General features: G+C 39.2%; 1 protein-coding gene and 1 long non-coding RNA gene across 2 annotated transcripts; one reads left to right on the top strand and one right to left on the bottom strand.

Moving 5' to 3' along the window:
• Window positions 1-29,974: 29,974 nt before the first annotated feature.
• On the bottom strand, window positions 29,975-41,369 carry LOC139413180 (uncharacterized). Its single transcript, XR_011634771.1, has 2 exons — window positions 40,899-41,369; window positions 29,975-33,157 (listed from the first exon to the last, which is right to left on the bottom strand). It is a non-coding gene; the product is annotated as an uncharacterized lncRNA (long non-coding RNA).
• Window positions 41,370-43,935: 2,566 nt separating this feature from the next.
• LOC139413153 (zinc finger protein ZFP2-like) lies at window positions 43,936-56,589 on the top strand. The gene is made up of 2 exons (XM_071160249.1): window positions 43,936-44,522; window positions 54,853-56,589. The coding sequence occupies exons 1-2, from the start codon at window positions 44,138-44,140 to the stop codon at window positions 56,064-56,066; spliced, it is 1,599 nt and encodes a 532-aa protein (XP_071016350.1). The 5' UTR covers window positions 43,936-44,137; the 3' UTR covers window positions 56,067-56,589.
• Window positions 56,590-72,089: the final 15,500 nt, after the last annotated feature.

The following is a 72,089-nucleotide window of genomic DNA, read 5'->3' as shown; positions in this document are numbered from 1 at the left end:
TAACCCATAATTTATACCTGTTAATTCATAACCCATCATTTAAATATTTTAATTCATAACTCATCATAATACCTGTTAATTCCTAACCCATCATTTATACCTGTTCATTCATAAACCATCTGTTACGAATCCCTTTTGGCCCGACAGTCTAGGGGGGATGGTAATGAGTGGTAAAAGTGTGAACGAAATAACCACGACAACTGAAATCTACCGGCAAACTCAAGGTTTATTTGAAAACACACGGTAAAGGGGGGAGCAGGAAAAGGGGCTGAGCTGGACCCAAGGAAAGAAACAATAAGTATTCAAAAACACCCCTAAGCTAGACTATCCTACTTTAACAGCTAACTAACTAACCAAAAATACAGTGGGTGGTCCGCCCAGTTCTAACTAGTGTATTTAACAAAGTCTACCTACGGGTAGTGTATGCCCATGGGCGACTTGTCTTGGTTTCCCCTTTTCCCACCAGCAATCAAATACAAACACCATAACCAAAAACAATACTCACAGGTGATGACAAAGTGCTATGGAGGTGCTCAAACAAAAGAGAGGTTAATACACAAAGAGAGAGTGAGATACAGTGCCTTGTGAAAGTATTCGGCCCCCTTGAACTTTGCGACCTTTTGCCACATTTCAGGCTTCAAACATAAAGACATAAAACTGTATTTTTTTGTGAAGAATCAACAACAAGTGGGACACAATCATGAAGTGGAACGACATTTATTGGATATTTCAAACTTTTTTAACAAATCAAAAACTGAAAAATTGGGCGTGCAAAATTATTCAGCCCCTTTACTTTCAGTGCAGCAAACACTCTCCAGAAGTTCAGTGAGGATCTCTGAATGATCCAATGTTGACCTAAATGACTAATGATGATAAATACAATCCACCTGTGTGTAATCAAGTCTCCGTATAAATGCACCTGCACTGTGATAGTCTCAGAGGTCCGTTAAAAGCGCAGAGAGCATCATGAAGAACAAGGAACACACCAGGCAGGTCCGAGATACTGTTGTGAAGAAGTTTAAAGCCGGATTTGGATACAAAAAGATTTCCCAAGATTTAAACATCCCAAGGAGCACTGTGCAAGCGATAATATTGAAATGGAAGGAGTATCAGACCACTGCAAATCTACCAAGACCTGGCCGTCCCTCTAAACTTTCAGCTCATACAAGGAGAAGACTGATCAGAGATGCAGCCAAGAGGCCCATGATCACTCTGGATGAACTGCAGAGATCTACAGCTGAGGTGGGAGACTCTGTCCATAGGACAACAATCAGTCGTATATTGCACAAATCTGGCCTTTATGGAATAGTGGCAAGAAAAAAGCCATTTCTTAAAGATATCCATAAAAAGTGTCGTTTAAAGTTTGCCACAAGCCACCTGGGAGACCCACCAAACATGTGGAAGAAGGTGCTCTGGTCAGATGAAACCAAAATTGAACTTTTTGGCAACAATGCAAAACGTTATGTTTGGCGTAAAAGCAACACAGCTGAACACACCATCCCCACTGTCAAACATGGCAGCATCATGGTTTGGGCCTGCTTTTCTTCAGCAGGGACAGGGAAGATGGTTAAAATTGATGGGAAGATGGATGGAGCCAAATACAGGACCATTCTGGAAGAAAACCTGATGGAGTCTGCAAAAGACCTGAGACTGGGACGGAGATTTGTCTTCCAACAAGACAATGATCCAAAACATAAAGCAAAATCTACAATGGAATGGTTCAAAAATAAACATATCCAGGTGTTAGAATGGCCAAGTCAAAGTCCAGACCTGAATCCAATCGAGAATCTGTGGAAAGAACTGAAAACTGCTGTTCACAAATGCTCTCCATCCAACCTCACTGAGCTCGAGCTGTTTTGCAAGGAGGAATGGGAAAAAATGTCAGTCTCTCGATGTGCAAAACTGATAGAGACATACCCCAAGCGACTTACAGCTGTAATCGCAGCAAAAGGTGGCGCTACAAAGTATTAACTTAAGGGGGCTGAATAATTTTGCACGCCCAATTTTTCAGTTTTTGATTTGTTAAAAAAGTTTGAAATATCCAATAAATGTTGTTCCACTTCATGATTGTGTCCCACTTGTTGTTGATTCTTCACAAAAAAAATACAGTTTTATATCTTTATGTTTGAAGCCTGAAATGTGGCAAAAGGTCGCAAAGTTCAAGGGGGCCGAATACTTTCGCAAGGCACTGTACATGGCATTACAGAGAGATTGAGCTCCAGAGCAAACAACTGATGGGATTTTTAAACTAAGGGAAAGGAACTGTGATAGGGTAGGAAAAAGGAGGAGGTGTGTCTTCTGATTGATGATTGATTGACTGATTGGGGAGTAATGATTTTCACCTGTGAGGGGAGAAGGAGAGAAAACAACACAGGATACATACACACACACAGGATACCTGTATCTGTAACACTCCCACCCTTAAAAGAGCAACCCTAGGGGGGATTGCGTTCACAGTATTAATGAATACTCACAACAACAACAAAGCAACAACCTTGCAAAACATACAACAATTATTACACACGAGACAAAAACTGGTTACCCGATTTTGTCTTCGGTAACGGTCCGACACAATCAAAGACCACATGCTCGAATGGTTCACCTATGACAGGTATGGGACAAAGAGGAGCGGGAGGAATAACTTGATTTGGTTTTCCTGTTATCTGACATATGTGGCATGTCCGACAGAACTGAGCCACATCTTGTTTTAAACCCGGCCAAAATAAATGTCGAAGGATCCGATCATAAGTCTTTGTGATTCCTAAATGACCAGACCACTGGTGATCATGAGCAAGGGATAACACATTTTGTCGAAAGGCTGTAGGAATCACTATTTGATAAACAGCATTCCAATCTCCACCTGCGTCAACATGGGATTTCCATTTACGCATGAAGAGATTACCATCAATGAAGTAAGCCACATTCTTCTTCTTCACCTCTTCCAATGAGACAACACTAGAAAAACATTTAGCAAGCTTGTTGTCAACCTTTTGGTTAGCAATCAGCTGCTCACGAGTGACTGGTATTGCATCAGCAATAAGTTCAATGTTCTTTGATTCTTTCCTGGGCTGTTTGTCAGAGGTGATCAGCTTCTCAGAGGTATCACACAATCCATCCTCTTGATCAACCTCTTTGAACAGAACAGTGTTCGACAAATCTATCACGTCACCCTCTTGTAGTGCTTGAGCACGAGTGACAGCACAAGCGGGGAACACATGTGGATAACTCTGTGCCAGCTCATTCGAGAGAGAGTGGTCACTTTTATCCAATACTTCCAATACGGGTACTACCTTTCCTCCGGCAATATCGTTACCCATTATAAAGGTCACACCTTTCACTGGCAACATAGGACGTACCCCCACTCTGAATATTCCACTGATTAACTCAGTGTACTTTCACAAAGTGCAATGGCACTGGGACAAAACCCATTTCAATACCCTGCACTAACACACTGGAACCACAGTATGTATCGTCAGATAAGGGCAACACATCAGACAATATAAACGACTGCGCCGCACCAGTATCTCTAAGGATTTTAACCGGACGCTGAGACGCTTCGTCATTCGTTAGGGACACAAACCCCTCGAAAATGAATGGTTCATAACTGCGGTCGGGGACTGAGACTTTCAAACTACAGTTACCCTGAGGCACCTGTTTTGTTGCAGACCTCACAACCGTACGAATTAGAGCAACACCTGTTGGCGGCTTGGCACGAAGAGGCATCCCTTGTTTGCGTTTAAGCATGAAGCAATCATTAATCATATGTCCCACTTTATGACAATAGAAACAGGAACGCTCATTCTTCTGGCGTGATTGATATACTATTGCTGGTCGACTAGGGCTAAAGGTAGGAAACTCAGTGGCTCTACTCTCAGTTTGAGCCGAAAACACACTCTTGTGCGTCAACACAAACTCGTCTGCCAACACAGACGCTTCTGCCAGGGAGGATGCTTTCTGTTCGTTTAGGTAAACTACAATGCGTTCGGGTAAGCTATTTTTAAACTCTTCCAACAACATTAACTCCCGGAGAGAGTTGAAATCAGTTACCTTACTAGCAGCATGCCATTTATCAAACAGATTTCCCTTGTCTCTAGCAAATTCCACATAAGTCTTACTAGAATACTTTCTATGAGACCTAAATCTCTGTCGGTATGCCTCAGGCACAAGCTCATAGGCACGAAGAACAGTAGCTTTGACCACTTCATAATTCAAACTGTCCTCCAGACGTAGCGCTGACAAAACCTCTTGGGCTTTACCAGTTAATTTACACTGAAGTAATAGACACCATACCTCTTCAGGCCATTTCAATGCTAAGCTCAAATACACAAAAATAGGAGTCAACCTCCGACTCTCTGAACAAAGGTACTAAGGCAATCTGCCTATTAATGTCAAACGTGTTTGAGGACACAGCAGGTGAGGACGGCTCACAAACAGGCACAGTAGGACCGGAGGCTAGCCTCGCTGTCTCTGCCTCCAGTTCCATCTGGCGCATTTTAAACGTCATCTGCCGCTGTTCTCGTTCTCGTTCTTTTTCTGCCTCAATTTTACACATCTCCAAATCTAAATGCCGCTGTTCTCTTTCTTTTTCTGCCTCAATTTTACACATCTCCAAATGCCGTTGTTCTCTTTCTGCCTCAATTTTACACATCTCCAACTGGAGAGTCTCTCGCCTAATTTGGGCTCTCTCTTCCGCCTCCAGTTGGAACTGTGCTAAACGGACATGCCTCCTGGCTTCACCATTTGACAGTGGGGAGAGTGGATCAAAACGGGACAATGTGGCTGGTGTTTTAGCCTCGCCCTCATTATCAGACACCAATGGGCTTACAGGAGCAGCAACATCCCCTACAGGGGTAGTAGACTCAGGCAGCGGTAACACAAGCACCTGCTCTTCCACCAATACATTTAACACTAGCTGTTTAACCTCCGCCTTAACTAAACTCTGCGGAATCGATATTGAATAATGGTCAGCCAAGGTAATTAAGTCAACTCTACGACATTTGTCAAAAACCTCCCACGAAGGGTTATCCAAAAAGGACTTCAACTCAAAAGTAGCCATCTTTAACTACTTCACAAGAGCCAAAGAAAATAGCAAACACTAATGCTACTTCAGCTATGACGCTCAACACTGAACTATACCACTATCACAATCTACATGAGCGGCATGGGTGTCAGTTATGACAGATCCCGGATGAGCCCCCACTTATGTTACGAATCCCTTTTGGCCCGACAGTCTAGGGGGGATGGTAATGAGACCCGTAACATAACTCATGCAAATTAGAATTGTGACAAAGTATAAGTGTGAACGAAATAACCACGAAAACTGAAATCTACCGTCAAACTCAAGGTTTATTTGAAAACACACGGTAAAGGGGGGAGCAGGAAAAGGGGCTGAGCTGGACCCAAGGAAAGAAACAATAAGTATTCAAAAACAGCCCTAAGCTAGACTAGCCTACTTTAACAGCTAACTAACTAACCAAAAATACAGTGGGTGGTCCGCCCAGTTCTAACTAGTGTATTTAACAAAGTCTACCTACGGGTAGTGTATGCCCATGGGCGACTTGTCTTGGTTTCCCCTTTTCCCACCAGCAATCAAATACAAACACCATAACCAAAAACAATACTCACAGCTGATGACAAAGTGCTATGGAGGTGCTCAAACAAAAGAGAGGTTAATACACAAAGAGAGAGTGAAACACAGAGATCTACATACATGGCATTACAGAGAGATTGAGCTCCAGAGCAAACAACTGATGGGATTTTTAAACTAAGGGAAAGGAACTGTGATAGGGTAGGAAAAAGGAGGAGGTGTGTCTTCTGATTGATGATTGATTGGGGAGTAATGATTTTCACCTGTGAGGGGAGAAGGAGAGAAAACAACACAGGATACATACACACACACACACAGGATACCTGTATCCGTAACACCATCATTTATACCTGTTAGTTCATAACCCATTATTTATACCTGTTAATTCATAACCCATCATGTATACCTGTTAGTTCATAACCCATCATTTATACCTGTTAATTCATAACCCATCATTTAAACCTTTTAATTCATAACCCATCATTTATACCTGTTCATTCATAACCCATCATTTATACCTGTTCATTCATAACCCATCATTTATACCTGTTAATTCATAGCCCATCATTTATACATGTTAATTCATAACCCATCATTTATACCTGTTAGTTCATAACCCATCATTAATACCTGTTAATTCTTAACACATTATTTATACCTGTTCATTCATAACCCATAATTTATACCTGTTCATTCATAACCCATAATTTATACCTGTTCATTCATAGCCCATCATTTATACCTGTTAATTCATAGCCCATCATTTATACATGTTAATTCATAACCCATCATTTATACCTGTTAGTTCATAACCCATCATTAATACCTGTTAATTCTTAACACATCATTTATACCTGTTCATTCATAACCCATAATTTATACCTGTTCATTCATAGCCCATCATTTATACCTGTTAATTCATAACCCATCATATATACCTGTTAATTCATAACCAGTAATTTTACCTGTTAATTCATAACCCATCATTTATACCTGTTCATTCATAACCCATCATTTATACCTGTTAATTCATAGCCCATCATTTATACATGTTAATTCATAACCCATCATTTATACCTGTTAGTTCATAACTCGTAATTTACACCTGTTAAATCATAACCCATCATTTATACGTGTTAATTCATAACCCATCATTAATACCTGTTCATTCATAACCCATCATTTATACATGTTAATTCATAACCCATCATTTATACCTTTTAGTTCATAACCCACCATTTATACCTGTTAATTCATAAACCATCATTTATACCTGTTAGTTCATAACCCATCATTTATACCTGTTAGTTCATAACCCACCATTTATACCTGTTAATTCATAACCCATCATTTATACCTGTTAGTTCATAACCCATCATGTATACCTGTTAATTCATAACCCATCATTTATACCTGTTAATTCATAGCCCATCATTTATACATGTTAATTCATAACCCATCATTTATACCTGTTAGTTCATAACCCATCATTAATACCTGTTAATTCTTAACACATAATTTATACCTGTTCATTCATAACCCATAATTTATACCTGTTCATTCATAGCCCATCATTTATACCTGTTAATTCATAACCCATCATTTATACCTGTTAATTCATAGCCCATCATTTATACATGTTAATTCATAACCCATCATTTATACCTGTTAGTTCATAACCCATCATTAATACCTGTTAATTCTTAACACATCATTTATACCTGTTCATTCATAACCCATCATTTATACCTGTTCATTCATAACCCAGAATTTATACCTGTTCATTCATAGCCCATAATTTATACCTGTTAATTCATAACCCATCATATATACCTGTTCATTCATAACCCATCATTTAAACCTTTTAATTCATAACCAGTACTTTTTACCTGTTAATTCATTACCCATAATTTACACCTGTTCATTCATAACCCATCATTTATACCTGTTCATTCATAACCCATCATTTATACCTGTTCATTCATAACCCATCATTTATACCTGTTCATTCATAACCCATCATTTATACCTGTTAATTCATAGCCCATCATTTATACATGTTAATTCATAACCCATCATTTATACCTGTTAGTTCATAAACCATCATTGAAACCTATTAATTCATAACCCAACATTTATACCTTTTAGTTCATAACCCACCATTTATACCTGTTAATTCATAAACCATAATTTATAACTGTTAATTCATAACCCATCATTTATACCTGTTAATTCATAACCCATCATTTATACCTGGTCGTTCATAACCCATCATTTATACCTGTTAAATCATAACCCGTCATTTATACCTGTTAAATCATAACCCATCATTTATACCTGTTCATTCATAACCCATCATTTATACCTGTTCATTCATAACCCATCATTTATAAATGTTAATTCAAAATCCATTATTTATACCTGTTAGTTCATAACCCATCATTTATAACTGTTAGTTCATATCCAATCATGTATACCTGTTCATTCTTAACCCATCATTTATACCTGTTAATTCATAACCCATCATTTAAACCTTTTAATTCATAACCCATCATTTATAACTGTTCATTCATAACCCATCATTTATACCTGTTCATTCATAACCCATCATTTATACCTGTTAATTCATAGCCCATAATTTATACATGTTAATTCATAACCCATCATTTATACCTGTTAGTTCATAACCCATCATTAATACCTGTTAATTCTTAACACATTATTTATACCTGTTCATTCATAACCCATAATTTATACCTGTTCATTCATAACCCATAATTTATACCTGTTCATTCATAGCCCATCATTTATACCTGTTAATTCATAACCCATCATTTATACCTGTTAATTCATAGCCCATCATTTATACATGTTAATTCATAACCCATCATTTATACCTGTTAGTTCATAACCCATCATTAATACCTGTTAATTCTTAACACATCATTTATACCTGTTCATTCATAACCCATAATTTATACCTGTTCATTCATAGCCCATCATTTATACCTGTTAATTCATAACCCATCATAAATACCTGTTAATTCATAACCAGTAATTTTTACCTGTTAATTCATTACCCATCATTTACACCTGTTCATTCATAACCCATCATTTATACCTGTTCATTCATAACCCATCATTTAAACCTTTTAATTCATAACCCATCATTAATACCTGTTAATTCTTAACACATCATTTATACCTGTTCATTCATAACCCATCATTTATACCTGTTCATTCATAGCCCATCATTTATACCTGTTAATTCATAACCAGTCATTTTTACCTGTTAATTCATTACCCATCATTTACACCTGTTCATTCATAACCCATCATTTAAACCTGTTAATTCATAACCCATCATTTATACCTGTTAATTCATTACCCATAATTTATACCTGTTAATTCATAAACCATCATTTATACCTGTTAATTCATAACCCATCATTTATACCTGTTCATTCATAGCCCATCATTTATACCTGTTAATTCATAACCAGTCATTTTTACCTGTTAATTCATTACCCATCATTTACACCTGTTCATTCATAACCCATCATTTATACATGTTAATTCATAACCCATCATTTATACCTGTTAATTCATAACCCACCATTTATACCTGTTAATTCATAAACCATCATGTATACCTGTTAGTTCATAACCCATCATTTATACCTGTTAGTTCATAACCCACCATTTATACCTGTTAATTCATAACCCATCATTTATACCTGTTAGTTCATAACCCATCATGTATACCTGTTAATTCATAACCCATCATTTATACCTGTTAATTCATAACCCATCATTTAAACCTTTTAATTCATAACCCATCATTTATACCTGTTCATTCATAACCCATCATTTATACCTGTTCATTCATAACCCATCATTTATACCTGTTAATTCATAGCCCATCATTTATACATGTTAATTCATAACCCATCATTAATACCTGTTAATTCTTAACACATAATTTATACCTGTTCATTCATAACCCATAAATTATACCTGCTCATTCATAACCCATAATTTATACCTGTTCATTCATAGCCCATCATTTATACATGTTAATTCATAACCCATCATTTATACCTGTTAATTCATAGCCCATCATTTATACATGTTAATTCATAACCCATCATTTATACCTGTTAGTTCATAACCCATCATTAATACCTGTTAATTCTTAACACATCATTTATACCTGTTCATTCATAACCCATCATTTATACCTGTTCATTCATAACCCAGAATTTATACCTGTTCATTCATAGCCCATCATTTATACCTGTTAATTCATAACCCACCATTTATACCTTTTAGTTCATAACCCACCATTTATACCTGTTAATTCATAAACCATCATGTATACCTGTTAGTTCATAACCCATCATTTATACCTGTTAGTTCATAACCCACCATTTATACCTGTTAATTCATAACCCATCATTTATACCTGTTAGTTCATAACCCATCATGTATACCTGTTAATTCATAACCCATCATTTATACCTGTTAATTCATAACCCATCATTTAAACCTTTTAATTCATAACCCATCATTTATACCTGTTCATTCATAACCCATCATTTATACCTGTTCATTCATAACCCATCATTTATACCTGTTAATTCATAGCCCATCATTTATACCTGTTAATTCATAACCCATCATTTAAATCTTTTAATTCATAACCCATCATTTATACCTGTTCATTCATAACCCATCATTTATACCTGTTCATTCATAACCCATCATTTATACCTGTTAATTCATAGCCCATCATTTATACATGTTAATTCATAACCCATCATTTATACCTGTTAATTCATAACCAGTCATTTTTACCTGTTAATTCATTACCCATCATTTACACCTGTTCATTCATAACCCATCATTTATACATGTTAATTCATAACCCATCATTTATACCTGTTAATTCATAACCCACCATTTATACCTGTTAATTCATAAACCATCATGTATACCTGTTAGTTCATAACCCATCATTTATACCTGTTAATTCATAACCCATCATTTATACCTGTTAGTTCATAACCCATCATGTATGCCTGTTAATTCATAACCCATCATTTATACCTGTTAATTCATAACCCATCATTTAAACCTTTTAATTCATAACCCATCATTTATACCTGTTCATTCATAACCCATCATTTATACCTGTTCATTCATAACCCATCATTTATACCTGTTAATTCATAGCCCATCATTTATACATGTTAATTCATAACCCATCATTTATACCTGTTAGTTCATAACCCATCATTAATACCTGTTAATTCTTAACACATAATTTATACCTGTTCATTCATAACCCATAAATTATACCTGTTCATTCATAACCCATAATTTATACCTGTTCATTCATAGCCCATCATTTATACATGTTAATTCATAACCCATCATTTATACCTGTTAATTCATAGCCCATCATTTATACATGTTAATTCATAACCCATCATTTATACCTGTTAGTTCATAACCCATCATTAATACCTGTTAATTCTTAACACATCATTTATACCTGTTCATTCATAACCCATCATTTATACCTGTTCATTCATAACCCAGAATTTATACCTGTTCATTCATAGCCCATCATTTATACCTGTTAATTCATAACCCACCATTTATACCTTTTAGTTCATAACCCACCATTTATACCTGTTAGTTCATAACCCATCATGTATACCTGTTAATTCATAACCCATCATTTATACCTGTTAATTCATAACCCATCATTTAAACCTTTTAATTCATAACCCATCATTTATACCTGTTCATTCATAACCCATCATTTATACCTGTTCATTCATAACCCAGAATTTATACCTGTTCATTCATAGCCCATCATTTATACCTGTTAATTCATAACCCATCATATATACCTGTTAGTTCATAACCCATCATTAATACCTGTTAATTCTTAACACATAATTTATACCTGTTCATTCATAACCCATAAATTATACCTGTTCATTCATAACCCATAATTTATACCTGTTCATTCATAGCCCATCATTTATACATGTTAATTCATAAACCATCATGTATACCTGTTAGTTCATAACCCACCATTTATACCTGTTAATTCATAACCCATCATTTATACCTGTTAATTCATAACCCATCATTTAAACCTTTTAATTCATAACCCATCATTTATACCTGTTCATTCATAACCCATCATTTATACCTGTTCATTCATAACCCATCATTTATACCTGTTAATTCATAGCCCATCATTTATACATGTTAATTCATAACCCATCATTTATACCTGTTAGTTCATAACCCATCATTAATACCTGTTAATTCTTAACACATAATTTATACCTGTTCATTCATAACCCATAAATTATACCTGTTCATTCATAACCCATAATTTATACCTGTTCATTCATAGCCCATAATTTATACATGTTAATTCATAACCCATCATTTATACCTGTTAATTCATAGCCCATCATTTATACATGTGAATTCATAACCCATCATTTATACCTGTTAGTTCATAACCCATCATTAATACCTGTTAATTCTTAACACATCATTTATACCTGTTCATTCATAACCCATCATTTATACCTGTTCATTCATAACCCAGAATTTATACCTGTTCATTCATAGCCCATCATTTATACCTGTTAATTCATAACCCATCATATATACCTGTTAATTCATAACCAGTAATTTTTACCTGTTAATTCATTACCCATAATTTACACCTGTTCATTCATAACCCATCATTTATACCTGTTCATTCATAACCCATCATTTAAACCTTTTAATTCATAGCCCATCATTTATACATGTTAATTCATAACCCATAATTTATACCTGTTAGTTCATAAACCATCATTGAAACCTATTAATTCATAACCCAACATTTATACCTTTTAGTTCATAACCCACCATTTATACCTGTTAATTCATAAACCATCATTTATAACTGTTAATTCATAACCCATCATTTATACCTGTTAATTCATAACCCATCATTTATACCTGGTCGTTCATAACCCATCATTTATACCTGTTCATTCATAACCCATAATTTATACCTGTTCATTCATAGCCCATCATTTATACATGTTAATTCATAACCCATCATTTATACCTGTTAATTCATAGCCCATCATTTATACATGTTAATTCATAACCCATCATTTATACCTGTTAGTTCATAACCCATCATTAATACCTGTTAATTCTTAACACATCATTTATACCTGTTCATTCATAACCCATCATTTATACCTGTTCATTCATAACCCAGAATTTATACCTGTTCATTCATAGCCCATCATTTATACCTGTTAATTCATAACCCACCATTTATACCTTTTAGTTCATAACCCACCATTTATACCTGTTAGTTCATAACCCATCATGTATACCTGTTAATTCATAACCCATCATTTATACCTGTTAATTCATAACCCATCATTTAAACCTTTTAATTCATAACCCATCATTTATACCTGTTCATTCATAACCCATCATTTATACCTGTTCATTCATAACCCAGAATTTATACCTGTTCATTCATAGCCCATCATTTATACCTGTTAATTCATAACCCATCATATATACCTGTTAGTTCATAACCCATCATTAATACCTGTTAATTCTTAACACATAATTTATACCTGTTCATTCATAACCCATAAATTATACCTGTTCATTCATAACCCATAATTTATACCTGTTCATTCATAGCCCATCATTTATACATGTTAATTCATAAACCATCATGTATACCTGTTAGTTCATAACCCACCATTTATACCTGTTAATTCATAACCCATCATTTATACCTGTTAATTCATAACCCATCATTTAAACCTTTTAATTCATAACCCATCATTTATACCTGTTCATTCATAACCCATCATTTATACCTGTTCATTCATAACCCATCATTTATACCTGTTAATTCATAGCCCATCATTTATACATGTTAATTCATAACCCATCATTTATACCTGTTAGTTCATAACCCATCATTAATACCTGTTAATTCTTAACACATAATTTATACCTGTTCATTCATAACCCATAAATTATACCTGTTCATTCATAACCCATAATTTATACCTGTTCATTCATAGCCCATAATTTATACATGTTAATTCATAACCCATCATTTATACCTGTTAATTCATAGCCCATCATTTATACATGTGAATTCATAACCCATCATTTATACCTGTTAGTTCATAACCCATCATTAATACCTGTTAATTCTTAACACATCATTTATACCTGTTCATTCATAACCCATCATTTATACCTGTTCATTCATAACCCAGAATTTATACCTGTTCATTCATAGCCCATCATTTATACCTGTTAATTCATAACCCATCATATATACCTGTTAATTCATAACCAGTAATTTTTACCTGTTAATTCATTACCCATAATTTACACCTGTTCATTCATAACCCATCATTTATACCTGTTCATTCATAACCCATCATTTAAACCTTTTAATTCATAGCCCATCATTTATACATGTTAATTCATAACCCATAATTTATACCTGTTAGTTCATAAACCATCATTGAAACCTATTAATTCATAACCCAACATTTATACCTTTTAGTTCATAACCCACCATTTATACCTGTTAATTCATAAACCATCATTTATAACTGTTAATTCATAACCCATCATTTATACCTGTTAATTCATAACCCATCATTTATACCTGGTCGTTCATAACCCATCATTTATACCTGTTAAATCATAACCCGTCATTTATACCTGTTAAATCATAACCCATCATTTATACCTGTTCATTCATAACCCATCGTTTATAAATGTTAATTCACAATCCATTATTTATACCTGTTAGTTCATAACCCATCATTTATACCTATTAAATCATAACCCATCATTTATACCTGTTAGTTCATAACCCATCATTTAAATATTTTAATTCATAACCAATCATTTATACCTGTTAATTCATAACCCATAATTTATACCCGTTAGTTCATAACCCATCATTAATACCCGTTAATTCATAACCCATCATTTATACCTGTTCATTCATAACCCATCATTTATACCTGTTCATTCATAACCCATAATTTATACCTGAACATTCATAGCCCATCATTTATACCTGTTAATTCATAACCCATCATATATACTTGTTAATTCATAACCAGTAATTTTTACCTGTTAATTCATTACCCATCATTTACACCTGTTCATTCATAACCCATCATTTATACCTGTTCATTCATAACCCATCATTTATACCTGTTAATTCATAACCCATCATTTACACCTGTTCATTCATAACCCATCATTTATACATGTTAATTCATAACCCATCATTTATACGCGTTAGTTCATTACCCATCATTTATACCTGTTAGTTCATAACCCATCATTTATACCTATTAATTCATAACCCATCAGTTATACCTTTTAGTTCATAACCCACAATTTATACCTGTTAATTCATAACCCATCATTTAAATATTTTAATTCATAACCTATCATAATACCTGTTCATTCCTAACCCATCATTAATAACTGTTAATTCATAACCCATCATTTATACCTGTTAGTTCATAACCCATCATTAATACCTGTCAATTCATAACCCATCATTTATACCTGTTCATTCATAACCCATCATTTATACCTGTTAGTTCATAACCCACCATTTATACCTGTTAATTCATAACCCATCATTTAAATATTTTAATTCATAACCTATCATAATACCTGTTCATTCCTAACCCATCATTTATAACTGTTAATTCATAACCCATCATTTATACCTGTTAGTTCATAACCCATCATTTATACCTGTTAGTTCATAACCCATCACTTATACCTGTTCATTCATAACCCATCATTTATACCTGTTCATTCATAACCCATCATGTATACCTGTTAATTCATAACCCATCATTTAGACCTGTTCATTCAAAACCCATCATTTATACCTGTAAATTCATAACCCATCATTTAAACCTGTAAATTCATAACCCGTCATTTATACCTGTTAAATCATAACCCATCATTTATACCTGTTCATTCATAACCCATCATTTATACCTGTTAATTCATAACCCATCATTTATAAATGTTAATTCACAATCCATTATTTATACCTGTTAGTTCATAACCCATCATTTATACCTATTAAATCATAACCCATCATTTATACCTGTTAGTTCATAACCCATCATTTAAATATTTTAATTCATATCCAATCATTTATACCTGTTAATTCATAGCCCATCATTTATACCTGTTAATTCATAACCCATAATTTATACCCGTTAGTTCATAACCCATCATTAATACCCATTAATTCATAACCCATCATTTATACCTGTTCATTCATAACCCATCATTTATACCTGTTCATTCATAACCCATAATTTATACCTGTTCATTCATAACCCCTCATTTATACATGTTCATTCATAACCCATCATTTAAACCTGTTAATTCATAACCCATCATTTACACCTGTTCATTCATAACCCATCATTTATACCTGTTCATTCATAACCCATCATTTAAACCTGTTAATTCATAACCCATCATTTACACCTGTTCATTCATAACCCATCATTTATACATGTTCATTCATAACCCATCATTTAAACCTGTTAATTCATAACCCATCATTTACACCTGTTCATTCATAACCCATCATTTATACATGTTAATTCATAACCCATCATTTATTCGCGTTAGTTCATTACCCATCATTTATACCTGGTCGTTCATAACCCATCATTTATACCTGTTAAATCATAACCCGTCATTTATACCTGTTAAATCATAACCCATCATTTATACCTGTTCATTCATAACCCATCATTTATACCTGTTAATTCATAACCCACCATGTATAAATGTTAATTCACAACCCATTATTTATACCTGTTAGTTCATAACCCATCATTTATACCTATTAAATCATAACCCATCATTTATACCTGTTAGTTCATAACCCATCATTGAAATATTTTAATTCATAACCCATCATTTATACCTGTTAGTTCAGAACCTATCATTTATACCTGTTAAATCATAACCCATCATTTATACCTGTTCATTCATAACCCATCATTTATACCTGTTAATTCATAACCCATCATTTATAAATGTTAATTCACAACCCATTATTTATACCTGTTAGTTCATAACCCATCATTTATACCTATTAATTCATAACCCATCAGTTATACCTTTTAGTTCATAACCCACAATTTATACCTGTTAATTCATAACCCATTATTTAAATATTTTAATTCATAACCTATCATAATACCTGTTCATTCCTAACCCATCATTAATAACTGTTAATTCATAACCCATCATTTATACCTGTTAGTTCATAACCCATCATTAATACCTGTCAATTCATAACCCATCATTTATACCTGTTCATTCATAACCCATCATTTATACCTGTTAGTTCATAACCCATTATTTATACCTATTAATTCATAACCCATCAGTTATACCTTTTAGTTCATAACCCACCATTTATACCTGTTAATTCATAACCCATCATTTAAATATTTTAATTCATAACCTATCATAATACCTGTTCATTCCTAACCCATCATTTATAACTGTTAATTCATAACCCATCATTTATACCTGTTAGTTCATAACCCATCATTTATACCTGTTAGTTCATAACCCATCATTTATACCTGTTAGTTCATAACCCATCATTTATACCTGTTAATTCATAACCCATCATTTATACCTGTTAATTCTTAACCCATCATTTATACCTGTTAATTCATAACCCATCATTTATACCTTTTAATTCATAACCCATCATGTATACCTGTTCATTCATAACCCATCATTTATACCTGTTAATTCATAACCCATAATTTAAATATTTTAATTCATAACCCATCATTTATACCTGTTAATTCATAGCCCATCATTTATACCTGTTAACTCATAACCCATCATTTATACCCGTTAGTTCATAACCCATCATTAATACCCGTTAATTCATAACCCATCATTTATACCTGTTCATTCATAACCCATCATTTATACCTGTTCATTCATAACCCATAATTTATACCTGAACATTCATAGCCCATCATTTATACCTGTTAATTCATAACCCATCATATATACCTGTTAATTCATAACCAGTCATTTTTACCTGTTAATTCATTACCCATCATTTAAATATTTTAATTCATAACCCATCATTTATACCTGTTAATTCATAGCCCATCATTTATACCTGTTAACTCATAACCCATCATTTATACCCGTTAGTTCATAACCCATCATTTATACCTGTTAATTCATAACCCATCATATATACCTGTTAATTCATAACCCATCATTTATACCTGTTAATTCATAACCCATAATTTAAATCTTTTAATTCATAACCCATCATTTATACCTGTTAATTCATAGCCCATCATTTATACCTGTTAACTCATAACCCATCATTTATACCCGTTAGTTCATAACCCATCATTAATACCCGTTAATTCATAACCCATCATTTATACCTGTTCATTCATAACCCATCATTTATACCTGTTCATTCATAACCCATCATTTACAACTGTTCATTCATAACCCATCATTTATACCTGTTCATTCATAACCCATCATTTAAACCTGTTAATTCATAACCCATCATTTACACCTGTTCATTCATAACCCATCATTTATACATGTTAATTCATAACCCATCATTTACACCTATTCATTCATAACCCATCATTTATACATGTTAATTCATAACCCATCATTTATACGCGTTAGTTCATTACCCATCATTTATACCTGGTCGTTCATAACCCATCATTTATACCTGTTAAATCATAACCCGTCATTTATACCTGTTAAATCATAACCCATCATTTATACCTGTTCATTCATAACCCATCATTTATACCTGTTAATTCATAACCCACCATTTATAAATGTTAGTTCATAACCCATCATTTATACCTATTAAATCATAACCCATCATTTATACCTATTAAATCATAACCCATCATTTATACCTGTTAGTTCATAACCCATCATTTAAATATTTTAATTCATAACCCATCATTTATACCTGTTAGTTCAGAACCTATCATTTATACCTGTTAAATCATAACCCATCATTTATACCTGTTCATGCATAACCCATCATTTATAAATGTTAATTCACAACCCATTATTTATACCTGTTAGTTCATAACCCATCATTTATACCTATTAATTCATAACCCATCAGTTATACCTTTTAGTTCATAACCCACAATTTATACCTGTTAATTCATAACCCATCATTTAAATATTTTAATTCATAACCTATCATAATACCTGTTCATTCCTAACCCATCATTAATAACTATTAATTCATAACCCATCATTTATACCTGTTAGTTCATAACCCATCATTAATACCTGTCAATTCATAACCCATCATTTATACCTGTTCATTCATAACCCATCATTTATACCTGTTAGTTCATAACCCATCATGTATACCTGTTAATTCATAACCCATCATTTAAATATTTTAATTAATAACCCATCATAATACCCGTTCATTCATAACCCATCATTTATACCTGTTAGTTCATAACCCATCATTTATACCCGTTAGTTCATAACCCATCATTAATACCCGTTAATTCATAACCCATCATTTATACCTGTTCATTCAAAACCCATCATTTATACCTGTTAATTCATAGCCCATCATTTATACATGTTAATTCATAACCCATCATTTATACCTGTTAGTTCAGAACCTATCATTTATACCTGTTAAATCATAACCCATCATTTATACCTGTTCATGCATAACCCATCATTTATACCTGTTAATTCATAACCCATCATTTATAAATGTTAATTCACAACCCATTATTTATACCTGTTAGTTCATAACCCATCATTTATACCTATTAATTCATAACCCATCAGTTATACCTTTTAGTTCATAACCCACAATTTATACTTGTTAATTCATAACCCATCATTTAAATATTTTAATTCATAACCTATCATAATACCTGTTCATTCCTAACCCATCATTAATAACTATTAATTCATAACCCATCATTTATACCTGGTCGTTCATAACCCATCATTTATACCTGTTAAATCATAACCCGTCATTTATACCTGTTAAATCATAACCCATCATTTATACCTGTTCATTCATAACCCATCATTTATACCTGTTAATTCATAACCCACCATTTATAAATGTTAGTTCATAACCCATCATTTATACCTATTAAATCATAACCCATCATTTATACCTATTAAATCATAACCCATCATTTATACCTGTTAGTTCATAACCCATCATTTAAATATTTTAATTCATAACCCATCATTTATACCTGTTAGTTCAGAACCTATCATTTATACCTGTTAAATCATAACCCATCATTTATACCTGTTCATGCATAACCCATCATTTATACCTGTTAATTCATAACCCATCATTTATAAATGTTAATTCACAACCCATTATTTATACCTGTTAGTTCATAACCCATCATTTATACCTATTAATTCATAACCCATCAGTTATACCTTTTAGTTGATAACCCACAATTTATACCTGTTAATTCATAACCCATCATTTAAATATTTTAATTCATAACCTATCATAATACCTGTTCATTCCTAACCCATCATTAATAACTATTAATTCATAACCCATCATTTATACCTGTTAGTTCATAACCCATCATTAATACCTGTCAGTTCATAACCCATCATTTATACCTGTTCATTCATAACCCATCATTTATACCTGTTAGTTCATAACCCATCATGTATACCTGTTAATTCATAACCCATCATTTAAATATTTTAATTAATAACCCATCATAATACCCGTTCATTCATAACCCATCATTTATACCTGTTAGTTCATAACCCATCATTTATACCCGTTAGTTCATAACCCATCATTAATACCCGTTAATTCATAACCCATCATTTATACCTGTTCATTCAAAACCCATCATTTATACCTGTTAATTCATAACCCATCATTTATACCTGTTAGTTCATAACCCATCATTTATACCTGTTAATTCTTAACCCATCATTTATACCTGTTAATTCTTAACCCATCATTTATACCTGTAAATTCATAACCCATCATTTAAACCTGTAAATTCATAACCTATCATTTATACATGTTAATTCATAACCCATCATTTATACCTGTTCATTCATAACCCATCATTTATACCGTTTAGTTCATAACCCACCATTTATACCTGTTAATTCATAAACCATCATTTATACCTGTTAGTTCATAACCCATCATTTATACCTGGTCATTCATAACCCATCATTTATACCTGTTCATTCATAACTCGTCATTTATACCTGTTAAATCATAACCCGTCATTTATACCTGTTAATTCATAACTCGTCATTTAACCTGTTAAATCATAACCCGTCATTTATACCTGTTAATTCATAACTCGTCATTTATACCTGTTAAATCATAACCCATTATTTATACCTGTTAATTCATAGCCCATCATTTATACATGTTAATTCATAACCCATCATTTATACCTGTTAGTTCAGAACCTATCATTTATACCTGTTAAATCATAACCCATCATTTATACCTGTTCATGCATAACCCATCATTTATACCTGTTAATTCATAACCCATCATTTATAAATGTTAATTCACAACCCATTATTTATACCTGTTAGTTCATAACCCATCATTTATACCTATTAATTCATAACCCATCAGTTATACCTTTTAGTTCATAACCCACAATTTATACTTGTTAATTCATAACCCATCATTTAAATATTTTAATTCATAACCTATCATAATACCTGTTCATTCCTAACCCATCATTAATAACTATTAATTCATAACCCATCATTTATACCTGGTCGTTCATAACCCATCATTTATACCTGTTAAATCATAACCCGTCATTTATACCTGTTAAATCATAACCCATCATTTATACCTGTTCATTCATAACCCATCATTTATACCTGTTAATTCATAACCCACCATTTATAAATGTTAGTTCATAACCCATCATTTATACCTATTAAATCATAACCCATCATTTATACCTATTAAATCATAACCCATCATTTATACCTGTTAGTTCATAACCCATCATTTAAATATTTTAATTCATAACCCATCATTTATACCTGTTAGTTCAGAACCTATCATTTATACCTGTTAAATCATAACCCATCATTTATACCTGTTCATGCATAACCCATCATTTATACCTGTTAATTCATAACCCATCATTTATAAATGTTAATTCACAACCCATTATTTATACCTGTTAGTTCATAACCCATCATTTATACCTATTAATTCATAACCCATCAGTTATACCTTTTAGTTGATAACCCACAATTTATACCTGTTAATTCATAACCCATCATTTAAATATTTTAATTCATAACCTATCATAATACCTGTTCATTCCTAACCCATCATTAATAACTATTAATTCATAACCCATCATTTATACCTGTTAGTTCATAACCCATCATTAATACCTGTCAGTTCATAACCCATCATTTATACCTGTTCATTCATAACCCATCATTTATACCTGTTAGTTCATAACCCATCATGTATACCTGTTAATTCATAACCCATCATTTAAATATTTTAATTAATAACCCATCATAATACCCGTTCATTCATAACCCATCATTTATACCTGTTAGTTCATAACCCATCATTTATACCCGTTAGTTCATAACCCATCATTAATACCCGTTAATTCATAACCCATCATTTATACCTGTTCATTCAAAACCCATCATTTATACCTGTTAATTCATAACCCATCATTTATACCTGTTAGTTCATAACCCATCATTTATACCTGTTAATTCTTAACCCATCATTTATACCTGTTAATTCTTAACCCATCATTTATACCTGTAAATTCATAACCCATCATTTAAACCTGTAAATTCATAACCTATCATTTATACATGTTAATTCATAACCCATCATTTATACCTGTTCATTCATAACCCATCATTTATACCGTTTAGTTCATAACCCACCATTTATACCTGTTAATTCATAAACCATCATTTATACCTGTTAGTTCATAACCCATCATTTATACCTGGTCATTCATAACCCATCATTTATACCTGTTCATTCATAACTCGTCATTTATACCTGTTAAATCATAACCCGTCATTTATACCTGTTAATTCATAACTCGTCATTTAACCTGTTAAATCATAACCCGTCATTTATACCTGTTAATTCATAACTCGTCATTTATACCTGTTAAATCATAACCCATTATTTATACGTGTTAATTCATAACCCATAATTTATACCTGTTAATTCATAACCCATCATTTATACCTGTAAATTCAAAACCCATTATTTATACCTGTAAATTCATAACCCATCATTTAAACCTGTAAATTCATAACCCATCATTTATACCTGTTAATTCATAACCCATCAATTATACCTGTTAGTTCATAACCCATCATTTATACCTGTTCATTCATAACCCATCATTTATACCTGTTAGTTCATAACCCATCATTTATACCTGTTAAATCATAACCCATCATTCATACATTTAATGATAGGGGCATGCTTATTTAAGATGGTGAGGAAGGCACTTTTAACCTGTTAAGCCTATAGGGGCGCTATTTCATTATTGGATAAAAAAAACGTGCCCGTTTTAAGCGCAATATTTTGTCACGAAAAGATGCTCGACTATGCATAGAATTGACAGCTTTGGAAAGAACACAGTCTAACGTTTCCAAAACTGCAAAGATTTTATATGTGAGTGCCACAGAACTCATTCTACAGGCGAAACCAAGATGAAACGTCAAACAGGAAATGAGCAGAATCTCTGAAGCTCTGTTTTCAAATGTCTCCTTATATGGCTGTGAATGCAGCAGGAACGACCATGTGCTTTCTGTGGTTTCTTCAAGATGTCTGCAGCATTGTGACGTATTTGTAGGCATATCATTGGAAGATTGACCATAAGAGACTACATTTTCCAGGGGTCCGCCCGGTGGCCTTTGTCTAAATTCGTGCGTAATCTCCAGTTGCGGTCAATTTGTCCTGGGATTCAGAACGGAACGCACACTTCCACGAAGGATATATCATCGAAGAGATATGTGAAAAACACCTTGAGGATTGGTTCTAAACAACGTTTGCCATGTTTCAGTCGATATTATGGAGTTAATTTGGAAAAAAGTTCGGCGTAATTGATGACTGGAATTTCGTTTTTTTTTGGTAGCCAAACGTGACGCACCAAACGGAGCGATTTCTCCTAAACAAATCATCTTTCAGGAAAAACGGAACATTTCCTATCTAACAGAGTCTCCTCATTGAAAACATCTGAAGTTCTTCAAAGGTAAAAAATCTGAGATGACAGTGTTGTTAACAAAAGGCTAAGCTTGAGAGCTAGCATATTTATTTCATTTCATTTGCGATTTTCTTGAATAGTTAACGTTGCGTTATGCTAATGAGCTTGCCGGGATAAATACACTCCTGGATACAGGTTTTTTTGGTAGCCAAACGCGACGCACCAAACGGAGCGATTTCTCCTAAACAAATAATATTTCAGGAAAAACTGAACATTTGCTATCTAACAGAGTCTCCTCATTGAAAACATCTGAAGTTCTTCAAAGGTAAATTATTTTATTTGAATGCTTTTCTGTTTTTTGTGAAAGTGTTGCCTGCTAAATGCTAACGATAATGCTAACGCTAAATGCTACGCTAGCTAGCTACTGTTACACAAATGATTGTTTTCCTATGGTTGAGAAGCATATTTTGAAAATCTGAGATGACAGTGTTGTTAACAAAAGGCTAAGCTTGAGAGCTAGCATATGTATTTCATTTCATTTGCGATTTTCATGAATAGTTAACATTGCGTAATGGTAATGAGCTTGAGTCTGTATTCACGATACCGGATCCGGGATGGGTAGATCAGAGAGGTTAAAGAATAGCCAGGCATCATCTACTGACGGGATGAGGTCGATTAGAAAGGCCTGCTCGTAGAAGTGTTTCAGGGAGCGTTTGACAGTGATGAGGGGTGGTCGTTTTGTCGCAGACCCATTACGGATGCAGGTAATGAGGCAGTGATCACTGGGATCTTGATTGAAAACAGCAGAGGTGTTCTAGAAGCTAGTAAGTTTTAGGAATACGAGAGTTCTAGAATCTAGTGAGTTTTAGGAAGATGTGACTTCTAGAAGCTAGTGAGTTGTAGAATTCTATAGAATGAAAAAGGAAATAAAAATAATACTATTGTATATTATTATTTAGAAATTGGTGTTTTTTCTTGTTTTTAATTGTTGACAGCCAGTAGACACCATGTTTATATTGTAGAGGGTGAAGCATTGTAGTTGGGATCTCAGGGAGACACTTTGGGAACTGTCACGATCGTCGTAGTGAGGAGACCAAAGCGCAGCGTGGTGTGAATACATACTTTAAATGAATGACGAAAAACACGAATTAACCTAAACAAACAAACAAAATAACAAAACAAACGTGACCGCTAACATGCAACATCACATAGACAATAACCCACGAACCACAATACAAAACAGGCTACCTAAATATGGTTCCCAATCGGAGACAACGACAAACACCTGCCTCTGATTGAGAACCATATCAGGCCAAAACACATAGAAACAGACTAACTAGACATGCAACAACGCAAATAATGGTCAGAGTGTGACAGTACCCCTCCCCCCTAAGGTGCGGACTCAGGCCGCAAAACCTAAACCTATAGGGGAGGGTCTGGGTGGGCATCTGGCCACGGTGGCGGCTCTGGCGCGGGACGTGGACCCCACTCCACCACAGTCATTGCCCTCTTCAAGGGCCTCTTTAGAGTGACTACCCTTGCCTCCGACCTTGGGCCTAAGATGGGCCCTACTTAAAGGCCCCACTGGACTGAGGAGGGCCTCTGGACTGAGGGGCAGCTACGGACTGACGGGCAGCTCCGGACTGAGGGGCAGCTCCGGACTGGCTGACGGCTCTGGCTGCTCCTGGCTGGCTGACGGCTCTGACGGCTCCTGGCTGGCTGACGGCTCTGGCGGGTCCTGGCTGACAGACGGCTCTGGCGGCTCCTGGCTGGAAGACGGCTCTGGCGGGTCCTGGCTGACAGACGGCTCTGGCGGGTCCTGGCTGACAGACGGCTCTGGCGGGTCCTGGCTGACAGACGGCTCTGGCGGGTCCTGGCTGACAGACGGCTCTGGCGGCTCCTGGCTGACAGACGGCTCTGGCGGCTCCTGGCTGGCTGACGGCTCTGGCGGCTCCTGGCTGGCTGACGGCTCTGGCGGGTCCTGGCTGACTGGCGGCTCTGGCGGGTCAGGACAGACGGGAGACTCTAGCGGCTCAGGACAGACGGGAGACTCTAGCGGCTCAGGACAGACGGGAGACTCTAGCGGCTCAGGACAGACGGGAGACTCTAGCGGCTCAGGACAGACGGGAGACTCTAGCGGCTCAGGACAGACGGGAGACTCTAGCGGCTCAGGACAGACGGGAGACTCTAGCGGCTCAGGACAGACGGGAGACTCTAGCGGCTCAGGACAGACGGGAGACTCTAGCGGCTCAGGACAGACGGGAGACTCTAGCAGCGCTGGGCAGGAGGAAGGCTCGGGCAACGCTGGACAGGCGGGAGCCCCTGTAGGAATGAGACGGAGAGGTAGCCTGGTGCGGGGGACTGCCACCGCAGGGCTGTTGCGTGGAGGTGGCACTGGATAGACTGGACCGTGCAGGCGCACTGGAGTTCTTGAGCACCGAGCCTGCCCAACCTTACCTGGTTGAATGCTCCCGGTAGCCAGGCCAGTGCGGCGAGGTGGAATAGCCCGTACTGGGCTGTGCTGGCGAACCTGAGACACCATGCGTAAGGCTGGTGCCATGTACGCCGGCCCGAGGAGACGCACTGGAGACCAGATGCGTAAAGCCGGCTCCATGGCACCTGGCTCGATGCCCACTCTAGCCCGGCCGATACGAGGAGCTGGAATGTACCTCACCGGGCTATGCACACGCACTGGGGAGACTGTGCGCTCCAACGCATAACACGGTGCCTGCCCGGTCCCCCTCTCTCTCCGGTAAGCAAGGGAAGTTGGCGCAGGTCTCCTACCTGGCTTCACCACGATGGGGCTGCCTCTTGGGCTTCCAGCCACGCTGCCGTGCTGCCTCCTCATACCGGCGCCTCTCTGCTTTCACTGCCTCCAGCTCTGCTTTAGGGCGGCGATATTCCCCTGGCTGTGCCCAGGGTCCTTCGCCATCCAGAGTCCTGTGTCCTTTGCCGCTGCTGCTGGCCGTTACCACGCTGCTTGGTCGATTGTTGGTGGGTTATTCTGTTATGATCGTCGTAGTGAGGAGACCAAAGCACAGCGTGGTGTGAATACATACTTTTAATGAATGACGAAAAACACAAAGTACACTAGACAAAAAAACAAAATAACAAAACGAACGTGACCGCTATTGAAACTGAGTGCTAACATGCAACATCACATAGACAATAGGCATTATTTAACAGTCTACAAAGTCTGGGCAGTTTTCTCAGAAACTGATGGGAGTAAGTTACCCTAAGGATGAAACTATAAAACGCTTATTGGATTTTCTCCGTCCAGGTACTACAATTGAAATAAAACTGCCCTTAAGGCCTGAAAATGTTATAGTTTTGTTGGGGGGGGGGGGGGGTTCTTCCCAGTATGAGAGGAGTTGCTAGATTTATTTAACCTTTTTCCATAAAGTTAAAGTGAACCAAGGTGGCTGACTAGCTGTTGACTAGCTGTGGCTGACTAGCTGTTGATGAACCAAGGTGGCTGACTAGCTGTTGAAGAAGCGTCCCGTCCACTAGATTATAACTCACAGTGGCAGATTCACCTGAAGGATGCACATTGCCATCTGCTGACTGGAGTTGGTATCGCAAAAAAGAAAGAGAGAAAGAGAGAATTAGAGAGAGCATACTTAAATTCACACAGGACACCGGATAGGACAGGAGAAGTACTCCAGATATAACAAACTGACCCTAGCCCCCCGACACATAAACTACTGCAGCATAAAGACTGGAGGCTGAGACAGGAGGGGTCAGGAGACATTGTGGCCCCATCCGATGACACCCCCGGACAGGGCCAAACAGGAAGGATATAACCCCACCCACTTTGCCAAAGCACAGCCCCCACACCACTAGAGGGATATCTTCAACCACCAACTTACCATCCTGAGACAAGGCCGAGTATAGCCCACAAAGATCTCCGCCACGGCACAACCCAAGGGGGGGGCGCCAACCCAGACAGGAAGATCACATCGGTGACTCAACCCACTCAAGTGACGCACCTCTCCTAGGGACGGTATGAAAGAGCCCTAGTAAGCCAGTGACTCAGCCCCTGTAATAGGGTTAGAGGCAGAGAATCCCAGTGGAAAGAGGGGAACCGGCCAGGCAGAGACAGCAAGGGTGGTTCGTTGCTCCAGAGCCTTTCCGTTCACCTTCACACTCCTGGGCCAGACTACACTCAATCATATGACCCACTGAAGAGATGAGTCTTCAGTAAAGACTTAAAGGTTGAGACCGAGTTTGCGTCTCTCACATGGGTAGGCAGACCATTCCACAAAAATTGAGCTCTATAGGAGAAAGCCCTGCCTCCAGCTGTTTGTTTAGAAATTCTAGGGACAATTAGGAGGCCTGCGTCTTGTGACCGTAGCGTACGTGTAGGTATGTACGGCAGGACCAAATCAGAGAGATAGGTAGGAGCAAGCCCATGTAAAGCTTTGTAGGTTAGCAGTAAAACCTTGAAATCAGCCCTTGCCTTGACAGGAAGCCAGTGTAGGGAGGCTAGCACTGGAGTAATATGATATTTTTTTTTGGTTCTATTCAGGATTCTAGCAGCTGTATTTAGAACTAACTGAAGTTTATTTAGTGCTTTATCCAGGTAGCCGGAAAGTAGAGCATTGCAGTAGTCTAACCTAGAAGTGACAAAAGCATGGATTAATTTTTCTGCATCATTTTTGGACAGAAAGTTTCTGATTTTTGCAATGTTACGTAGATGGAAAAAAGCTGTCCTTGAAACAGTCTTGATATGTTCTTCAAAAGAGAGATCAGGGTCCAGAGGAATACACAGATTTAAAGAGGAGTCCGTAATTTGCTTTCTAATAATCATGATCTTCTCCTCAAAGAAGTTCATGAATTTATTACTGCTGAAGTGAAAGCCATCCTCTCTTGGGGAATGCTGCTTTTTAGTTAGCTTTGCGACAGTATCAAAAAGGAATTTCGGATTGTTCTTATTTTCCTCAATTAAGTTGGAAAAATAGGATGATCGAGCAGCAGTAAGGGCTCTTCGATACTGCACGGTACTGTCTTTCCAAGCTAGTCGGAAGACTTCCACTGGTATCGGTGTAATTTCTCACCCCTTTTGGCTGTATGAAAGTTAATTTCCCCTCAGACACACACATTTGTTCTTTGATATTACCTAAGCCACTGCCTGTTCACCCCACTATCATTCAGAAGGCGAGGTCAGTACAGGTGCATCAAAGCTGGGTCCATAAGACAGCTTCTATCTCAAGGCCATCAGACTGTTAAACAGGCATCATGAAATCATTGGCCCTTTAATAACGTTTATGTTCTATCTTGCATTTCTCATCTCATATGTATAAACTGTATCTCAGTCTGTGCTGCTCTGACATTGTTTATCCATATATTTATATATTCATAATTCCTTTACTTAGATTTGTGTGTATTAGGTATTTGTTGTGAAATTGTTAGATATTACTGCACTGTTGGAGCTAGGAACACAAGAATTTAGTTAGATATTACGGCACTGTTGGAGCTAGGAACACAAGCATTTAGTTAAATATTACTGCACTGTGGGAACTAGAAGAACAAGCATTTCGCTACACCCCAATAACATCTGCTGAGCACCTGTATGTGACCAACAACATTTGATTTCTGAAGGTAATTTGTGTAAAATGTATTTTTCCCCACTCATTTACCCCATCTCTTTACATTGCTTATGCAGATTCAGTGGCCTGACTGCATCCAGACTAGTAGCTCTGAACCTTATGCAGCTTGGCGTGATCAGATGACAGAAGTCACATTTAGGTGCCAGGTGTAACTATAGATGTTCCAAATCCATTACTTTGAGTGTTGACTAAATGTGTTTCTTTCTGTGTTGCAGGGGCAGTCAAGAAATGGAACGTCAAGGCCACAGAACATGACATAAGCAGAGCTGTGGGAGACCACCTTAAAGCCCCTGGTAGAGCTGGGCGTGGTGTTTACGCCTTCAGCAGGCTTGATACTATTTTTCATAGTAAAAGGGACCAAGAGTCTGTTGATTGGTCATTCATTTATACGGCATATTTCAGACATGGATGCAACAGAATGGCTTCACAGAAAAAAACAACAACAAATATTTAGTACACAACAAACAGAAGACTAACAACTGAAAGACTAATGAACTTTCTAATGAAATGCCATTGATTAAAATATTAATTGGATGCAATTTCCAACCCAAAATATACACTTGTTTTTTAGGAGGGGCACTGGAAGTTGACTAGTAACAACAACTGGGACCTGAAAGACACCCACCATGAGACCCACTAAATCTTCCCAAGAAGTGGAACACAAAAGAAAAACCCACACCGAACTTAAAGACAGGACGAAACCAAAAAGGTGGAGACTCTCCACATCTATCAAGACAACTGGAGCACTGGGCCAGACACTTTTAATAAATCCTCTTGTAACTACCCATCCCGGATCTGGGAGCGTAATCATCAACTGACACTAATTAGCATAACGCAACGGACATAAATATTACGAGAAAATATTTATATTCATGAAATCACAAGTGAAATATATTAAAACACAGCTTAGCCTTTTGTTAATCACCCTGTCATCTCAGATTTTGAAAATATGCTTTACAGCCAATGCAAGACAAGCATGTGTGTAAGTTTATCGATAGCCTAGCATAGCATTATGCCTAGCTAGCAGCAGGCAACCTGGTCACGAAAATCAGAAAAGCAATCCAATTCAATCGTTTACCTTTGATGAGCTTCGGATGTTTTCACTCCCAAGACTCCCAGTTAGATAGCAAAAGTTCCTTTTTTTCCAAAAATATTATTTTTGTAGCCGAAATAACTCCGTTAGTTCTTCACGTTTGGCTGAGAATTCGACCGGAAATTGCGGTCACGACAACGCCGAAAAATATTCCAAATTAGCTCCATAATATCGACAGAAACATGGCAAACGTTGTTTATAATCAATCCTCAAGGTGTTTTTCAAATATCTATTCGATAATATATCAACCGGGACAGATGGCTTCTTAGTAGGAAAGAGAGAAACAATGGCCGCATTTGTCTCTTACGCACAAAACACTCTGAGAGACTACAGCTGACCACTGACGCAATGCTGACGTTTAGGCTCATTTTTCAAAATAAAAGCCTGAAACTATGTATTTTGACACTAGACAATCTAGTCGATATCTCATTCACTGCTCAATAGGGACGCATAGGAACGCAGAGCTTCCTGATTGGATTTTTCTCAGGCTTTTGCCTGCAATATCAGTTATGTTATACTCACAGACAATATTTGTACAGTTTTGGAAACTTTAGAGTGTTTTCTATCCCAAGCTGTCAATTATATGCATATTCTAGCATTTTGTCCTGACAAAATAGCCAGTTTACTTTGGGAACATTATTTTTCCAAAAATGAAAATAGTGCCCCCTAGATTCAACAGGTTTTAAATAGAACCTGGACCAGCTCAGGTGAAACACCTTCCCACTAACGAGATGGACCACATACTGACTAACGAGGTGACACCAATCAATGCATCCTACATGCTAACGAGCTAAAGTCCAACCTCAAAATATAAATGGAAAAACCAAAGAATGTAACACCTTCCCCTTAGGACAACAAATATATTTTATATTTATGACTCAATTTATTAGGATTGTTAACAAAATCGATTATAGACCGATTTATTATACTGTGTCCATGTGTATAAGCTGCAAGTACGTTGAAATTAAATAGTTTTCTTTTCAACTAAAACCAAGCTTATATTGTACGTCGGGCATAGTCTTATTTTCAACGACATTTTTCTAGGTGGGATATCCCCAATGTCACAGTTTAAACGTGTCCAAATCAATAGCCCAAATGCAGAAACAGTTTGGGGTAAAATGTATTATATTCACAAACATCTTCCACAATAATCATATAACTTAAACAAGCACCTCATAAACTGCACAAGCGCCAGAAACGCTGTTGTTTTGACAAGTAGCAATAAATCACTGATATCAATTAGGGGGGAAATCAGGTTGTTCGTCCTATTGGGACAAAAAAAAACACATGGAAATGGGAGATATCTTTTACCTCACTGGTTAGAGGACAACCTGCAGAAGACAGTCAGCTACATTTTGGAGTGATGCATTTAAATTTAGGGGTCGTTAAACAAAGGAACGCAACACTTATTTGTCATCACTCATCAATATCATGTTGAAATCAATTGTGCCGAGAGGAGGTTGCACGTCCTGTTAAAACGAACAACTCAAAAACCACATGGAATCTGGGAATAATGTGTACATCCCTGGTTAGAGGACAACTTGTAGAAAACAGATCGCTACATTTTGAAGTGTTGCATTTTGATTCAAGTGTAACAACTCTTTTTTTGTTAGTCACTTTTTGTTAAATCATTTAAATAGTACTCTTTCAATTCAGAGCCTGGATTTTCACCCTGAGGCTAATATCCATATCATGCTGAAATCAATAGAACAGGGGACAAACGTTTAGGCTTCTACATTGTGACATTATTAAAATACTCCTACTACAATGTTTAAACATTCTACATTGTGACATCATTAATATATTCCTACTACAATGTTAAAACATTCTACATTGTGACATTATTTCATTAATATCATGAAACAACTCCTTCATGTATTTTCTGTTTAATCAGAGATCTTTATCAGAGTATCTCTTCCCCTGTGTGTGTCAGCTTGTGTATATTCAGGCTGTTTGGCCGAGTAAAACTCTTCCCACATTGACCACAGGTTTCTCTCCTGTGTGTGTTCCCTGGTGTATAGTTAGATAGCAAGAAGAAGAAATACTCTTCCCACATTGATTACAGCTATATGGTTTCTCTCCTGTGTGTGTTCTGCGGTGTTTTGTTAGATAGCCAGATGTGGAAAAACTCTTCCCACACTGATTACAGCTGTATGGTTTCACTCCTGTGTGTGTTCTCTGGTGTATAGTTTGATAGCTAGATTTAACAAAACTCTTCCCACATTGAGCACAGCCATATGGTTTCTCTCTTGTGTGATGTCTTTGATGTATTTTAAGTTTTAATGAATAGTTGAATATTTTACCACAGTCAGAGCAGCAGTGGTAATATTTCTTCCATGTGGGTTTTTGCTGGTGTTTCTTGAGGAGTTCTGATCTGGAGAGACTCTTCTCTGCCTTGTCAGCATCACGTTGTTGTTGAGGCTCCCCAGTGTATCCACGATAGTCACATCTCTCTCTCCTGTGTAAACAACAAAGTCAGACAGATGTTTCAAGGCCCACAACAGCCGAAATCTACTTTGCCATTAGCCTGAAACTGAGGGTTTAACAAATTGGCCCATAACTTCACCTAACAATAACATAGGCCTACTGTAGGACCCATAACTTCACCGAACCACAATAACTACAGACATACTGGAACACGTGTGTGTTGTACAATAGCCTATCCATCAAGGAACAGTTCTCTACACATTATGAGCTAAGTATCTCTGTGTCCAAACAGACTAAAGGGACCCTACTGTAAATCAAGCAGACAATAACACATTATAAACATCAATTTGTTAGGGATGTTGGATCCAACGTGGAGCACGGCATAACTGTCTTTACCAGAGTAATGAATGAAGAAGCACTTTAGTTGTAGTTGCATGTCGTGATGTTTGTCATTTTACTGTCATTCGAAAATGATTTCCTGGATCAGCTGATGATTGTTGAACATGTGACTATAACAAAACAGCTACAGTATTAAGTATTATGTGTAATTATTGAAAAACCACGTTAATGACAAACTAGGTACAACATACTATTAGGTACAACATACTATTAAATCCACACGTTACGACTATAACTACTGTTCCCTGAAGGTCGGAAACAACGAGGGAACTAGGTACAACAAACTATTAAATCTGTGTATCGCTGGATGCCCCGCCTTCCACAGGTGATGAGCGTGAGGATGAATTTATTCCTTCAATTTAATACCGCTTTTCACCATTCCAGGAAAGGGGGGTGGGGGACAGGTGTTGTACCTCGTTTGCCTCCTTCAGGGAACAGTAATTATAGTCATAAAGTTACACTCCCTTTCAGTCGGTCAACTTCGGTACAACATACTATGGGGAAATACAATCATTCCCCATGCTGACCCAAACGGATACTAAATGAAACGGCCCATGGCAGACCACCCAGACCTGACCCTACAAGATACGTTAGTTTTGTCAATTTATTCATTGTCTTTTGTTTGAAACCCTCCTGTCAATGTTGAGTAAGGATGCATTCCTGATTACACATATAGAAGTAGGACTAGTCTACCTGGACTGAGCAGAAATGTAAGCCTATAAATATGCCCATTTGAGGATGTCTGATAGTATTTCTGATTATCTTAGTGGTGCACCACTAATGAGATGTGGAGCTTCCCAAAGAATTTTTTTCTTCACCTCAAAACAACAAGTAAACAAAATCTTATTAAAATCAATTGCAAATGACAATAGTTCCTCAAAGTATTTTCGTAAAATATTTTCAGCTCTCGCCCACTCGGCACAAAAGGGAAAAATGTAATGCGCTGATCCAGTGTAAATGTCATAAAATTCCTGATTACTTCTTATCCCTTTCACAAATATCCAACAGCTGTGTCTGTCCCAAACTCACTAGGGCGGGAAACTGAGGGCCCAGAATATTTTATACAATGTTGCAAGCTTGCTATCTCCAGTTTCTGCCGACCCAGAAGATAGTTGATACGTTTCAAGTTCGTTGTAGACAGGTCATGCTTAGCGAATGTGATTTCTTTTTAAATCAGGATATTTTCTAACTGCAGGCTGCAATGTTTTTATATGATTCCTTTATGTAGGCTATTTTTTAGTTGGCAATGGCAATAAAAGTTACTTTTAGATAGAATGTAGATTAATCACAGACAAAGAATTTGAGATACTATTATAAATTAAATGAAACTGTTCCACATGAAAATCATAACTGGCACGCAGATTGGTAGAAATTGTAAGATACATTGTCACTCCAAATTGAAAAGGTTGCCGACCGCTGGTGTAGTTAATTACTAAAAACTTCAGGAACATAACGGCAGAATTTACGATGTCCAGCAGCAGCGGGAGGAGGAGGAGGAGGGAAGACTTTTTCTGGATGACCAGCTCCCTCAAGTAATTTGTGTGTCTTAATTATTTAATCAAACAGCGTGCTTAAAGCATCAGACAAGTTCAGTACATATAGTTGATTTAATTAAAACACATGGGGTGTGATTATATATGGAAAAAATACACGTTATAAAATTCCAACCACTCCCTTGGTAGAAAGAAAAGACGACTCTTGGTTGACCAAGATTTTGTTTTAGTCAGGAACAGCCCAAGAACATACAGTGCATTCAGAAAGTTCAGACCGCTTCCCTTTTTCCACATTTTGATAAATTACTTATTCTAAAATGGATTTAAAAAAATAATGCTCATGAAAAAGTGAAATGTTTGATACTCAATGAATTCAATTGAATGGACATGATTTGTAAAGGCACACAGCTATCTACAGTTAACAGTGCATGTCAGAGCAAAAAAACAAGCTTTGAGGTCGAAGGAATTGTCCATAAAGCTCAGATACAGTATTGTGTCGAGTCACAGATCTGGGGAAGGGTACCAAAAAATGTCTGCAGCATTGAAGGTCCCCAAGAACACAGTGGCCTCCAACGTTCTTTAATGGAATAAGTTTAGAACAACTAAGAGCTCCAGAGTTCCTCTGTGGAGAAGGGAGAACCTTCCAGAAGGACAACCATCTCTGCAGCACTCCACCAATCAGTCCTTTAGGTTAGAGAGGCCAGACGGAAGCCACTCCTCAGTATAATGCACATGACAGCCTGCTTGGAGTTTATCAAAAAGGCACCCAAAGGACTCAGACCATGAGAAACAAGATTCTCTGGTCTGATGAAACCAAGATTGAACTCCTTGACCTGAATGCCAAGTCACACATCTGTAGGAAACCTGGCACCATCCAAAAGGTGAAGCATGGTTGTGGTAGCATGATGCTGTGTGGATGTTTTTCAGCAGCAGGGACTGGGAGACTATTCAGGGTCGAGGGAAAGATGAACAGAGCAAAGTGCAGAGAGATCCTTAATGAAAACCTGCCCCAGAGCGCTCAGGACCTCAGACTAGGGCGAAGGTTCACCTTCCAACAGGACAACAACCCGAAGCACACAGCCCAGACAGCATAGGAGTGGCTTTGGGACAAGTCTCTGAATAACCTTGAGTTGCCCAGCCAGCGCCCGGACTTGAACCCAATCAAACATCTCTGAAAATAGCCATGCAGTGACGCTCCCCATCCAACCTGACAGAGCTTGAAAGGATCTGCAGAGAAGAAATGGGAGAAACTCCCCAAACGCAGGTGTGCCAAGCTTGTTACGTCATATACAAGAAGACTCAAGGCGGTAATCGTTACGAAAAGTGCTTCAACAAAGTACTGAGTAAAGGGTCTGAATACTTATGAACACTATGAATAATTAGCAACATTTTCTAAAATCCTGTTTTTGCTTTCTCATTATGGGTTATTGTGTATATTGAGGAAAAACAACAATTTAATCAATTTTAGAATAAGACTTTAACGTAACAAAATGTGGAAAAAGTCAAGGGGTTTGAATACTTTATGAATGCACTGTATACAGCAACAGCTCCCCCATAAGCATTCCTGTCTTTTCTGTAGATGTTATATCCCTGCATTGCTACTGCTGAATCAAAGGAATTATCTCAGTGAGTTTCAGAGATGAACAGTACAATGCATTCCAAATTCAATAGGCAGGCAAGTAAACAAAAACATTTTCAAATAAAAACTATTCCAGAAAATGTCAGTGTATATAACGACTGTCCAATAGACTGTAGACCAATCGCCTTCACATTGTCATGCTGTGACACGCAGTTCCCAAGCTAATTCTCATGAAAATCAATTTTTAAAGTCAGGGTATGAGTTGAGAAACATGCCTATTTTCCTTGAAAGTACGTAATGTCACGATTGCAAAGCTATACAATATTACAGAGAACAAGATAATGATCTCACATCTCTGAAAATATTTGTATTAATGTACTTCTTGTTCACAGAGGGTAATTCATGCCAATGTTCTTTTCTTTAAGCTGTTAATACAAATCAAAAGGAGTTTCCAATATCCTAATTTCTTAAAGTATTTCTGGTGATAGCAAGTGATACACAAGCTAGGTCTATTGAAACATTGCCCTCCCATGGCAGCATTTACCAGCCACCAGGTTCAGAAGCTTTAAACCACATAAAAAATATTTGAAACCCAATTCTATTTTTGCCCAAAGTTAAGATAGAAATTATTCAAACTGAACATAATTCATGCTGGTTATTATTTTAGGCTATTTTAGTTTTGGAGTCAAAGATAGTTTTAATTTTTCAAACCGGTTTTTATTTTATTTCAGTTTACAAACAGGTTTTTATTTTATTTCAGTTTACAAACAGGTTTTTATTTTATTTCAGTTTACAAACAGGTTTTTATTTTATTTCAGTTTACAAACAGGTTTTTATTTTATTTCAGTTTACAAACAGGTTTTTATTTTATTTCAGTTTACAAACAGGTTTTTATTTTATTTCAGTTTACAAACAGGTTTTTATTTTATTTCAGTTTACTAAATAGTTTCCCCCTAATTACTTGTTCCATAATAAGCATGGAGGATTCCCCTATCAACCAGTCATAGGTACTGGTGACAAAGCGCCTCGTAACCTATAACCTGTATCACTAGACACCTCATAGCGAGCTACAGGTAGGAATCAGCAATGAATCCCAATAATGAGATACCTCTGGGGAGGGTTGTCAGCAACATTTAAAAAAAGGATGTATAGTGTTTTATGACAAACCGTTTTTTACAAGTGCCTCAAGACACCAACTTAGACTTTACTGTGAAATGCTTTACTTACAAGCCCTTAACCAAAAGTGCAGTTCAAGAAGAAGAAAACGTTTACCAAGTAGACTAAAATAAAAAAAGTCATAATAAAAAGTAACACAATGAGAATAACAATAACGAGGCAATATACAGGGGGCACCGGTACCGAGTCAGTGTGCGGAGGTACAGGCTAGTTGAGGTAATCTGTACATGAAGGTGGGGGCGTAGTGACTATGCATAGGTAACAGTGCACAAAAGGGAGGGGTGTGGGGGTTTTCAATGTAAATTGTCCGGTGGAGATTTTATGAATTGTTCAGCAGTCTTATGGCTTGGGGGTAGAAGCTGTTGAGGATGCTTTTGGTCCTAGACTTGGCGCTCCGGTACCACTTGACGTGCGGTGGCAGAGAAAATAGTTTAAAACTTGGGTGACTGGAGTCTCTGACAATTTTGTGAGCTTTCCTCTGACATCGCCTATTATATAGGTTCTGGATGGCAGGAAGCTTGGCCACAGTGATGTACTGGGCCGTTCACACTACCCTCTGTAGCGCCTTACGGTCAAATGCCGAGAAGTTGCCATACTAGGCGGTGATGCAACCGGTCAGTATGCTCTCGATGGTGCAGCTGTATTATCTTTTGAGGATCTGGTGACCCATTCCATATCTTTTCAGTCTCCTGAGGGGGAAAAGGTTTTGTTGTGCCCTCTTCATGACTGTCTTGGTATGTACCCACGTGGGTGACTGAAAGATGAACTGAGGTCCACACTCCAGTCCAGTTGATGGTGGTAAGGCACCTTAAAGTTGGTTGCCAACCACCATATAAAGTCCAAAGAAGAAAAAGAAGCCTGAAGGAAGGAGAAATGACGAGAAACTAATTTGGTTTACCGTTTGGGGAGTCGCGACTTGTTACCTATTTTGATGTGATATGAAAGTATTATGTAAAATTATTTTGATGTGATATGAAAGTACAGTCGTGGCCAAAAGTTTTGAGAATGACACAAATATACATTTTCACTAGGTCTGCTGCCTCAGTTTGTATGATGGCAATTTGCAAATACTCCAGAATGTTATGAAGAGTGATCAGATGAATTGCAATTAATTGCAAAGTCCCCTCTTTGCCATGCAAATGAACTGAATCCCCAAAAACATTTCCACTGCATTTCAGCCCTTCCACAAAAGGACCAGCTGACATCATGTCAGTGATTCTCTCGTTAACACAGGTGTGAGTGTTGACGAGGACAAGGCTGGAGATCACTCTGTCATGCTGATTGAGTTTGAATAACAGACTGGAAGCTTCAAAAGGAGGTTGGTGCTTGGAATCATTGTTCTTCCTCTGTCAACATGGTTACCTGCAAGGAAACACGTGCCGTCATCATTGCTTTGCACAAAAGGGGCTTCACAGGCAAGGATATTGCTGCCAGTAAGATTGCACCTAAATCAACCATTTATCGGATCATCAAGAACTTCAAGGAGAGCGGTGCAATTGTTGTGAAGAAGGCTTCATGGCACCCAAGAAAGTCCAGCAAGCGTCAGGACCGTCTCCTAGAGTTGATTCAGCTGCGGGATTGTGGTACCACCAGTACAGAGCTTGCTCAGGAATGGCAGCAGGCAGGTGTGAGTGCATCTGCACGCACAGTGAGGTGAAGACTTTTGGAGGATGGCCTGGTGTCAAGAAGGGCAGCAAAGATGCCACTACTCTCCATGAAAAACATCAGGGACAGACTGATATTCTGCAAAGGGTACAGGGATTGGACTGTTGAAGACTGGGGTAAAGTCATTGTCTCTGATGAATCCACTTTCCGATTGTTTTGGGCATCCGTAAAAAAGCTTGTCTGGAGAAGACAAGGTGAGTGCTACCATCAGTCCTGTGTCATTCCAACAGTAAAGCATCCTGAGACCATTCATGTGTGGAGTTGCTTCTCAGCCAAGGGAGTGGGCTCACTCACAATTTTGCCTAAGAACACAGCCATGAATAAAGAATAGTACCAACACATCCTCCGAGAGCCACTTCTCCCAACCATCCAGGAACAGTTTGGTGACGATCAATGCCTTTTCCAGCATGATGGAGTACCTTGCCATAAGGCAAAAGTGATAATATGTGGCTCGGGGAATGAAACATATATATTTTGGGTCCATGGCCAGGAAACTACCCAGACCTTAATCCCATTGAGAACTTGTGGTCAATCCTCAAGAGGTGGGTGGACAAACAAAAACCCACAAATTCTGACAAACTACAAGCATTGATTATTCAAGAATGGGTTGCCATCAGTCAGGATGTGGCCCAGGAGTTAATTGATAGCATGACAAGGCAGATTGCAGAGGTCTTGAAAAAGAAGGGTCAACACTGCAAATACTGACTCTTTGCAACAACTTCATGTAATTGTCAACAAAAGCCTTTGACACTTATGAAATGCTTGTAATTATACTTCAGTATACCATAGTAACAGCTGAAAAAATATCTAAAGTCACTGAAGCAGCAAACTTTGTGGAAATTAATATTTGTGTCATTCTCAAAACTTTTGGCCACGACTGTATTATGTGAAATTATTTTGATATGATATTTAAGTATTGTGTGAACTTATGTTGATGTGATATGAAAGTAACGGAATTTATGTTTCTAGAAATGTATCGCAATTGAGAATTGATAATTGAGAAATGCAACCATCCATGATAAACATTATAGTTTTAACCATGCTTTGAGGATAGAGTGGTTGTTTATATTTACTGGCAAACATTTGAGTAAAAAAAGCTTATATTTTGTGTTCTGATGGGGTACGACAGTTGAATTAAGCTCATGAGGCATTTATAAGTGAATTCTTCAAGAAACAGATGGGCACATATCATTAATGTATAAGTTCCAAAATGGATGTAACAACTGCTGATTGCCCCTTTAAGAGTACATACTGGGCTAATCTAATAGGAGATATTGAGGACTACAGTATTTCAGGCATTGTCATTGGATGCAATTGATGAATTGTTAATGTTTTGTTGATGGTCCACTCTTGATGTTCTACACGTTACAATGTAGCTTCAGTCATTCCTACAGAACAACATTAAAGTGTACAACCCCTTTACTGCATATTGGTTCAACTACTGCAGAGACGGTACTTACTGGTGTTAAACAGATCTCCAACATCCTCTTCTTCTTCCTCCTCTTTCAATGTGACAGTCATCTCCCCCTCCTCCTCTTTCACTCCAAAAATGGCATCCTCCTCTTCTTTTACTGTAACATCCTCAACCTCTACTTGTTTTTATATTGTAACAGCCTCCTCTTCCTCCTCCTCTTTGACGCAAGCTTCTTCCTCCGTCCAGCAGACCTCCTCTTCTTTATCAGGAGGAGAGTAGATTAGTGAACTCATGGTCGGAGATGTTCTAAGCTAACTTAGCAAACCAGCTAGCTGACAAACAACGTAAATATATAATTAAATGGGCCAACAAGTACATACAACAGAAGTGTGTTTAATACACAGCGACTAATATAAACCAAAACAGTGTAAAGAGCGTGAATGTTGTAGCTATATTTGCTAGAAAGCTACTGGGGTGTCTGACTAGCTGTTGTTGTTGAAGGAGCGTCCCGTCCACTAGATTATACGTCACACTGGCAGCGTCGCCTGAACCTAAAAGACGCATATCGCCATCTGCTGACTGGAGTGGGGAACGCAGTTGAGGAACCAAAAGTAAATTTTTCATTTATTTCATAAAGGTTTAATATTAAATTAAGTAGTTCAAAGAGAAGCATGTGTTGATTGATTCGTTTTTAATGAGTGAGAATTTAAAACAATCTTTACACCCACTACATATTTGCATTGAACCATACTTCTGACATGGAGGCATAACTTTTATCATTTCCAAAATGTGGTTTATTCAATTCTTTCATTTTTTCATGACTTTGTCAACTTGTTCTTAATAAATCTAAATCATGGTTTAGTGTTTCTGTATCAATATGGACTTTTAACAAATTCAAATCCTTTGGAGTCATTTTGACTCCAGCCAAAAGCACCTTTGATAATTAGGATGTTTATTTCAAATCAAAATCACATTTTATTGGTCACATACACTTGTTTAGCAAATGTTATTGGGGGGGGAGCAAAATGCTTGGTTCTAACTCCGACAGTGCAGTAATATCTAACAAGTAATATCTAACAATTTCACAACATATACCCAATACACACAAATTTAAGTATTTGGATCTAGGATTCTCTGTAGGCATGATCCATCCCACCAGAGGGTGGAGGGGCACCTGAATCAGTGGTTTTGACCAGATAGACACCTGCAGACACACAGTATAGTGCCTCCCATGTACTCTCCTAAGATTGGACTTTTCTATACCACATATCACATGACTGTGTACAAAACTGCCAATGGTAGAAAACTCTGCCAGCAATATACAGTGCATTTGTAAAATATTCAGACCCTTTGTATATGTATATAAGGAACAGACTAGGTCTATACTGCTCCTACATGGTGTAACAATACATCATGTAGATGTATATAATGAACAGACAAGGTCTATACTGCTCCTATATGGTGTAACAATACATCATGTACACTAACATTCAAAAGTTTGAGGTCACTTAGAAATGTCCTTGTTTTTGAAAAAAAAACATTTTTTTTTGTAAACAGTGTGTGAACCTTCTTGTTCTTTAACAAGGCTTTTGTAAACAGTGTTTTTGCATGCAGAAATTCAACCAACCATGAAGGTCTGATTCACGCAGTCTCTGAACAGTTGATCTTGAGATGTGTCTGTTACTCTGTGAAGCATTTATTTGGGCTGCAATCTGAGGTGCAGTTAACTCTAATGAATGTATCTTCTGCTGCAGAAGTAACTCTGGGTCTTCCTTTCCTGTGGCAATCCTCATGAGAGCCACCCATACCTTGTCACAACACAACAGATTGGCTCAAACGCATTAAGAAGGAAAGAAATTCCACAAATTAACATTTCACTTGGCACACCTGTTAATTGAAGTGAATTCCAGGTGACTACCTCATGAAGCTGGTTGAGAGAATGCCAAGAGTGTGCAAAGCTGTCATCAAGGCAAATGGTGACTGCTTTGAAGAATCTCAAATATAAAATATATTTAGATTTGTTTAACCTTTTTTGGTTACTACATGATTCAATATGTGTTATTTCATAGTTTTGATGTCTTCACTATTATTCTACAATGTAGAAAAAAGTCAAATAAAAACCCTTGAATGAGTAGGTATGTCCAAACTTTTGACTGGTACTATATGTAAATGTAATATTTCAATTGTTGTTTTGTTACATTTGAAAAACCTGTTTTTGCTTTATCATTATGAGGTATTGTGTTGAAGGGAAGCCTAGTGGTTAGAGTGTTGGACTAGTAACCGAAAGGTTGCAAGTTCAAATCCCCGAGCTGACAAAGTACAAATCTGTCGTTCTGCCCCTGAACAGGCAGTTAAACCCACTGTTCCTAGGCCGTCGTTGAAAATAAGAATTTGTTCTTAACTGACTTGCCTGGTTAAATAAAGGTAAAATTCTCAAAAAATATGCTGATTACCCAGAATCCCATACCTTTATCACTGAGTGTAACGTAAACACACGAGCAGCGCAGCAGTCTAAGGCACTGCATCTCAGTGCTAGAGGCTTCACTACAGACCCTGGTTAGGCTGTAGCATAACAAACCGTGATTTGGAGTCGCATAGGTCAGCGCACAATTGACCCAATATCGTCTGGGTTTGGCCGGGGTAGGCCGTCAATGTAAATAAGAATTTGTCCTTAACTAACCTGCCTAGAGATTTAAAAATGTAACTTCATTACACCTTTACACTGGCATACAAACTCAGTAACACAGAGTAGATCATCCATATGACGTTGAGAAATACTGCATTGTGGGTAGTTTAGAATAATTCCCGAAATGTAATAACGCAAAAACATAACTGTTTGTATTTATAGGAAACCATATCGTGACAACAACTAGGTTAGTAAGTATTTAACCACACTGTTGAGTAAAAACACATACTCCCTACACTAACTTTTTGTCTGAAAATAAAATGTACATTTTACACAACTGCGTTACCCACTCCAATCAGCAGATGGCGATCTGGAAATTTAAGGCAATGCTGTTGGTGTGACGTATAATCTAGTGGACGGAACGCTTCTTTCAACAGCAGTAACAGTTACTCAGCCACCTCGGTAGCTTTCTAGACAAAATAGCCAAACCAATAAAGCGCTTTAGACGCTTTATAGTATATTAGCCACTGTGTTTTAAACCCACTTCTGTCGTGTAACGTAGTTAGTTATCCGTTTTAATGTAATATTTACGGTGTTGTTATTAGTCAGCTAGTGGGCTGGTTAAGTTAGCATTAGCATAGCTAGCTAACATCCCAACCATGAGTTCACTAAGCTATTCTCCTCCTGCTGAAGAAGAGAAGGTGTGCTGGACGGAGAAACAGGGTCTGTGGCTGAACGTTGTTGTGAAAGAGGAAGAGGAGGATGTCACAATACAAAAACAAGTAGAGGGTGAGGCTGTTACAGTGAAAGAAGAAGAGAAAGACGTTTCAGTGAAAGAAGAGGAAGACGTGTTCAGAGTAAAAGAGGAGGATGTTACAGTGAAAGAAGAGGAAGAGGCATGTTTCGGAGTGAAAGATGAGGATGGGGAGATTACTGTCACATTGAAAGAAGAAGAGGATGAAACTGGATATCTGGGCCCGAATTCCCAAAGGCATGTTATGGCATCCAATGGTTCTAACGTTGAACGGGCCCTGGTTAACACTAGTAAGTACTGTCTTACATACAGAGGCACAAACTCTGCAGTTGTTGAACTGATGTTTGGTGTTAAAGGGGAAATATGCAATAGCTACATCCATATTTAGACTTTAATGTGTTTATTTATAGCCATTGATTCTTGAAGAATATAACACATGCCTCATGAGCTTAGTTCAACTGTCCTACCACATCAGAACCCAAAATAAGATTTTTTTTACTCCAATAAGCGTTTTTACTCCGATGTTTAGAAACAATGTAAATCAACCACTATAGCATCAAAACATGGTTAAAACTATAATGTTGAAATCATGGATGGTCAGTCCTTGCATCCGTAGGACTGTCTATGAATTTGAGTCGTTACATTTCTCCAGACCCATCATCATCTTATTACCAAAACAGTGGTGGATTTACAGCTTTGTTATTGTTTGAACTGCAGATTGGTTGATTGTGGCCTTTTTTAAAGGGACAACCTGGGTTTTAAACAGCAACAAAATGGCTGCCCAGAGACTTGGTTTGGTAAACAGCTGAGGGATGGGGGAAGGAGAAGTGTAACCACTCTCAAATTCGTAGAGAAAGCTATTGTAGAAAGCTATTGTTCGGGACGTGAGTGTCCCACCTCTTAACAACCAGTGAAACTGCAGGGCGCCAAATTCTAAACAACAGAAATCCCATAATTAAAATTCCTCAAACATAGAAATATTTTAAATTCTCGTTAACCCAACCACAGTGTCCGATTTCAAAAACGCTTTTCGGCGTTTATGTCAGAGCCAAGTCACAGAAAGCATTCAGCCATTTTCCAACCAAAGAGTGGAGTCACAAAAAGCAGAAATATAGATACAATTAATCTCTAACCTTTGATCTTCATCAGATGACACTCATAGGACTTCATGTTACACAATACATGTATGTTTTGTTCGGGAAGTTCATATTCATATCCAAAAATCTGAGGTTACATTGGCGCGTTACGTTCAGTAGTCCGGTGATTTTTGCAGAGAGCCACATCAAGTTACAGAAATGCTCATAATAAATGTTGATGAAAATACAAGTATTATGCATGGAATTATAGATGCACTTCTCCTTAATGCAACCGCTGTGTCAGATTTAAAAAAAACTTTCCTGAAAAGCACAATCTCAGTACGGCGCTCAGACGACAAAAATCAAACCAAACAGATTTCCGCCATGTTGGAGTCAACAGATTTCAGAATTGCATGATAAATATTCACTTACCTTTGATGATCTTCATCAGAATGCACTCCCAGGAATCCCGGGTCCACAATAAATGCTTGTTCTGTTCGATAATGTCCATCATTTATGTCAAAATAGCTCCATTTGTTGGCGCGTTCAGTCCAGTAATCCACATTCATGACGCGCATTCACTCGGAGCAGACGAAAAGTCAAAAGAACATCTGTTACAGTCCGTAGCAACATGTCAAACGATGTTTAGAATCAATCTTTAGGGTGTTTTTAACATAAATCTTAATTAATGTTCCAACCAGACAATTAAATTGTCTTTACAAATGAAGTGGAACATAGCTACCTTTCACGTGAGCGTGCCAGACCGAGAATGTGGCACTCTGCCAGACCACTCACTCAAAGAGCCCTTATGAGCCCCTCCTTTAGAGTAGAATTCTCAAAACAGTTTCTAAATACTGTTGATATCTAGTGGAAGCTTTGGGAAGTGAAACATAACTAATATCCCACTGTATCTTCAATAGGGGCTGAGTTGAAAAACTACAAACCTCAGATTTCCCACTTCCTGGTTGGATTTTTTCTCAGGTTTTTTCCTGCCATATGAGTTATGTTATACTCACAGACATCATTGAAACAGTTTTCAAATGTACTAATTATATGCATATTCTAGCTTTTATGGCTGAGTAGCGGGCTGATTAATTTGGGCATGTTTTTCATCCAAAATTCCCAATACTGCCCCCTACCCCAAAGAAGTTAAGGTGTTGGCTTGACAGTCGCTGGACCCAGGTTTGAGTCCAGCTCAGGACTACCCCGTGAATTCACTACACTATAAATACAAGGACTGGCCGTCCATGAGGTCAAAATGATAGTTTTAACAAGATTTCGAGGCTATACAGTGGCGTTACAAACAGTGGCGTTATACAAGATTATGTTTTAGTTTCTGATGGGGTAATACAGTTGAAACATTTGAGGCATTTATAAGTTATACTTTTCAATAATCAATGGTTATATAGTAAATGGGTCTTTCTATAACTGCCAGTGTAGATTTCCTGTGGGGGTCAAATTGTTAGCTGTTGATTAGTCATTAGCTGTGTTAGAATACTCATACTAACTGCTATTTTTGATGTTAATTGAGTATATAGTATGCTTATTGGTCATAGTATGATGTTTAGTATGCCAAAAGTTCCCGGATGTCGTTCTCAATTCACCATAATATGACGTAAACACGCAGTACGTTAGGGCCCATAATGCAATTCTTCAGGAAATGGGCGTGGCTTCACATCGGTTTCAGATTTGAAGAAAATGGCGGAACATATTCAGCCGAAGTCCAACGAGAGCCGATACAAATTCATTGTTTTAACTAATTATAACAAATGTTAAGAAAATGTTGAGCAATGTAATAAAGTAATGACTTTTCCAATAAGTTACCTTACACGTTATTTTGTCTGACAATTTGTTAGCATTTTATTACAGCAGTATGCACCGGTATGTTAACTCGCTACCTAACGTTAGTTGGCTACTTATACATCAAACATGCCAGTATATTAACTATATTCTAACTACCCAACGTTTATTGGCTTGATTATTCCCGTCATTCTTAGCTAAATGGTATAGTCGTTGTGCTTTCTCAATGGACATTCGGATGCTTTCATAAATCCTCTCTGGCTCTCTACTCTGATTTCAGAGCTCTCTCGTCTGAGTACCAGAGAGCAGAATAATGAATTTACTAGCGCTCAACACCCGTTCAATGTGTCCAGGTGTCAGTAAACGGAGGCAAAAAAAAACGTAATTTAAATGTTTTCCAACAGCACAGTTACAGTCACTCTGGATGACATGAAAACTCCCTAACCAGCTCTGCTAGGGCGAGTAAAATGGTCAGAGTCTCATTTGTGTCTGGAAGTAGCCAGCAAGCTGAGGTCAGAACGGTCAAATCAACCCAACTCCTCGGCCGGAGCGGCCAGTAGCCCCAAGAGAGAAACGGGATGAATTTATAAACAGACAATCTGACAACGGTCTGAATTTATGAAGCACTCTGGTATTCAAGATTAAATTTAAGAAACCACAAGATGAAATCGTAAAATGTCTAACTAGTAATGTGTTATGCTAACTAGCTAGCAAGAGGTTGCAATGCAACAGCATGAACTTCCGGTAGACAGGAGAAGAGCGTTCAACTGAAAGGAAACGGTTCGGTTACAGTATACTACAATTAACTAATAGTATGCAGTATATACTCATTAAATATGTAGTTACAGTATACTACAGTGAACTAATAGTATGTAGTATATACTCATTAAGTATGTTGAGACCGACGGGAGTAAGGCTCTTTAAATTAAACATCCAGGCAGCCTCTAGTTCTTAACAATAAATTGTCGAGGTCACCCCCTCTCTTAGGGACGGTGATGTGTTTGATGCCGATATAATGTAGGGAAGAAATAAGGGGTTCGCTTCCAAAAAGTTATAAGATAAATAACTGCCTTAGTGAAGCATGTGATAACACCTTTGATTGGGATCTGTTTCCCTGTTTGGTGGTGTTTGAAGGATCTACATTTACAAGTGCCATTGCATTGAGCGCAGCCATTACACTTGTAGTTTCCATCCGGGAGAGGTGCAAATAGATGTTGTGCAGGAGTATTGTGGGGTGGTAAATCAGAGTTTACCAATTGATCTCTGAGATTTCTGCCCCGTGAGAATATTCCCTTAATTTGTTCAGAGCACTTTGAGTAGCGGGTAAGAACGCAAGAATGGTGCCGAAGAATATGGCTGACGTTTTACCTGCTCCTGACCAATTGTGTTTTTGTTCGTTTGTTTTGCTTTGTTTGTAACTTATTTTTTTAAATCTTATTTTGTACATAATGTTGCTGCTACCGTCTCTTATGACCGAAAATAACTTCTGGACATCAGAACATTGATTACTCACCACCTCGAGCTGGAATAATTTTTTTCCTTCACGAGTCCGAAGAGCCCTATGTGAGGGACATATTGCTTTCAGGCCCAAATCCCCGTCATTTGCGTGAAGAGAAGACTGAGAAAAAGGAGGCGGAGATCGGACTGCCTTGTGAGGATTTGTATGCGGTCGAGTAAACCCCCACTGCCTTCAATTCTACTAGCAAACGTGCAATCTTTGGAAAATAAAATCGATAACCTACGAGGAAGATTAACATACCAACGAGACATTAAAAACTGTAATATCTAATGCGGAGTCGTGGCTGACTGATGACATTATCAACATACAGCTGGCTGATTATACGCTGCATTGGCAGGATGGAACAGCGGCGTCTGGTAAGACCAGGGGTGTGGGACTATGTATTTTTGTAAATAACAGCTGGTGCACGATATCTAAGGAAGTCTCAAGGTTTTGCTCGCCTGAGGTAGTTTGTCTACAGCTTATCATGAGATACTCTATCTATCTAGAGAGTTTGTCTGTATTTTTCGTAGCTGTCAACATACCACCACAGACTGATGCTGGCACGAAGACCACACTCAATGAGCTATATTCTGCCATAAGCAAACAGGAAAATGCTTCCAGAGACAGCGCTCCTAGTGGCCGGGAACTTTAATGCAGGGAAATCTAAATCTGTTTTTACCTCATTTCTACCAGCATGTTAAATGTGCAATGAGAGGGAAAACAACTCTAGACCACCTTTTCTCCTCACACAGAGAGACGCGTACAAAGCTCTCCCTCGCCCTCCATTTGGCAAATCTGACCATAATTCTATCCTCCTGATCCCTGTTTACAAGCAAAAATGAAAGCAGGAAACACCAGTGGTCAATAAAAAGCAGATGAAGCAGATGCGAAGCTACTGGACTGTTTTGCTAGCACAGTCGATTATGTTCCGGGATTCTTCCGATGGCATTGAGGACTACACCACATCAGTCATTGGCTTCATCAATAAGTGCATCGATGACGTCGTCCCCACAGTGACCATACTTACATACCCCAACCAGAAGCCATGGATTACAGGCAACATCCATGCTGAGCTAAAGGCAAGAGCTGCTGCTTTCAAGGAGCAGGACTCTAACCCGGGAACTTATAAGAAATCCCGCTATGCCCTCCGACGAACCATCAAACAAGCAAAGTGTCAATACAGGACTAAGATCGAATCGTACTACACCGGCTCCGACGCTCTACCAGACGAGCAAAAATACTTCTACGCTTGCTGCGAGGAAAATAACACTGAAACATGCATGAGAGCACCAGCTGTTCCAGACAACTGTGTGATCACACTCCCCGCAGCCGGTGTGAGTAAGACCTTTAAACAGGTCAACATTCACAAGGCCGCAGGGCCAGACAGATTACCAGGACGTGTACTCGAGGTTTATGTTATTTTTAAGTTAAGTTATGGGCCAATTGGCATACACATAGTGTACAAACCCTCATTGTCAGGCTGATGGTAAAGCTAGCCAAAGAGCATTTTACTGGTTGAAGTGTTGAAGAATAAAGCAATTGATTTGTGACAGTAAAACAAATAGTATAGTAGTATACAGTGGGGCAAAAAAGTATTTAGTCAGCCACCAATTGTGCAAGGTCTCCCACTTAAAAAGATGAGAGGCCTGTAATTTTCATCATAGGTACACTACAACTATGACAGACAAAATGAGAAAAAAAATCCAGAAAATCACATTGTAGGATTTTTTATGAATTTACAGTGCCTTGCGAAAGTATACGGCCCCCTTGAACTTTGCGACCTTTTGCCACATTTCAGGCTTCAAACATAAAGATATAAAACTGTATTTTTTTGTGAAGAATTAACAACAAGTGGGACACAATCATGAAGTGGAACGACATTTATTGGATATTTCAAACTTTTTTAACAAATCAAAAACGGAAAAATTGGGCGTGCAAAATTATTCAGCCCCCTTAAGTTAATACTTTGTAGCGCCACCTTTTGCTGCGATTACAGCTGTAAGTCGCTTGGGGTATGTCTCTATCAGTTTTGCACATCGAGAGACTGAATTTTTTTCCCATTCCTCCTTGCAAAACAGCTCGAGCTCAGTGAGGTTGGATGGAGAGCATTTGTGAACAGCAGTTTTCAGTTCTTTCCACAGATTCTCGATTGGATTCAGGTCTGGACTTTGACTTGGCCATTCTAACACCTGGATATGTTTATTTTTGAACCATTCCATTGTAGATTTTGCTTTATGTTTTGGATCATTGTCTTGTTGGAAGACAAATCTCCGTCCCAGTCTCAGGTCTTTTGCAGACTCAGAATCAGGTTTTCTTCCAGAATGGTCCTGTATTTGGCTCCATCCATCTTCCCATCAATTTTAACCATCTTCCCTGTCCCTGCTGAAGAAAAGCATGCCCAAACCATGATGCTGCCACCACCATGTTTGACAGTGGGGATGGTGTGTTCTGGGTGATGAGCTGTGTTGCTTTTACGCCAAACATAACGTTTTGCATTGTTGCCAAAAAGTTCAATTTTGGTTTCATCTGACCAGAGCACCTTCTTCCACATGTTTGGTGTCCCAGGTGGCTTTTGGAAAACTTTAAACAACACTTTTTATGGATATCTTTAAGAAATGGCTTTCTTCTTGCCACTCTTCCATAAAGGCCAGATTTGTGCAATATACGACTGATTGTTGTCCTATGGACAGAGTCTCCCACCTCAGCTGTAGATCTCTGCAGTTCATCCAGAGTGATCATGGGCCTCTTGGCTGCATCTCTGATCAGTCTTCTCCTTGTATGAGCTGAAAGTTTAGAGGGACGGCCAGGTCTTGGTAGATTTGCAGTGGTCTGATACTCCTTCCATTTCAATATTATCGCTTGCACAGTGCTCCTTGGGATGTTTAAAGCTTGGGAAATATTTTTGTATCCAAATCCGGCTTTAAACTTCTTCACAACAGTATCTCAGACCTGCCTGGTGTGTTTCTTGTTCTTCATGATGCTCTCTTCGCTTTTAACGGACCTCTGAGACTATCACAGTGCAGGTGCATTTATACGGAGACTTGATTACACACAGGTGGATTGTATTTATCATCATTAGTCAATTAGGTCAACATTGGATCATTCAGAGATCCTCACTGAACTTCTGGAGAGAGTTTGCTGCACTGAAAGTAAAGGGGCTGAATAATTTTGCACGCCCAATTTTTCAGTTTTTGATTTGTTAAAAAAGTTTGAAATATCCAATAAATGTCGTTCCACTTCATGATTGTGTCCCACTTGTTGTTGATTCTCCACAAAAAAATACAGTTTTATATCTTTATGTTTGAAGCCTGAAATGTGGCAAAAGGTTGCAAAGTTCAAGGGGGCCGAATACTTTCGCAAGGCACTGTATTTGCAAATTATGTTGGAAAATAAGTATTTGGTCACCTACAAACAAGCAAGATTTCTGGCTCTCACAGACCTGTAACTTCTTCTTTAAGAGGCTCCTCTGTCCTCCTCGTTACCTGTATTAATGGCACCTGTTTGAACTTATCAGTATAGAAGACACCTGTCCACAACCTCAAACAGTCACACTCCAAACTCCACTATGGCCAAGACCAAAGAGCTGTTAAAGGACACCAGAAACAAAATTGTAGACCTGCACCAGGCTGGGAAGACTGAATCTGCAATAGATAAGCAGCTTGGTTTGAAGAAATCAACTGTGGGAGCAATTATTTGGAAATGGACGTGCCAGACGTGTCCCCCTGCTTAAGCCAGTACATGCCCAGGCCCGTCTGAAGTGTGCTAGAGAGCATTTGGATGATCCAGAAGAAGATTGGGAGAATGTCATACAGTCAGATGAAACCAAAATGTAACTTTTTGGTAAAAACTCAACTCGTCGTGTTTGGAGGACAAAGAATGCTGAGTTGCATCCAAAGAACACCATACCTACTGTGAAGCATGGGGGTGGAAACATCATGCTTTGGGGCTGTTTTTCTGCAAAGGGACCAGGACAACTGATCCGTGTAAAGGAAAGAATGAATGGAGCCATGTATCGTGAGATTTTGAGTGAAAACCTCCTTCCATCAGTAAGGGCATTGAAGATGAAACGTGGCTGGGTTTTTCAGCATGACAATGATCCCAAACATACCGCCCGGGCAACGAAGGAGTGGCTTCGTAAGAAGCATTTCAAGGTCCTGGAGTGGCCTAGCCAGTCTCCAGATCTCAACCCCATAGAAAATCTTTGGAGGGAGTTGAAAGTCCGTGTTGCCCAGCAACAGCCCCAAAACATCACTGCTCTAGAGGAGATCTGCATGGAGGAATGGGCCAAAATACCAGCAACAGTGTGTGAAAACCTTGTGAAGACTTACAGAAAACGTTTGACCTCTGTCATTGCCAACAGAGGGTATATAACAAAGTATTGAGATAAACTTTTGTTATTGAACAAATACTTATTTTCCACCATAATTTGCAAATAAATTCATTAAAAATCCTACAATGTGGTTTTCTGGATTTTTTTTCTCATTTTGTCTGTCATAGTTGAAGTGTACCTATGATGAAAATGACAGGCCTCTCTCATGTTTTTAAGTGGGAGAACATGCACAATTGGTGGCTGACTAAATACTTTTTTGCCCCACTGTAAGCAACCTGGAAATGGATGCTATATTTGCTGTCAGCCGACGAGAACTCCCCTGAGTTTTTCCCCATGGTGGTGAACTGGTGAATAGACACAGAGCTTAATGTGAGTTTCCTTGAGTAGCACTCCTGATCTTACGCTGATTGTGCTCTGTAATATTCAGAATACATTGTAAAAAACAAATCTTCGCTCACCATTTTTGCTCCAACCAGATATACTACATCCATAACTAGCAGTTTCCTCATTAGCAGGGAGGAGTTTTTTTACAACCAAATATACTACATCCATAACTAGCTGTTTCCTCATTAGCAGGGAGGAGTTTCTGCTACCAAATTGCGTGTGCATCGCCCTCGTGCTGCAATTTTAGCAAACACAGAAAGTGGCCTATATTGGAGACCAAAAGTCTTCTGGCACACTGCTTAGAGTTTCAGCAACTTTAATAACTTGTTTCTAATTAATACTAATATGAAAACAAGACAAAATTTGACTTGTTGCTAACTTGACTGTCTTAATTGTCAAATCATTTAAGACATCAATTGTTGTACAACTTCGTGGGTACGCTATGGGCATAACCTTTTACCTCAAATAAACAGTGGATTTCTGCTGTTGTGGGCCTTCAAAACTTCTTCAGGCTAGGGGGCACTATTTTCACATCCGGATGAAAAGTGTGCCCAAAGTAAACTGCCTGCTACTCAGGCCCAGAAGCTAGGATATGCATATTATTAGTAGATGTGGATAGAAAACACTGAAGGTTCTAAAACTGTTTGAATGATGTCTGTGAGTATAACAGAAATTATTTGGCAGGCGAAACCCCGAGGGCAAACCATCCAGGATTTTTTTTGGGGGGGTCACTCTCTTCTCAATGGAAATCTAGAATTCTAAGGCATTTGCTTGCAGTTCCTATCGCTTCCACTAGATGTCAACAGTCTAGAAATTGGTTGATGTTTTTTCCTTTGAGAAATGAAGAAGCCCTGTTCCGAACGAGGGTGAAGTGTACTGTTGTGGTTGAGGCGCGCGACCTAAAAGCTCCACTTTGTTTTCCTCCGGTATTGAACACAGTTTATTCCGTTTTAAATTGTATTGATTATTTACATTTAAAAATACCTAAAGTTGGATTAGGAAAGTTATTTGAAATGTTTGGATCAAGTTTACAGGTAACTTATTAGATCATGTGTAGTCATGTTGGACGAGTTGGAACCGGTGTATTTCTGAATCAAACGCACCAAATAAATGGACATTTTGGATATATAACGACAGAATTTATCGAAACAAAAAGATGTGATGTTCGATGGACATATTGGAGTGCCAATAGAAGAAGATCTTCAAAGGTAAGGCATTAATTATATGTTATTTCTGACTTTTGTGTTGTGCCTGGCGAGATGAATTATGATTTTCATGTGTATGTTTGATGGGGTGCTATCCTCAGATAATAGCATGGTTTGCTTCGCCATAAAGCCTTTTTGAAATCTGATGCTGTGCCCGGATTAACAAGAAGTTCATATTTAAACCCATGTATAACACTTGTATGATTTATTTATTATTATGAGTATTTCTGTTTTTGAATTTGGCACTCTGCTATTGTTGTCAAATAACGGGATTGGCGCGGGAAGGGATCACTAACCATCTGTCTGACTTTGTCGTTCACATAGGAGAGAGACGGGACTATCGTGGATCCTCTGGGGAACCTCAACAACATCATGATGCTGAGGAGGCAGAGAAGAGTCTCTCCAGATCAGAACTCCTCAAGAAACACCAGCAGAGACCCACAGGGAAGAAATCCAACTGCGGCTCTGAATGTGGGAAGAGATTCAACTCTAAAGTAGACCTTAAAATACATCAAAGAATTCACACAGGAGAGAAATCTTTTGGCTGTGATCAATGTGGGAAAACATTTATTCGTCTACAAACCCTGAAATCACACCAGAGAATACACACTGGAGAGAAACCTTATGGCTGTGATCAATGTGGGAAGAGTTATACTCAGCTAATCAGCCTGATAGTACACCAGCGGACACACACAGGAGAGAAACCTTATAGCTGTAATCAATGTGAGAAGAGTTTTACTACATCTAGCTATCTAACTATACACAAGAGAACACACACAGGAGAGAAACCATTTAGCTGTGATCAATGTGGGAAGAGTTTTACTCAGCTAAACAACCTGATAGTACACCAGCGGACACACACAGGAGAGAAACCTTATAGCTGTGATCAATGTGGGAAGAGTTTTACACAGCTAAACAACCTGACAGTACACCAGCGGACACACACAGGAGCGAAATCTTATGGCTGTGATCAATGTGGAAAGAGTTTTACTGCTTCAAGCTCCTTGATAGTCCACCAGATAACACACACAGGAGAGAAATCTTATAGTTGTAATCTATGTGGGAAGAGTTTTACTAGGTCTAGCTGTCTAACTTTACACCAGAGAACACACACAGGAGATAAACCATTTAGCTGTAATCAATGTGGGAAGAGTTTTACTAGGTCTAGCTGTCTAACTATACACCAGAGAACACACACGGGAGAGAAACCTTTTAGCTGTGATCAATGTGGGAAGAGTTTTACTACATCTAGCCAGCTGACTTTACACCTGAGAACACACACAGGAGAGAAACCTTTTAGCTGCGATCAATGTGGTAAGAGTTTTACTACATCTAGCCAGCTGACATTACACCTGAGAACACACACAGGAGAGAAACCTTATAACTGTGATAAATGTGGGAAGAGTTTTACTCGGTCAAACAGCCTGATGTCACACCAGAGAATACACACTGGAGAGTTACCTTATAGCTGTGATCAATGTGACCAGAGATACCTTGATAAAAGATCTCTGATTAAACATCAGAAAATACATGCATGAAGGAGTTGTTTCATGATATCAATGAAATGTCACAATGTAGAATGGTTTAACATTGTAGTAGGAGTATTTCAATAACCTCACAACGTTTCAACAGCATGTACAACCTGATTTCCTCCAAACTCGATTTCAGTGATGTATTGCTACTTGTCAAAACAGCAGCATTTCTGGTGTTTGTGCAGTTTATAAGGTGCTTGTTTAAATGTAATGTGATTATTGTGGCAGATGTTTGTGTATACATAGCACTTATGTTTAGGTTTTCAATATATCACAACTGTCTCTGCATAATATTGGTTATTGATTTTGACACGTTAAAACTGGGGCCATCCCACCTAGCAAAATGTAATTGAAAAGAAGACTATGCCCGACTTCCAAACACATTCGGTTTTAGTCTTTTCGGGTCATTTTTTTCAATTATTTTAAAAATAAAAAATCCAACGTACTTGCAGCCTATTCACATGGACGCAGTATAATAAATTAGTCTATAATCAATTTTATTAACAATGTGACATCACTCCAGTATTTCTTGACATTCAAGTGCTAATGGTCTTTATTCCACTACTAAAGAAGCATGTCTCAAATCACCTCATATTTCAAACATCCAGCCTGACAAAAGATTATTCCATGCCTCACCACTAAATGAATAATTGCCAATACATATTAACAAAGGGGTGTACATTTAGTTTTGATATTTCATATTTACAATTCATGTAACATTTAGTAATCATAATTATTTATGCAACCAACTGACAATTTTGGGGTGCAATTATATTGACATTGTTGCCCTGCTTTTAAAATATCAGGGTTCATTCTCAGATGTGCCAAACCAAATGTACTAGAGCATGACATTGGGGACTGGGCCCCGATCCAACAACGTTAGACATGGGTTTTATCTCTTATTCTTTTCTGTATTTTAGGGGGACGAGAGTTCAAGAAGCAAGTGAGTTTTAGGATTCTATAGAAAGAAAAAGGAGAAAAGATACAATTGTATATTATTATTTAGAAATGTGTTTTTGTTTTTAACTGTAGACAGCCAGTAGACACAATGTTTATATTGTAGAAGATGAAGCGTTGCAGTTGATTATAATGTGAAATGGAAGTTGTTCTCTGTTGGTGGTAAGAAACTTGTTCAACAAAAATATAGGATATATTTGTTGTCTTAAGGTGGAAGGTGTTACAGGCTTTGGTTTTTCCATTAATGTTTTGAGGTTGGACTTTAGCACGTAGGAAAGGGGGATACCTTAGTTCCTAGTTGTACAACTGAATGCATTCAACTGAAATGTGTCTTCGGTGCACTAATTGGTGTCACCTCATTAGTCAGTATGTGTTACACCTGTGCTGGCTTGTCCATCTCGTTAGTGGGAAGGTGTTTCACCTGAGCTGGTCCAGGTTCTATTTAAGAGTGTCTGGCCCAGTGCTCCAGTTGTCTTGATAGATGTGGAGAGTCAACACCTTTAGTTGCTCCACCTTTTTGGTTTAAAGATGTTTTCACAGAGCTTTTTTTCTTAAAAAAAAAAAAATGAATACAAACCTGGTCGGTTCCGGCGATTGGTATAGCAAATACCGTAAGATTTTCATGGACTGAAAAGGAGATGGAACCTTGGGGCAGGGAAACTTTTGGAAGGACCATATTGATGGGATGCCTCAGGATAGAGGTGAAGGAAGTGCTCTGCCTTCAAGGGAACCCGAATGAGAAGGCTTTCGATGTGACGTTTCACAAAGAAGAAAAACATGATGAAGTAATGAAGATGGCAAAGGAAGCGGAGAAAACGGGACCCCTGTGCCATTATGCGGTGACCAGCCTGGCGAAGAACAACTTCAGGGTGGTCACCGTAACCATGTACAATCCGCATGTGAAAGATGAAGAGGTCAGGGCCTTTCTGGGGAGGTACATGGACAATGTCTCCTCAGCGAGGTACCTCAGGGACTCCCTGGGTTTCTGGAACGGGAGGAGAGGTTTCCAGGCGTTACTCAGGGAGTCCCCGAAGAGTGTGGATGGCTACCTCCATCCTCCGGCGATGTTCTCCCTGGGGGCTGACAGGGGAACACTCTACTATGCACGTCAGCCCCCGTTCTGCAGGCGTTGTATGGCCTACGGCCATATCCTGGCCTCGTGCAGCGCCAAGAAATGTTGTTTTTGTGGGTCGGAAGAGCACGAGGCCAAGGAGTGTGACGAGCCCAAGGCTTGCCACGGGTGTGGCTCAAGAGCACACCTGTGGCGTGATTGCCCGGCTCGTCACAGGTCATACGCGTCTGCAGCTGGGGGGGGAGCGGGGGATGGGGGGAGGAAAGAGAGGACGCATGCGGATTGTACGGATGGCACAGGGGAGAGGACGGAGAAGGACGAAGAAGGGAAGAAGGAAGAGGCGAAAAGAAAGAGGAGAGAAGATGGAAAGAAGGAAAAAGAAGGAGAGATTAAAAAGAAGGTGGAAGAACGTGGAGGAGCAGAGAAGAGGGAGAAGGGGACAGTGGGACGAGAAGGAGTGGAAGGAGTGGAAGAGGGAAGGGGGACAGTGACGGAGAAGGAGGGAGGAGTGGATGTGGGAGGGGAGGGGGTGGGAGGGGGGGAGATGGGGGGAAGGAGTGGGGGGACAGCCTGCCAGGCTTCCTCGAGGTCGAAATGAGGGATTTGGTGGAGGGGTTAGTGGGGATGGGACGTTGTGTCTCCCCGCTACCTCCTTCACCAAAGAAGAAAGGGATAAAGAGGGGGAGCTTGGCAGGAAGTGAGAGGGAGGGGGGTGTGGAGGGGGAGGGGGGGGTTAAGAGAGTGGCGGGGGGGGGGGGTAATTTGTCCTCCCGGTTTGCCTCAGCCCCTTGCATTTTAGTGGATGACTCCAGTGAGGGGTCGGTGGGTTGTTTGCTAGAGGGATCCCAACTCCTGTTTGGGGAGATGGGGTCCCCTATATGCAGCCCTGAGGCAAACAGGGAGGGGGGGATGGTGGGTGGGGAGGGAGGACCCAACACACTGCCTGGATCATGGGTTGGGATGGAGGACGGGGGGGCGTCAGGAGAGGAGAGGACGTCCCCGCCGGTGGAGATGGACCAGGGGAGCATCGGGTGAGTCTCCTGGTTTTTCTTTGGGTTTTGGGGTTTTTATTTGTTGTAAATAATTAAATGAATAGTTCTGTTTCTTTTTTTAGTCTAAATGTTAGGGGGTTAAGGGATAATGTTAAAAGGAGGGCGTTTTTTTGTTATTTAGAGGGTGTGGGGTTTGATTTCTGTTTTTTACAGGAGGCTCACCTGAGGGATGGTGGGGATGTGTGTAGATTTAAGAGGGAGTGGGATAAGGGGGAATCTTTTTGGGGCATAGGAGGGGTGCACTCAACAGGAGTAGGGATTTTGTGTGGGCATAGAGAGGTTAAAATAGAGAACACTTTTGTAATAATGCAGGGTAGAGATTTGGGGATAGATGTTAAGTTTAGAGAAGCTAGATATAGGTTAATTGGGGTGTATGGGCCACAGGTGGCGGCAGACAGGAGGGAGATGGTGGACTGTCTGGCGCCCCTGTGTGTTACAAACAGGCACTTGGTGATAGGAGGAGACTTTAATATAGATTTAGGGTTAGGCGGTGATAGCAGTGCAGGTGCCATCTCTGGGCTAATGGCTTGCCATGGTCTGGTTGATGGTGGCCTGCACACTACTCCGGCAATGGTCGGTCCTACATGGCGCAACTCCAGGGGGGTTGCGCGGAGGCTCGACTACATTTTTGTATCCAGGTCTTTGGGTCAGTTGTCTGGGCGGCTGTTGCCTGTTTTCTTCACGGATCACGACGGGGTGTTCCTGCAGGTGGGGTCGCCAGTCTGCCTCTTCGGTAGGGGGTACTGGAAGTTAGATCGGGATATACTGGAGGAGCAGGCTTTCGTTGATGCTTTTTTTTGTTTCTTTCGGAGGCTTGACGGCCTCCGGTCCATGTGCGAGGGGGTGTTAGAGTGGTGGGATTTAGTCAAGGGGAGGATAAGGGCTTTTATAATAGGATATTGTAGAAGGAAAAAAAAGGGAGGAAAGGAGGGAGGTGGATCGTATCCAAAGGTTAATTGAACTCGAGTACGAGGCAGGCAACCTCGGCGGGTCGATTGACTGGGAGAGATTCGCAGCCCTAAAGGCGCAGCTCAGGGAGCTGCAGGAGCAGAAGGCTCGAGCTTTCCTGGAGCGTGCGCATAGTGGCTTTCTAGAACATAATGAGACTTGTTCCGCTATGTTCTTTAAGTCGGTTAGGGCCAGACAGAGTAGGAAGGTAATGAAGGGAGTTAGGGAAGAAAATGGTAGTATAGTAAGTAAACCAGAGGAAATGGTCAGGGTGACAACTGATCATTTCCAAGGTTTATTTAAGGAAAGGGAAATAGATGTAGAGCAGGGAAACGTGTTTTTAGAACACTTGTCCCGGCGGTTGCCAGAGGACATTAGAGACGTGATGGAGGCCCAGATCTCACTAGAAGAGGTTGAGAGCGCTCTTAGGAGGATGGGAAAAGGGAAGGTGCCTGGGATGGATGGGCTGCCGGCTGAGTTTTACCTCAAGTTTTGGGGTATACTTGGACCAGTGGTTCTCGAAGTCTTGAAGGCCATCCTTGAGACGGGGGTCCCGGGGGGATCAATGGCTGTTGGTGTGCTGTCACTTCTTTATAAGAAGGGGGAAGCAACTGACCTTGGCAACTGGCGGCCATTGACCATGCTGTGCGTAGATTACAAGATTCTTGCAAAGGTTTTAGCAGACCGGTTGCGCACAGCCCTTCCCTACGTCGTCCACGAGGATCAGACGTGCGGGGTAGAGGGCCGCTCTATAAGATGGAACCTACAGTTGATCAGGGATTCCATCGCTTGGGTTGAAGATAGAGGGCTGCCTTTAATGGTAGCAGCGCTAGATCAGGCGAAAGCTTTTGATCGCGTGAATAGATCTTTTCTATTCAGGGTGTTAGGTAGATTAGGATTTGGGGAGAAGTTTATAGGATGGATCCGTACTTTATATGTCGGAGCGGGGTGTCGAGTTAGTGTAAATAGTCACTTAGGTGACGTTTTTGACCTCTCGTCTGGGGTCAGGCAGGGATGCCCACTCTCGGCTCTCCTCTTCGTTCTGTACATGGAGCCTCTGGGGGCTGCCATTAGGGCAGACACAGGGGTGGAAGGCTTGTTGATCCCTGGAAGCGGTGGGCTGCGTGTTAAGATGACGCAGTACGCCGACGACACTTCCTTGCTGTTGTGCAAGGACTCGTGCCTGACAAGGTCCCTTGCCATCTTTGGGGATTTCACCCGAGCGTCGGGAGCAGTTCTGAACCATGTAAAGTCTTCCGTCAAGTTTTTCGGAAGATGGCGCGGTAGAACGGATGTGCCTGGGGGGTTATCTCTCTGTGAAGGGGCCCTGAGGATTCTCGGGGTTCATTTTGAGACCTCCGGCTCAGCGACGCTAAACTGGAACATGCGTATCGCAGTGGTACAGAGGAAGCTAGCAATGTGGAAGGCTAGGTATTTGTCTTTTATGGGCAAAGTCCTGGTCCTAAAGGTGGATGTGTTGCCGTCTCTTTTGTATGTGGCATACATCTACCCATTGCCGGCTTGTCTGAGGAGGCCTCTAGTGAGACTTGTGTTTCAGTTTATGTGGAGTGGCAGGTGCGAGTGGGTCGCCAGGGCACGCATGATCTGTCCCATCGGGGAGGGAGGTAGGGGGGTACCACATTTCCCCCTCAAGCTGGACGCCATTTTTGTTTCTTTCTTGTTGACGGAGCTTGCTCGTCCGGTTATACACCCGTCCGGTTACCTCCTGCGGGTGTTCTTCTCGTATAAGGCGAGACGCGTAATGGTGTGGTCTAACGCGGGTCCTCGGGCGGAACAGCTGCCGTGGCATTTTGGCCATGCGGCCAAGTGGCTGCGTGCGCACCCCGAGGTTGAAGTTGCCCGAGTAGGTTTAGACCACAGGCACCTGTACGAGGAGGTCAGGCAGGCAGGGAGTCCTGCGCCTGTAGCGGGCATCTCGTCAGTGGTCTGGGAGGGAGTGCAGGCGCGGGGCCTGGACAATAGGCTCAAGGACCTGAATTGGTTGGGCCTCCATAAGTGCTTGCCGGTACGTGCCATCTTGTACCGGTATAGTTTGGTGCAATCCCCCACCTGTCCAAGATCCTCTTGTGGCAGGGAGGAGACTGTGCGCCATGCCTTCTGGGACTGTGCCTTTGCCGGACTAGTCTGGGCTAGGGCACGGGTAATGCTAGGTGTGGTTAGGAGTGATTTTGTTTTGACATGGGCTAGGCTAGAGAGAGGCGTAGGGAGAGCAAAGGGAACGGATAGGGACAGGTTTCTGCTGTGGCTTCTCATGAGTCTCTTTAAAAAGGGACTGTGGGAAGCCAGGCAGAATTTAGTCAAGACAGGGAGAGATTGGGGGGTGGAAGGGATAGTGAGAAGGGTGGAAGGTGATTTGAGGGGGAAGATGAAGAGGGAGGAGAGGAAGTGGGGGAAGCATGCGGCACGGGAGAGGTGGAAAGGGGGTTTAGGGCTGGGAGTGTTAGAGTGAGTTTGGTAAGGGGATAGATTAGGGAAGGGGAGATAGGGAAAGGGTTAGGTATTGGTTAGGTATGACGGGGAGGGACGATGCTCCCCTGAGGTTTGTTTTTGTTTGATGTTTTTGTAAATAGAATTAATTAAGAATGAATGAGAATTATGATTTTGTAATAGTATGAATGGTATTGATTGTAATAAATTATTTTAACCACCTGTTTGGTTTGCTTCCTGTCTTTAAATCAAATCAAATTTATTTATATAGCCCTTCGTACATCAGCTGATATCTCAAAGTGCTGTACAGAAACCCAGCCTAAAACCCCAAACAGCAAGCAATGCAGGTGTAGAAGCACGGTGGCTAGGAAAAACTCCCTAGAAAGGCCAAAACCTAGGAAGAAACCTAGAGAGGAACCAGGCTATGTGGGGTGGCCAGTCCTCTTCTGGCTGTGCCGGGTGGAGATTATAACAGAACATGGCCAAGATGTTCAAATGTTCATAAATGACCAGCATGGTCGAATAATAATAAGGCAGAACAGTCGAAACTGGAGCAGCAGCACAGTCAGGTGGACTGGGGACAGCAAGGAGTCATCATGTCAGATATTCCTGGGGCATGGTCCTAGGGCTCAGGTCCTCCGAGAGAGAGAAAGAAAGAGAGAATTAGAGAGAGCATATGTGGGATGGCCAGTTCTCTTCTGGCTGTGCCGGGTGGAGATTATAACAGAACATGGCCAAGATGTTCAAATGTTCATAAATGACCAGCATGGTCGAATAATAATAATAAGGCAGAACAGTTGAAACTGGAGCAGCAGCACAGCCAGGTGGACTGGGGACAGCAAGGAGTCATCATGTCAGGTAGTCCTGGGGCATGGTCCAAAGCACAGCCCCCACACCACTAGAAGGATATCTTCAACCACTAACTTACCATCCTGAGACAAGGCTGAGTATAGCCCACAAAGACCTCCGCCACGGCACAACCCAAGGGGGGGGGGGGGGTGACAGGATGACCACATCAGTGAATCAACCCACTCAGGTGACGCACCCCCTCCAGGGACGGCATGAGAGAGCCCCAGTAAGCCAGTGACTCAGCCCCTGTAATAGGGTTAGAGGCAGAGAATCCCAGTGGAAATAGGGGAACCGGCCAGGCAGAGACAGCAAGGGTGGTTCGTTGCTCCAGAGCCTTTCCGTTCACCTTCCCACTCCTGGGCCAGACTACACTCAATCATATGACCCACTGAAGAGATGAGTCTTCAGTAGAGACTTGAAGGTTGAGACCGAGTTTGCGTCTCTGACATGGGTAGGCAGACCGTTCCATAAAAATGGAGCTCTATAGGAGAAAGCCCTGCCTCCAGCTGTTTGCTTAGAAATTCTAGGGACAATTAGGACAATTGTGACCGTAGCGTACGTGTAGGTATGTACGGCAGGACCAAATCAGAGAGATAGGTAGGAGCAAGCCCATGTAATGCTTTGTAGGTTAGCAGTAAAACCTTGAAATCAGCCCTTGCTTTGACAGGAAGCCAGTGTAGAGAGGCTAGCACTGGAGTAATATGATCACATTTTTTGGTTCTAGTCAGGATTCTAGCAGCCGTATTTAGCACTAACTGAAGTTTATTTAGTGCTTTTTTTTGATACAAACAAATGGATCAAACAGATCAATCCCACTTTTCAAGCCTGCTGAAGGCGTGGTGGAGTGGTAAACACCACCCCCGGCTCTACCAGGGGCTTGAGGTGGTCTCCCACAGCTCTGCTTATGTCATGTTCTGTGGCCTTGCCGTTCCATTTCTTGATTGCCCCGGCAACACAGAAACACATTTAGTCATATTAAAGATATGGAGCATCTATGGCCTCAGTTACACCTGGCACTTAAATGTGACTTCTGTCATCTGATCACTCAGAGCTGCATTAGGTTCAGATCCACCAGGATGGGCCTTTGACATAGTCAGGCCACTGAAATTGCATAAGCAGTGTAAAGGGATGTGGTGAATGAGTAGGGAAAAGTACATTTGACACATGACCTTCATAATAATAAAGAACAAATATGTGTGTCTGAGGGGAAATTAACTTTCATACAGCCAAATGGGGTGAGAAATTACACCCATATCAGTAGACAATTTGCACTAATGTAAATAAACATGGATGATGGAACATATTCCCTTTTGCTTATGTGATGAACCACTAAGGGGACATACATATTTACCATTTAAACCATGTGTGACCTCTCACCTCTGGCTGTAGAAGTGTTCTTCCTAACCAGTCCCTCAACAGCTCTCTGACTGAGCTCCACCCTCACTGGGTCTTCAGAGGAGAGGAAGGCTGAGGGATGGAAGGATGAATGGATCAGTCAGTCAAAGTGTAGAGCTGCTGTCTGACAAAATGACTATTTTAGTAGTTCTTTAAAGTAAATAAGGCTTTACACAGACAAGACAAGTAGGTACGCAATGGATTATGGTCATTGTAGTTATGTTTTATGTGCGAAACTATGTCAAATATTGGTCTGTTGGAAACAACTTCCTACTACATCACACAGTTCAATCTGGATCAGATTTATCTCTGTGCAATGTTGTGAGGGAAAAATCTATGTTAACCTCTAAGTTTATATGACTTCTATCTAATGTGTTGAAGGATCTTTTTAAGGTTGAGAAGTTTATATGTATGTGTTTGTGGGTGTGCAACCACACACCCTCTCGACAGATAGCCCAAAGGCGGTTGCTTGGCCCAATTCAGGGAACCGTTGATCTACTTCAGAGGAACTGTCTAGAGTGATTTCCTGTTGTTTCGACACCTCACTGGTAGACTAGAATAACTAGCTGTTGCTACAGACCGAGACGACCAATTCACAGTTAGTCTGTGTCTCGTTCTCCATACACGGACACATACCAAGATCACGTGTTTTCTATATGCAGAAAATAGTTTGACTATATAAGGCTTCTCAACTCCTTGTGTCATCGAGCTCTCGGCCTTACACCTCAGTGTAGGGCTGACCAGCTACAGTATTGCAATTCTTATCAAATAATGGTGTATTGTTTAAAGAAAGGTCTCTCCCGATTGGTTAGAATTTCCACCACAATGTGCAATAGGCTTTTTCAATATCAACAATGATAAACTAGATACATTCTGTTGTTGATTTACTTCTGTGATTTGAGTCGTTGTCCTGTTGCATCACCCAACTTCTGTTGAGCTTCAATTGGAGGACAGATAGCCTAACATTCGCCTGCAAAATGTCTTGATAAACTTGGGAATTCATTTTTCCGTCAATGATATCAAGCTGTACAGGCCCTGAGGCAGCAAAGCAGCCCCGAACCATGATGCTCCCTCCACCGTACTTTACAGTTGGGATGAGGTTTTGATGTTGGTGTGCTGGGCCTTCTTTTCGCCACACATAGTGTTGTTTTCCTTCTTAACAACTCAACTTTAGTTTAATATATCCACAGAATTGTTTGCCAGTAGCGCTATGGAACATCCAGGTGCACTTTTGCAAACTTCAGACTTGCAGCAATGATTTTTTTGGACAGCAGTGTCTTCTTCTGTGGTGTCCTCCCATCAACACCATTATTGCCTCGGTGAAAGAAAAACATATTCAGCTACTTAGATGTCATTCCAAAGGGTTGTGTTTCTTGCCACTGTAGATGTCATGTATTGTATTGTATTATTATATACATAATATACATTATATACATAATACATGTTATGTTCTCTATAATGAAACATCACCAAGTGAAAAAGTTGATAAGATACTCTTCATAGACATTAAATAAAAAATGGTTGTTCAGAAATCATTAATTATCATGTTGCTCTCATGAAAAGAACAAAATATTTCACAATCATTCCCACTGCTGATATTTACAGAATAATTACAAGGATGATATTTCTCAGTTACATTGACCTGCAGACAATCAGACACCCTTCTTCCTTATGCACATGTGACTGAAATGTAACCAATCACAAAACTCACTGAGACAGCATTGATTTAGTTTCTGCCAGCCAATGGGATAATTCCAGTGCAGTACATATATAGAGGGATAATTCCATTACAGTACATATGTAGAAGGATAATTTCAGTGTAGCACATGTGTGGTGGAATACTGGAAATCAACCAATCCTCCGTTGTTAACGCAGTGGAAAGTTCAAATGCTTTATTATCTAAAAATTAAAGGGCTGGGCGACAGAGAGAAATAAAATAGTGCATAGGCCATGTGGTGGAGAGTGATGCAGGAGATGGAGGTGGGTTCTAGTGGGTCTGGGTAGGTGTGATGTAGTTAATGGAGATGGAGGTGTGTTCTAGTGGGTCTGGGCAGGTGTGAAGTAGTTAATGGAGATGGAGGTGTGTTCTAGTGGGTCTGGGCAGGTGTGAAGTAGTTATATGTTCTATTTTTGGTTTTATTACATTAAACCAATCAGAATCCAGAAGAATGCCAAAGTCAGGTGTGATGTAATATGGAGGACCAGCCTATTCCCTATGATGTAAACTACAACAGAAATAACTTCAAATGTATAACTTCATATTAAACCAATCGTTTGCACTCATAACTTGAGTGAGTAAAGTAAACCACAGTTTTGAAAATACATAAGATGCAGTTATCTTAGACAGCCAGCTAACGCTATTTAGCCAACTAGCTATGGCTAGCGAGCTGGAGCCCAACCAGTTAGAACCCAACTAGCAGTAAGCCAAGGTTGTAAAAGTTACAAAACTCCCATAGACTAATTCACAGAGAACATGCTGAAAAGTAATGATGGGGAAACAAAGCTTCCTGAAGCATTGACACTTTCCAGCCAATTGTGTCAAAAATAGGGTCATTACTCAAGGCTTTGAGCGAAACAGAATTTAGAACAGACAAATTATTACAGATGACATCACACAACGTAGCGCTTGTGCGGCGTAGCCTTCATGTCTTCTACTAAACCACTGGCCTTGATCGAGAGCATCAAATCCATGCTGCATTTTGGGTAAATTGACTGGCTGACTGATTTATAAATAATAATGAGTAGTTATTTATGATGTATAGTGATTTGTAGATCAGTCAATTGGCAGCAGCCTGCAATGTCGGCTGCAATGTTGAACAAGCCCAACACCAAACCAATCAAGTGGTTGTTCGACGAAATGAATCGAGTTGATTTCCTCTGTCGTTTTGAACCCACAGCAAGAAGGCACCAGAGCCTACCGTGCTAACGGGTTCCTACTAGATAACACAACCACACAGTTCATGAAAAGCATGAGGTGTGGTTAACATTTGCACGCTTGAGCTAGATATCGACCTAGTGTGACCTTCCTGGTCCCGTCTTTCAAGTCAGTGAGTCAACACAGGAAGGAGCAATGAATGGATAGTTCATTTATTTCCAAAACTGCAATGATGGGACACACACAGTATGGATGAATGATCAGTAGTGATGTGATATAAATAGCACTCCCACAGCAATTCTCCATAAATCTGCCCTATAATATACTAACAAAAAAAATAATATGGTGGATTTAACAATTCCTAATAATTCCTCATTTACTATAATAAAATGAATACACTGTTTCCATGTGTAATCTCATATTCACAACATCAGAATAAACTGTCATCCATTTTAGTATCAAAATATTTAAAATTAACCTGGAAAATTACTCAATGTCCCCCTCTGGTGGCGAAGATGTATAACACACCTAAACTAACAAAACCGGGCTAATAAACTGGCTGGTGTTCAAGAGTTTATAAAACATATACTTTATACATTTGTCATAAATTACCTGCATTGACGGGACACACAGTGTGGATGTATGATCAGTAGTCGACAGGGTAAAAATATCACTCCTAAAGACGATGCATTTTCCAGTTAGTTTCCAACTTGAAAGAGTGAACTTTAGCATAAAACCCACATGAAAAACTGAGATTCGGCAAATAACATATAACGAATGGCTTATTTGACGCCAAACCAACAACAGTAGTTACTAAAACATAAATTATATGTTATGTATGATTTAAAACGTGGATTTTATGATGTAATGTCAACTTTATACATTTCTATCCCAGGACCACTCAATTTTCAGATTCCCCCAAAATCTGCTGTGGATTACCCAGAATCCCATACCTTTATCACTGAGTGTATTACACCGAGTGTAATGTAAACATACGAGCAACGGTCTAAGGTACAGCATCTCAGTACTAGAGGTGTCATTACAGAACCTGGTTGTATCATAACAAGCCTCATTGGGAGTCCCATAGGCAGCGCACAATTGGCCCAGCATCGTCTGGGTTAGGGTTTGGCCGGGGTAAGCCGTCAATGTAAATAAGAATTTGTCCTTAATTAACTGACCTGCTTAGTTAAATAAGGGTTAAATATATAAAAAAATGTAACTTCATTACACCGTTACACTGGCATGCAAACTAAGTAGCACAGAGTTGATCATCGATATGACGTTGACAAATACTGCATTGTGGGTAGTTTAGAAGATTACCCGAAATAAATTAATAAATAAGTAATAATGCAAAAACATGTTTGTGTTTATAGGTAACCAGATCTTCACTACAACTAAGTTACTAAAGGCTTTAACCATACCGTTTTGTTACACTGGTGAGTAAAGACTCATGCTTCCTACACTTTAACTTGTTGTCTGAAAATAAAATAAACATTTTACTCAACAGCGTTACCCACTCCAGATGGGATTACCCTCAGCATATGGCAGTGTGGGAATTTAAGGCAATGCTGTTAGTGTGACGTATAATCTAGTGGACGGAACGCTTCTTTCAACAGCAGCAACAGTTAGTCAGCCAGCTCGGTAGCTTGCCAGACAAAATAGCCAAACCAATAAAGCTCTTTAGACGCTTTATAGTATATTAGCCACTGTGGTTTAAATCCACTTCTGTCATCTAGTTAGTTATCCATTTTAATTTCATATTTACGGTGCTGTTGTTTTTAGTCATCTAGCTGGCTCGTTAAGTCAGCATTAGCCTAGCTAGCTAACATCTCCGACCATGAGTTCACTAAGCTTCTCTCGTCCTGCTAAAGAAGAGGTGGGGGTCTGCTGGACGGAGAAAGAAGCTCTCGTGAAAGAGGAGGAGGAAGAGGAGGCTGTTACATTACACAAACATGTAGAGGGTGCGGCTGTTATAGTTAAAGAAGAGAAAGACGTTTCAGTGAAAGAGGAGGAGGATGTTACTGTAAAAGAAGAGGAGGAAGAGAAAGAGGAGGATGCAGTTTTTGGAGTGAAAGATGAGGAGGTGGAGATGACTGTCACATCCAAGGCATTCAATGGTGAACTTAGTCGTAAGATGGTTTTGAGAAACCGGGCCCTGACTAACAGAAGTACTGTCTTAAATACAGAGGCACAAACTCTGCAGTTGTTGAACTGATATGCGGTGTTAAAGGGGAAATATGCAATTGCTACATCAATTTTTGGACTTTTAAATGATTTATTTATAGCCATTGATTCTTGAAGAATTTAACACATGCCTCATGAGCTTAGTTCAACTGTTGTACCCCATCAGAACCCAAAATAAGCTTGTTTTACTCCAATGTCTAAATGTAAACCAACACTGTATAGCATCAACATGGATAAAACTATAATGTTGAAATCATGGATGTTCAGTCCTTGCATCCATAGGTATGTCTATGAATTTGAAAGTAGTTACATTTCTCCAAACCTATCATCTTATTATCAAAACAGTGTTTGAACTGCAGATTGGTTGTTTGATTGCTATGTGGGTTTTATACACATATATAGTGTATTCTAGAACTCATCCATGATGTCAACGATAGTTTAACCAAGTTTCCAGGATATATAGTATATTCTATAATCCGCCCATGATGTCATAATGATAGTTTAACCAGGTTTCTAGGATATATAGTATATTCTATAATCCATCCATGATGTCATAATGATAGTTTAACCAGGTTTTTAGGATATATAGTATATTCTAGAATTCATCTATGATGACATAATGATAGTTTAACCAGGTTTCTAGGATATATAGTATATTCTAGAATTGCCATTGAAGATTTCCTGTTGGGGTCAAATTATTAGAGCTGTTGATAGGTCATTGTGTAATATTCAGCCAATTTATTTCATGCCATTACATTAAAGGCGAAACATACCCAGATTCAATAACATTCATGAATTGGTTTGAAACCTTTCCTTTCCCTTCTCAAAGTTGTTGCCTTGACGGATTTGTAAAAAACGGTTTGTCAAAAAATACGATTTTATTTATTTAAATATAACCTTTATTTAACTAGGCAGGTCAGTTAAGAACAAAATCTTATCTGTTCTTTGTTGGGGATGAATCAGAATTAGTTAGGTAACATTCATAAATAAATGTTTTATTTACATAATAATGCTTATGTGAGATATGTCATCAGAATGTCTTCTTTTGGATAATACTGTTGGCAGTTTGCAGTTATCCCTTCTCTGCTAGGGCTTAGTCACTAGGGGCCCAGAGAGGGGAGAGGTCAGGCTTGTCTTCATATGGGAATGTGTCTGTAACTATTGTATGTCCCCTCTGAGGTTGCCCTTATCTTGATCTAGTATATGACCTAAGAGGCTCACTGTCTCGGTGAACTTGTCCAGGAGGAGGTGTATTTGAGATGGGAGTATCTAGAATTGACAATTGATATATGCCATTAGATGGGGTAATGTTTTGGTCCTAAGTGGTACCAAGAACGAGATAGGAACTTTGTTTAGGAGAACAAACTGAACAATAATTTATAGCTAATGCTATCTAGCTATGGGATACTCTTCTTTCAAGTCCAAAAAAGTATAAACTTTTTCTTCCTCTTCCATCACGAACAGCCTCACCCTCTACTTCTTTGTTTACTGTGACATCTTCCTCTTCATTCTCCTCTTTCACGACAACATTCAGCCAAATACCTTCTTTCTCCGCCCAGCAGACCTCTTTAGCAGAAGGTGAGTAGCTTGGCGAGCTCATGGTTGGGGTTGTTAGCCTGCTAACCTAGCTAGTTAGCGACTAGCCTAGTGATAGGCTAATTTATCAAGCCAGCTACCGTTACCTGACTAAACGGAAATATGACATTAAATGGGGAAAGTAGTTAAAAGACATAATTATGTTTCAAATACAGAGGCAAATATTCACCGAAGCAGTCTGAACAGCTTGAATGTTTCCGCTGGGAAGCTACCGAGGTGGCTGACTAGATGTTGTTAAAGAAGTGTTCTGTCCACTAGATTATACGTCATGCAGATCGCTTCGCCTGAAAGACGCACAACGCCATCTGTTGACTGGAGTGGGTAACGCAGATAAATGTTTATTTTATTTCCAGACAAAAAGTGCATTTTTATATTTCTTTCATTAAATAATAATAGAATAGTCAGACAACTGCAGATTTGTAATAAATATGAATGTAAAACATTCTACCAACCCAAAATATGTTTATACTACAGGGAATATTAACCAATGAGGTGGGTCTTTCCACATTCTACCAACACAACAGATGTTTCTACTACAGGGAATATTAACCAATGAGGTGGGTCTTTCCACATTCTACCAACACAACAGATGTTTCTACTACAGGGAATATTAACCAATGAGGTGGGTCTTTCCACATTCTACCAACACAACA

The sequence above is a fragment of the Oncorhynchus clarkii genome, chromosome 7 (assembly GCF_045791955.1).
Source record: "Oncorhynchus clarkii lewisi isolate Uvic-CL-2024 chromosome 7, UVic_Ocla_1.0, whole genome shotgun sequence".
Classification (NCBI taxonomy): domain Eukaryota; kingdom Metazoa; phylum Chordata; class Actinopteri; order Salmoniformes; family Salmonidae; genus Oncorhynchus; species Oncorhynchus clarkii.
Note: the sequence above shows the minus strand (reverse complement) of the source record. Positions and strands in the feature narration are given on the sequence as shown.

What these genes read in the sequence shown, in the direction of transcription:
- LOC139413153 (XM_071160249.1), top strand. Translation starts at nt 44,138, where the DNA reads ATGAGTTCACTAAGCTATTCTCCTCCTGCTGAAGAAGAGAAGGTGTGC. An exon ending in ACGGGCCCTGGTTAACACTA is followed by an intron (nt 44,523 to 54,852) that starts GTAAGTACTGTC and finishes TCGTTCACATAG; the next exon opens with GAGAGAGACGGGACTATCGT.